Source organism: Bufo bufo, chromosome 7 (genome assembly GCF_905171765.1).
Source record: "Bufo bufo chromosome 7, aBufBuf1.1, whole genome shotgun sequence".
In the NCBI taxonomy this organism is placed as follows: Eukaryota; Metazoa; Chordata; class Amphibia; order Anura; family Bufonidae; genus Bufo; species Bufo bufo.
The window spans coordinates 16042923-16115011 of NC_053395.1; positions in this window are offsets into that span (position 1 = coordinate 16042923).

The window sequence follows — 72089 nt, forward strand, 5'->3', positions numbered from 1 at the left end:
TTGTGAGTTGGGGGCCACTTAGGGACCTAAAAAAGAAGTAAAAAAAAGTTTTGAAAAATATACAAATTCAAGTCACTCCCGTTTCCCCAAAATGAAAATAATAAACATTTTTTTAAAATAACATCATGGGGATTGCCACATGCGAAAAGACCCCAACTATTAAAATATCATATGGAAAAAACGTATCCCATATGGTGAATGGCGCAAGATAAAAAATGTCTGATTCGCCATTTTTTCCTCACTTTACTTCCCTCAAAAAATGTTATAAAAAGTAATCAAAAAGTCATACACTCCCCAAAATGATGTTAGCAAAAACTACAGACCCCACACATCTCTGTAAACATAACTATAACAATTTTATGGGTGGCAGATAATGGTGAGGAAAAGGAAGAACACATTTTCAGAAAAGTTTTTTTTAATTAAATTACAAGAAAAACTATATGTAGTATCGCCGTACTAACCAGGAGAATGAAAAGCGTCAGTTAGTTTTACTGCATAATGAACACTGTAAAACTGGTTTTTACAGTTCCACCCCATTTGGAATTTTATTCCAGCCTTCTTCTACATTGTATGTCATTAAATGGTGGCATTAAAAAGTACAACTTGTCTCGACAAAAAGCAAGTCCTCATATGGCTATGTGAACGGGAAAATGAAAAAGTTATGGCTATGGAAAGGCAGGAAGCGAAAACGCTAAATCGTTGCATCGAGTAGGTGTTAAAAACCCATATACCATTGGGTGAAAGACCCTACGAATTTAGTTGAGGGATAAGTTGGGAGCAAAACCGGCACTACAAAGACAGTATGAATACACCCTTATTTTGACTTTATCAGTCTCTGAATGGCATATTTAACCTCTTTATTGCGAAGTGTGTAAATGAGAGGGTTCAGCATGGGGGTGACCGTAGTATACAGCACTGAGCAGCTTTGTTCTAAGATATCGGAGTATTCTGAGTTTGGAACCAATATGACAGATGAGGCTGTGGTATAGTAGAGGAGGAGGACAGTAAGGTGAGAAGAACAAGTGGAGAAGACCTTTCTTCTTCCCTCTCCTGATTTAATATTCATGATAATGTTGATAATTTTTATGTATGAGACAAAACTGAACAAGAATGGAAAGAAAACAAATACTAAAATTTCAAAATATACAAGATTGAAGAACTTTTGTAAGCCGCCGCAGGAGATCTTAAACAGAGCTTTGAAGTCACAGAATAGATGGTTGATTTTATTGTTATGGCAGAAAGTCAACTTCGAAGCTTGAGTTGTAATCAATAGCGAGTTCATACAGGCAGAAGACCAGATGCCAGCAATGATCCACAAACATGTCCGTTTATTCAGAACTTGGTTATAATATAATGGTTTACAGATTGCCACATAGCGGTCATAAGCCATCACAAATAATAGGGTATCTTCTGTGGTTCCAAACAAGACGTAAAAGAAAAACTGGGTGAAACACTGTGTGAATGACACCCTATTAATACTAGTTATTAGTGTGTAGAGCACTTTAGGAACTATAACTGTTGAGAAACAAACATCGATTATGGATAAATTTGAGAGAAACAGATACATGGGGGAGTGGAGCCGACGATCAGTACATATGACGGTGATGATGACTATATTGATTAATAAGCCCAACAAATATACAATCAACAGAGGGATAAAAACATATGGGGTGTCCTCTGATTTGGAAACAAAGGGAATCATTTGGAAGTTTTCAGCAAAGGTCTGGTTTCTCATGATGTTTTCAGGCCACCTTCAAGACAGCAAAAATATAAAGATAATTAAAAGAGAAAATAAAAAAAATATATATAAGAAATGGCAGCACTCACAAAAAAGTGGGAAAAAAAACACTTTACTCACCCCTGTGGTCGCAACGCTTCAGCTTATTCATAGAGCCTTTATCAAGCAAGTGTAAGGATCACAGTTTACAAATTTATAGACAGAGTCACATAAGAACATGATTACAACCAATAAAACAATAATTACATCCATTCATGATAATAGTACAAAAATAAAGTGCACAATCCACATTAAAAAGATCAAATAGGACTATTTGTGCATCCATAAGTGAATTCATATTGTTTGGCCCAGCAGGGTTAGAAAATTATTCTAGTTCATTCTGCCAGGGTCAGGGTAATTCTAAATAACGATGCTCGCGAATATTCTAATCGCTAATTTTTATCGCGAATATCGGCACGAAGATGTAGAATATAGTGCTATATATTCGCAATCACGAATATTCTAGTTTTTTTTCCCATCAGTAACCTCCCTTCTTGCATGTGGGCCAATGAGAAGGCTGCAATATCTTTGTCAGAGCTTAGCAACATCCCTAGAAACCAATAGGAAGGTTGCCTACCCCTTTACTATATAAGAACCTCCCCAGCTGCCATTTTCTGCTGTTTTTTGCATTTGTGAGAGAGAGCAGTGTCATTGCTGTGCTCTGTGCTTTCATCTGGATCCTATTCCTTATCCAATTACATTAGTTAGTTAGCTCATATACTGTATATAATACAGATAGTTAGTGGGAGATAGTCAGTGTAGGTTAGATAGTGATATACAGGTGAAACTCAGAAAATTAGAATATCGTGCAAAGTTCATTTATTTCAGTAATGCAAATTAAAAGGTGAAACTAACAGATGAGACTCATTACAGGCAAAGCGAGATATTTCATTCCTTTATTTGTTATAATTTGGATGATTATGGCTTACAGCTTATGAAACCCCAAAGTCTCCATTTTGAAGTACCCCTTGCCAAGGGGGTATGGAATAATTAGTTGACTAGAGTGTGACACTTTAAGCCTAGAATATTCAACCTTTTCACAAAATTCAAATTTTATGCTGCTTTAATGCAATTCCTTTTAATTTGCATTACTGAAATAAATGAACTTTTGCACGATATTCTAATTTTTCGAGTTTCACCTGTAGTGTAGCTGATAGGTTCCAGTGCAGGGTGTTAGGTAGTGTGATAGGAATTACTGTCTGCACATACATGCTACAGTCATAGTGCTGTGATGTCACAACACTACTTAGTGCACCAATCAGTAATATCTACTCAGACCTGATACAATGTGAAGTTGCATGTATTGCGCCAAAAATATGAGCATCATTAGTGTCGATTTTCGAAATCGCAAATATATTGGAGCACAGTGCTGTGATGTAAAATTACTTACAGTGATCAGGAGTCACGAAAGTTGCTGCCAACCATTTTCTCCAGTTTCAGGAAACATCTAGCAGCTTGAAAAATGTAGCAAAAGTGAGCCACACCTGTATTGAACGCGCAATATGCGCATATTACATTGCTGATTTTCGCAATCAAAAATATAATGACTGGAGATCACAAATTCGCGAATTTGTGGCGAATATTAGGCCACAAATTAGAAAAATATCGCAAATTCGAATATTGCCTATGCTGCTCGTCACTAATTCTGAAGTGTTTAGTGTGCTTATAGCACTATTTAGCTGTCTTAAATTGTATTACACTTTGTTTGCCTATAACAATACTGCTGCATTGTGGGTGGTGCACTGCATTGTGGGAGTGCAAAGCATCCTGGAAAAGAGAAGTCTCCAGTCTCCATGACACATCAGCAGAGCTGTCCTATGCTTGTCTTCTTCTCAAACTCCACCATCCTTTTAAAAGTATATCTGGTGAGAGATCTACCTTTGTTTAAGGGATATTGTTTGTTGCAGAGCTGTTCAGCTAGTTGTAATTGTTACTCAGAGAGTTGTTATTACTGTTAGCAAGCCATGCAATCTTATGTACAGGCAGCCATTTTACCATGTGCTTCAGTGTTAATGTAACGTTATAATATGTAGTGGCGTACTAAGTGGGGGGAGGCGTGGGGGGCGGTCCGCCCCGGGTGCCGGCTCTCAGGGGGGTGCCAGAAGCAATGAGCGCTTCCATCAATACAGATGGAAGCGCTCATTGCTGGAATGCTGGGAGCTATGGTCCTGTCACTCACCGTTCAGCTCTCCGCGCTTCTCCCCTCCTTCAGGCTGGCGGTGCACAGAATGGTGATACAGGAAGATTTCTCCCCACTCCACCATTCAGCCTGCAGGCACAGATAGCACTGCCGGTATGTGTGGGCGGAGCCTGCAGACCAGAAATTTGCATAATCCCCGCCCCCAAACAGTGCTGCAAAGCGATCTGTGCCCGCAGGGAAGAGAGGTATGCAGCTTCAGGAGCGGGACCCTTTTTTTATAAAGGGTTTCTGTCAGCTGAAAAATGTGTATTAAGCTGTCTGACTGTAACGGGGTTCCGAAGGTGCACTCGGTCCCCCATTTGCCGCAGACCTGCTACTTAGCTTCGGGAGCGACGATCTGTGTTTGACCTCGTTCCCAGGGCGGCTTTACTAGCTGGGTGGCTCCCTGCTCCTAAGTCTGCCTTGAGCGCAGAGCTAGTCACTCGGTGCTCAACTGGTTGGTCTGTCGGTCATGTGATGCTGGCCACGTCACATGACCCTCACTCCCCACTATAAATACAGGCAGCCTGCTGGCCACAGGTTGCCTGTTAATTTAGGTTCCACCTGTGGTTTTGTCTTTCCTGGCGTACTTACCTCCTGCTGAATTCCTGACGATCCTCTGCCTGCTCCTTGTGTACTTTGCTGCTCTCCTGGTATTCTGACCCCGGCCTCCTCCTGACGATCCTCTGCTGACTTCTTTGGTAGTACACGACTCTCCTGGTATTTATGACCCCGGCTTCTCCTGACAATTCTCTGCTTGCTCTATTTGTACTTTGTAGCTTTCCTGGTATTGACTCGGTCTGTTCACGTTCTGTTGTTTGTCTGTCTGTCTTCCCTGCACTTAGTCCAAGCTAGGCATTGCCGTCCAGTTGTCCCCTGTCATTAGGACTCGCGAGGCAAGTAGGCAGGGCCAGGGGTAAGGGTGAAGCGCAGTGGTCACTTCCCTTCCCCCTGTGTGTGTGTGTATGCGACCGTTACACTGACATTAGCGATGTGCTAATGTCAGCTGAACATAACTATATTAGTGCCAGCTCACTGCCTGAAGCCTTTATTGTGAAAAACAAACTTTTATAATATGCTAATTAGCCTCTAGGAGCAGGGGGGCATTGCACCTGCTGCTAGAGGCTCCATTTGCCCACCTCTTTTCACACCCTTCTTCTCTTGATTGACAGCGCCAGGGCAGCGCTGCTCTCCTCCCGCCGGCCGTGTCTACTGCGAAAATCTCGCGCCTGCTCTGTCCAGTTCAGTATTCGGCGCAGGCGCTGTAAGGGAAAGGCGATCTCCGGCAGCCGTCTTCCTTACTGTGACGTATTCAGCGCAGGTGCAGTGAGGAAGCCAGCAGCCGCCGAGCGTCCTTCCCTCACTGCGCCTGCGGCGAATTCTGAACGGCATTGCGCAAGCGCGAGATTTTCTTAGTACACACGGCCGGCTGGAAGAGAGCAGCGCAGCACTGTCAATCAAGAGAAGAAGGGCGTGAAAAGAGGTGGGCAAATGGAGCCTTTAGGAGCAGGTGCAATGCCCCCCCTGCTCCTAGAGGCTAATTAGAATATTATAAAATTTTGTTTTTATCAATAAAGGCTTCAGGCAGTGAGATGGCGCTAATATAGGTATGTTCAGGTGACATTAGCGCATCGCTAATGTCAGCCAGCTTAGTACCCATTTTTCAGGTGACAGAAACCATTTAATACAGAGGGCTTTATTACTGTGGAGGGGGCACAGAGGACTTTATTACTATGGAGGGGGCACAGAGTGCATTACTAATGTGAAGGGGGCACAATGAGCATTTCTACCCTGAAGGGGGCACAGAGCCAGAGGGCCTTACTACAATGAAATGGGCACAGAGGGCATTATTACTGTGAAGGGGGCACAGTGGGCATTATTACTGTGAGGGGGCACAATGGGGATTTCTACTATGGAGGGGGCACAGAGGGCATTACTAGCACAGTGGGTATTACTACTATTAAGGGGGCACAATGGGCATTATTACTGTGAAGGGGGCACAATGATCATTATTACTATGAAGGGGGCACAGTGGGCATTATTACTGTGAGGGGGCACAATGGGGATTTCTACTATGGAGGGGGCACAGAGGGCATTACTAGCACAGTGGGTATTACTACTATTAAGGGGGCACAGTGGGCATTATTACTATAAAGGGGGCACAATGGGGATTATTATTAGGAAGGGAACACAATGGGGATTATTACTATGAAGGGGGCACAATGGGGATTATTACTGTTAAGGGGGCACAAAGAGGGCACTACAACTGTAAAAGGGGCACAGAGAGGGCAATACTACTGTGAGGGGGTACAATTTTTTTTTTACGTATTGGGGGGGGGGGAAGGGGGGGCCAAAGAAAGGACCCGCTCCTGGTGCCAAACACCCAAGGCACGCCACTGAGTACATGCTTAATGTACGCTATGCTTAATACTTATACATGTTATTTGTATTCTTGTAGTTTTACCAAACAATCCTGTTTTACCAATCAATCAATCATTTATAATCAATCAATCACATATGTATGACCTGTTGACCAATAAACAAGTTAGGCTACAGGCACACGACAGTGAAAAAAAAGTCTGTTAAAAACAGACATTTTTAACAGACGTTTATTTCACTAATGCCTTTCTGAGAGACGGATGTTAAAAATGGACCCATTCAATTGTATGGGGGCAGTCTGTCAGTGAAAAACGGACAAGATAGAACATGTTCTATTTTTTGACATCCGTTTTTCACTGACAGTCAAAAAAACGGCCTTGTGAATAACCCCATAGACTACCATTGGTCTTGAAACAGACGTGTGATGGCCGTTAAAAAAATTTACATCACATTTCTGTTTTTTTGGTCGTGTGCATGTAGCCTAATACTACAAAGAACAGCTCTCTGGTTTATGCTGAATATCAGACTGCACACTGTGTGAACGTGTATGAAGACAGAACACATACAGCGTAGGGCATATATTCCATTGCAATATTCCTATTGTCCATCATATAGCGTCCATATTTCTTCATAATAGCAAGTAATTCATAAAGTGGACAACACCAGATATTCCAGGTAGACGCAATATACATACATGTGTTTAGAGTATGAGCCCGACTTAATCAGTGCACAGAACTCACCCTCCCAAACTGCTAATAGAAAAAATGCCTAAGTCGGCGTGTTCCTAAGAACAATGAGCATGTCAGGAAGTCAAGTCAGAGCCTTGCAAGTCATGTGACTAGTTGCACATCACAGACATGTGCACTGCAGAGTGGACGTGATGGCAGCCATCTTATTAGAGGGCAAATCTATTGGAAAGTTGAAAAATCCATAATATTCGAACTGAAAGCGTTATAAGACTTCCAGAAATGAAAAAGAACATAATGATGGCAGATGTATAGATGCGAACCCGACCAGTCAGGTATCTGACATAAGGGCATCAAACAGAGATCTCCTGCAAAGCCATATGATATGAGTGATCACTGTTAGTATGGCTATATTTCCCAAGGGACAGTGACAGGAGACCTGCACACCCATAGGGGGCGCAAGTGTCCCCACCAAGGCCACAGTCCTTATCAGGACTCCCATAACAATATGGGAACAAATATATTGGACCCACCCAAATCCCATATTGGGGGTCAAGCCCCTTTAAAGAGACAGGGTCATAAAAAAACTGCATTATTTGAAAGGGAAAACATTACAAGAAAGTGGCATATCTATGCTCCATCCTGGCTCTCTGACATCCAACAGCAAATGAAAACCATACAATCAGAGTAGTGGTTTGAGGGCGAGTCTGTGTGCAGATTTCCTCTGAGCATACTCTGAAAAAAGAAAATAAAAAAATATTGTGACTACATCCACACCCTATGATTAAATCCCTACCATTTAAACAATTGCTACGGGTTAAAAGGATAGTGCAAGATGAATCCTTGGTGGACAATAGATTATCTGAAATGGGTAAGAGATTCCAGTTTAGGTGGATATAAGTGAGATTAATCAAGGCCCAATTAAAACTAGGGATTTCCTCCAAAGGATTCCGTGTCAGATTACAGTGTGGACAGTCCATAAATGTCATCTATTTTGAGAAAACATTGGAAATTGTGAACTATGGTAGCAATTTTGAGAACATAGAGGAGTTTAAATTTGGGGGGATAGATTAGTTAGGTCAGATGTTGGTTCCTCTAAAATAAGTTGTAGTTCATATTTTGGTTCAACCCGTAAAGGTTGTTACCCGTGTTATAATTGTGCAAACTGTTCTCTGATGATACGGGGGATTCTTTTTTGAACCCCTCATCTGGTATGGTGATGAAAATCCACCAATATTTAACATGTGATTCTTCATTTGTAGTTTATTTACTTTCTTGTCCTTGCAATTTATTATATGTTGGGGAGACCACTTGGATGTAAAAACCTGATTAAACCAACATAGGTACTCTATTAGGAAACAAAAGTTGGATTTACCTGTGTCAAAACATTTTACGGCAAAACACTCTGAAAGGGACCTAAGATTTAGGATTGTGGAACAAATACCCATAATAAGACGGGGTGGAGATAGGACAGCTTTATTCAAGAAAAGAGAACTTTATTGGATTTTCACGTTACAGACCCTAAAACCGAGAGGTCTTAATGTGGAATTTAAAGTACCTTAGTTGATTTATTACATCTTCCCATATTTCTGGGATTCTTTCTGGTCCTCTTTTGTGTAGGTTTAGACATGTGCTATTTTCAAATTTTCTGTTCTATGTCCCCATACAGGAATTTTTACAAGTGATGAAGTTCATGGACAGTCACACTGGATGCTGGCTTACAGAACCATACAGGCTACCTTTTAATAGTTTTTTCTGACAATTTTACATATTATGCCACTGTATAGGATACCACGAACAATGCGATTTTCCATTTTGTATTCTGGGATTGGGATTCCCGACTTGGTCCCTCACTTGCCCCCTTGGGACATATGAGGCTCCGACTCGTGACACGATAACCCAGTGATCATATTTTTCTTAATTTTGCTTAATATTCCCCATACATAGAATTCGTCCAGGATCTTGATTGGTATTCTGGGTCACATCAATGTGACGCCAGGCATCCTTTTCCTAATTGGGTGCTGTGTCCACCTTAGGGTGATCCCTGGGAGGCCACTTTATCCCCTGGATTTATATTGCTCTATTTTGAGGCCAATTATGTTTGTTATGATAATGGCGGAGTCATTGCTGACATGGTATGTGGGTGGCGATTCTGTCCTGAGCTTGGAATATGGGTGATTGTGGTGGCTCACAAGTCTACTCATTTTTCTTCAACCAGGCTTATTTAGTTTAAAGTGTTTATGGTAGTGGGCTCTACTGATTTATTTGTGATATATTTGCGTTCAGGTGATTTTCCAAGGGGCATACTTGCAGGCTTTTGGGCAGCAGCATGCGCACTGGACTCCCCTGAAGCCGCAGCCATCTTTGTTGTGGTCTCCTATGCTTAGAATGGTAATCCCGTCTCTCGCGAGAGGACCGATGTGTGACGCTTGAGCAGAGCGCATTTCCCGACGCCGGCTCCATATGAGACTGTTCAAGTACTTTTTGAACAATTTTTAATCACGTATATCATGTACACCTGAATTTTCCTTTCTATCAATCATGTTTTTTTACACTAATTATGGACAGTATATGGACTTTTATATGGATATCGGCACTATGGACATTTTATGAATTATGCTATGGAAGATTATGAAAGATAAAATGAAATTATGCACTTTTTAACTAAAGGTTCTTTTTTATAATCATGGTCGCCGGTCTCAGGAGGGATTTTGCACCCGTTGTGTTTGTGTGCTGCTCTTTATCTTTCTTATTTTACATATAATAGTAAATATATGAATAATTATTATAGATCTTGGACCACACAGGAGGTTAGATGGATCCCAGCATATCAGGACATGAGCCAAACCAACAACACCTCAGTCCCCCAAATAAAACAAAGGAACCAAAGAAGTATATTCATCTGAAAAAATACACATTCAGACCATTTGGTCTAATGGTATTCAGCTTGTGTATCCATTGCAACTCCTTTTGTAGCAGTATTCTACAGTATTCCCACCCCTCCTGGGCAAGGGGACATGGTCCATGACCCAAAATGTAGGTCATTCTCTGTGTGTTTCATTTCAGGCACTGGCAGGGACCGTGGGAACTCACACAGGCTAGTGCTTTTTCCTATATTCTGCAAGCACGACCACCACTGATGGATTACAGGGTGGCCTGTAGCCATGGAAACGAGCAGTGTATAATGTGATAGAAAAATGAATCCAGCCAGCAAAGGAAGCAATATGGATAATAACAATACATTAGTATGTGGCTTGTATTAACATTCTCTACATGATAAATGCCACTTACTGAAGTGAGACAACCGCTTTAACAACTATGTAACTATATGTATAATGGCCATGTGAAGCAGTTTATTGATGTATACTCCTGGAAGATAGTCAGCCAGAAATTACAACAGCCTGAGAGTGACCAGAAGCTATACCTCATGAAGAGCCTGTTACTAGGATTTCAGCCACAGCTAACTGTGATGTGCTTTGTATGGATTACAATACAACTACCTCATCCATGTCAATGAACCTGTACATCTACCTCAAGGTAACTGATTATCAGTAAATGTTTCAGTTAACAAAATCCTCTTTAGTTCCACACCTCATTTGCACCCAAGGTTGCTGGTGTCACAAACCTCAGGGACCCTGCCATCCCTCCAACTAAAATCTTCAAAACCTGAAACCAACATCTTGCAGGAGATCCCTCAACACCAGAATGTGCCCCAAAGGAATCAGGTGTCTTCCTTCCCGTCACTGCACGTCGGCCCAGTGAACTGCAGAAATGTAAATACCAACTATGACCCCCATCAGGCCACCACACTCACTAATTTCCTCCTGCGGTCCCGGTAGTATCACCACGTACTAGTACTATTGCGTCCAAAATCTGGACCTCCAAAGTCGAGTACACCAGAGTAAATTTGACCTCAGAATCAATCTGATTAATGAAATCATGAAAGCTTTGTAAATCTTCAACTGAACCTGTCTAGATGAGGAAGATGTCATCAATGTATCGCCACCACTTTGCCACTTGGGCAAAGTGGTGGGAAACAAAGGTGACATCCTCCTCAAGGTGTCTCATGTAGATCTTTGCGTACTTAGGGGCCACATTTGACCTCATCGACATGCCTTCTGTTGTACATAAAAATTATCCTGGAACCTAAAATAATTATATTGAAGAGCAATGCCCAATAAATCAAGGATGAAGCTACGGGTCTCCCAGGAAAAAAATCTGCGGTTTGGGAGGGCAGGTTCTTTGCAGTGATTAGGTTTGGCAGATGCTCTAAACACCTGGGATATCTGGTGTTGTCCACTTTATTAATTACCTGCTATCATGAAGAAATATGCACACTATATGATGGACACTGGGAATATTGCAATGAGTTATAAGAATATGAATTCACTTGGATGCACGAGTGGTCCTATTTGATCTTTTTAATATGGATTTTGCACTTTATTTTTGTACTATTATTATGAATTCATGTAATTATTATTTTATTGGTTGTAATCATGTTCATAGACTCTGCCTATATATATATTACTACTACCCTATACTTATATTGAGAGGTGGCATATTTTTTAGGTCTGAAACGATGTATCTCTACATGGATTTTGAAATATTACTAACCACTAGTGTTGAGCAAATCGAAGTATCCAAAATGGACTTTGATCCGAATTTCAGGGAAAATTTGATTGGCCGCAAAGCCGAATTTCCACGAAGATCCCATGCGAAATCTCGTGTGCGGTGACATATGACGTCACCACGCCGGTCAGCGTGAAGATGTCTTCACGCGACGAGTGAGACTTCGCCCTGGATCTTTAAGCAAGATGGTTGCGACGGCCTCTTTGTGATCAAATGTATTAGGTAAGCAGTAATTTTTAAAAAAATTATTAACCCCATGAAAGGCCTCAATATTAATCTCAAATGCCGCAATTCATGATGAACGCAGCATCTAAGGGGTTCCAGGACGGGGAGGCGCATTCACCGTTCCCGATCATTGCACAAACAAAAGCGCTCACAAAGTAATTTGTCGTAGATTTTTTTTTCTAACATAGAAAGTATATTATAGTGCATTTGTATTGTGCAGCAGTTGTGTGCGGCTATTGTGCAGCAGTTGTGTGCGGTTTTGCTGCGATACTGCAGCTATACATAGGGACAAACGATATTGGAACAACTAATTTCAACTGGTGCGATATACCAGTTGCCCCCCAAAAAAACTGAATGAGGCAGGGGTGTGATATACCTATAATATACTTTCTATATAGTGCATTTGTATTGTGCAGCAGTTGTGTGCATTTCTGCTGCGTTACCGCAGCTACACAGAGTGACAAACGCTATTGGAACAAATAATTTCTACTGGTGTGATTAACCAGTTGCTCCCCCCAAAAAAAGTGCTTGAAGCAGGGGTTTTATATACCAATAATATACTTTCTATATAGTGCTTTTAGGTAGCACAACAGGGCACATTTAAGAGAAGTTCCCTTTAAGACGCATAAAAATGTCCCCTGATTAAGATACATATTTTTTTTGTTGGAAGTTTTGTCATCGATCCCCCTCTAGTATGTCACTGTCCATGTTGTGGGACTATTTGTACACTTTTACTAAGTATTTGGTGGCTGCAAATATGAGCTGAAGGTTTTTCAGGTACGCCTGCCATTAAAGTGAATGGGGCCCGCCGAGAACTTGCGGTTCGCAAACATTTGATCGCGTTCGCGAACCGCCCTGGCCGATGTTCGTCCATCACTAGCGCTGGGTAAGTGGGCACAGATGTGTTTTGATCAAAATGTATTGGCTAAGAGTCTCAGATTTTATCATTAGAGTGAGGGTTTAGTCCATATGTTATGATTGCATCTATTATTATAGTGCATTATTTTCTGTGACTGCATAGATGTAGCCATGTGCATCCGCATATTTACTATCATACGGTGCAGGATGTTTTGTATCTTTTTTCAGTGAATTGTTTATTTTTGCTGCAGACTGAAAAAGCAAAATCCAAAAAGAATGGCAAAATATATATATATTTTTTTTATTCCATGCCACAATATTTTTTTTACAGTTTCCAATGCATTATATGGAACATTAACCCCTTCCTGACAAGCACCATAAATGTATGTTGGATGCATCATAGCCGGACATTTAATCCCTCTGATGACATGGTCCATTACGACTACGTCACCTGAAGAATCGTTTACCAGGAGCAGGATGTTTTAGGTAACTGAATGGCTACCTGTTGTTGTGGTAGCCAGGATCCTTCTGAAGGACCCTATTCCTGCCATAGTTAACCCTTTCATGACCGGGCCCAAAAAAGGCCTGAATGTCCAGGCAACTTTTTGTGATTTTGTGCACATGGTGGTTTAAGTGACCGTAGCTTTTTTATTTGTTTGACTACTGAAATTATTTTTGCGATTTTTTTTTTTTTTACTTGACACTTAGGAATGTTTTTTTAGAGGTTTTATAATTTTTTTTTTGTTTCATTTGGAGGAAAAACCGCTAATTATTAAAAGATATATATATTTTTAAATTATAGCTTTTTATTTCTTAAATATTAAAACTGACGCAAAAATTAATTATTGCAATGGGTTCACAATTTTCTGACTATCGTTTTCATATATAAATGTATGGGTCATGTATAGGTTTGAGAGAACGGGGCGACTATGATGACGGTTTCTGTTAGCAACTGCATTATATTTTTTTTATATATATTTTTTACCTATATTTTAATTTCTTTTTGGCACATGAATGATATGTCCCCCAGGAGGTCATTAAAAGACTCCTGGAGGACACTGACTTTTTGTCCACAGGAGCCCCAGTGACACACACGCAGAGCTGATCAGGGTCTCCTTAGATCCTGTAGCTCTGTTCCTGCCCTGCTCCAGACACCCTCGGCGGTCACGTGACCGCCAGGACTAACAGAGGAAGCGGCTCTGCGGCTTCCTGCTCCCTCCGCCATGTGCTCTTACAGCGCTCTGCTGCGGGCACAGGACAGGGCAGGAGCGGTAATAAACCGCTCCTGTCATTTTCCTCAGGGTCCCTGCTGTGTCTGTCAGCCGGAACACAATCTGCTCCTGCTAGATCGCTAGATCAGCGCTGGGATTAAAGCGCTGCCTGCACGTGTATATATGTGCTCTCTGCACGGGGCATGTGCAGAGGATGTATATACACAGTGGGCAGTCGGGAAGGGGTTAAGTTTTTATTGAGTACAGCAATTTATGGTAAAAGGCATCTCCTCCTGGAATACATTTTAAAAGTTTTTAAAAGTATACCAAAACAAAAAGGATTTAGTTTATAATTAGTGATGAGCGGCATAGGCAATATTAGTTTTTGCAATATTAGTTTTCGCAATATTTAGCAAATTTTTTTGCTTAGTATTCACAATAAATTTGCTAATTCTAGAATTCGTGATCTCTAGTCATTATTTTCGCGATTGCACAAATCGGCACTAAGGATGCGCATATTTTTTGCGCAGTACATGCAACTTAACATTTTATCAGGTGTGAGTAGATATTACTGATTGGTGCACTAAGTATTGTTGTGACATCACAGCGCTATATCTGTAGCCTGTATGTATGGACAGCAGAGAAACAGTAATCCCTATCACACTACCTAACACCTTGCACTGGAACCTATCAGCTACACTATATCACTATCTAACCTGCACAAACTATCTGTATTATATGTATGAGCTAACTAACTAACTAACTAACTATCTAATGTAATTGGATAAGGAATAGGATCCAAATCTCTCTCAGAACTGCAAAAAAACAGCGGACAATGGCTGCTGGGGAGGTTCTTATATAGAAAAGGGGTAGGCAACTTTACTATTGGTTGCTAGGGATGTTGCTAAGCCTTGACAAAGGTATTGCAGCCTTCTCATTGGCCCACAGGCAAGAAGGGAGGTTACTGATGAAAACAAAATCTAGAATATTCGCGATTACAAATATATAGCACTATATTCTACATCTTCGCAAATTCTCGAAGTGCCGATATTCGCGATAAAAATTTCGCCCCCTTTCCCTGTTTATATATAAAATAAATTAAAAAAAAAAAATTGGTATACCCACATCCGAAAATGCCTGAACTAGCGTGAGAATATGAAAATATAAAAGATCAATAATTAAATGCCCTCGAATGGGCACGGCAACCGAAAAGTAAAAAGCGGGGATGAAAAAAAGGAATATGTCACCACCCACCAAAACTGGTTAGGTCCTTAGGGGGTTAATAACGACCCTTAGACTACTAACAGTGTATTTACACACCCGATCATATACTGCTTGCATTTGTACATCTGTGTCCCAGCGGACATATAACAGTGACGTGATGCCTGCTCCATCACTTCTAGTCCATATTCAGATGCTGTGGATCTGTATATTTATATATACCCACATCTATACATGGAGGCAAAGCTCATGGGCTCTGGTGCAAAAGTTCATTTTCAAAGCATCTCTTCCTAATGATCCATGAAACACGGATGCAACACGGACGGCATCTGTAGTTTTCATGGACCCATAGACTATAATGGGCGTGATTGATTCCTGAACATGGACAAAATAGAGCGTGTATCCGTGCTAAAAAACACAGACCCATGGACCATGCTAAAAAAAATGACGCATGAATACACATATTAAAATGAATGGGGACGTGTGCTGTCCGTGGAGAACACATTCAGCACACGTCCGTGGAACACTGACGTGTGAATGAGGCTTTAAAGATCTTGTCCTCTTTTTACCGTGGATGAGCTGTCCTCAGGATAGGTCATCGATATCATATTGGCGGGTGTCCAACTCCCGACAGCTCTGCCGATCAGCTGTTTGAAGAGAAAGCAGTGCTCATATGAGAGCTGCCTTCTCTGCTCCGTTTACCTGCTCGACCGCAGCAATTGTAGTGGTGGTCAGTGGTCACTTCTGACTGTTCAAGTGAATACAGAGCCGTCCCATAGAGAGGAATGGGGAGGCCATATTTGTCATTACACCTAATCACCACTGCTGCGGCGAGCAGGTAAATGGAGCAGTGAAGGAAGCTCTCATATGAGCGCTGCTTTCTCTTCAAACAGCTGATCGAAGGGGCTGTCGGGTGTTGGACTCCCGCCGATCTGATATTGATGATCTATCCTTAGGACAGGTCATCAATAGTAAAAAGTGGATAACTCCTTTAAAAACATACATGAAAAATGGAAGCTCTTTGCCATCTACCAACATCAAGGTGGCTTAGCAGAGTATAAATATAGCTAGTCCCTACACCGCCTTAAACATTGTAGGTTTAGATTAGGCCCAGGAGAGGCAGTTCTGTTAGTGTTAGGTACCAATCTGCAGAAGCCACCTTAACGTTGGTAGATGGGCCCGACACACATTTGATCAATTTTCATGTTAGTAGGTATAGTGCCGCCGTAATCCAGAATACTCCCTAATCCCTAGTTCTATTGTTTGCATGTGTAACAGTTGCTGCCATATTTTGTTTGCTGCATGTATGTTAGCTTTATGGATGTGCACCTGTGACTTTGGATGTGCTACTGTAGTCTAAATTTTGCAGAAACAGTCCACCTGAAAATACTGGTACCACACAGATAGTACCCCCTTCAACAATTCTTACCACACAGTGCCCTAAAAAATAACTGCGCCCAGCAAATAGTGTCCAATGCTAATAGTGTAATCATAATGTCCCCCCAAAATAATTATGGTAAACTGTGCCAGGTGCCCTCCCCCCCCCACAGTAATAGTGCTCCCCAAAGTGCCACTAATAGAAATAATTATTTGCCAGAGTGCATAGTGTTAACAGTGACCCCAATAGAAATAATGCCCCCATTGTGCCCACACTAGTAATGTACTCCATAGACTCCCAGTAGTAATAATTCTCCTTATAATGTGAGCCAGTACAAAAAATACCTTACCTTCCAAATCAGACCCCCATATCTTCTGTCTGTCTATCTAGCGGCTGTCGGGGAGACAACGATAAGAAGCTGGATTAACCCTAAGGGAAACATAGCAGTTCTTTTAATTTAAATGCTGAGAAAGGGGTGGAACATGATATGGGCAGATCATCTGATAAGGGGGGGGGGGGGCAATTTTTATCTTGCCTAGGGCGGCAAAAATCCTTGCACCGGCCCTGAGTAGGGGGCCCGTTGCCCTTACAGATGGGTCTCAGCCCTCCAGCACGGCACAAGCCTCAGATCCCAGCGCACACACACTTTGCTGCGGAGCCCAGCTGTCTTTTAAGGAGAGCTAGGTGCTGTCAAAACCCGGACGGGCACTTCAAATCTAGTCCGGTGTTTGACCCCACCTGGCTGCAAATCAGCCCTGTAGCACATGCTAGGATGAAAATACCTGTTATCCCAGAGCATTCCCCTCACTGTGTCACATTATCTATCTATCTATCTATCTATCTATCTATCTATCTATCTATCTCATATCTATTATCTATCTATCTATCTCATATCTATTATCTATCTATCTATCTATCTATCTATCTATCTATCTATCTATCTATCATTCACAGTACACACACAGTCACACACACAGACAGTTAGGCTACACATACTCATTACTCACGAGGGTCATAAGCTTCTCCCTTGCTGACATGCTTGCACTTGTGTTATCTTTGTGCACAATGTAATTTTAGTTCTTCGCCTCCCTGCCCCCTCCATGCTCCTATTGTTAACCCCACACTGGCCGGCGCACTGTTACGGTAGCACCTGGCAGAGCTGCTCTGTCGCTGGACGCAGAACAGGTGTGACAAGTTCTGATTGCCATTTATGCTACCTGCAAAAAGGGTCCCTGCGTCCGCTCCCTTGTTGCTGACTCCTCCAGCAGCTCGGTCTGCACCCCCCTTTACCCACCAGACAAGCAGGTGCCCAGCCCAATCACCCGGCTGTGTATGCAGGGACACCGCACACTGCAGGCAGGATTTATACCATGTGGGTGTCTATGACTGGCTGGGGTTAAATAACGATGTGCCCATGGGGAATATTCACTTGCTTTCCCCATGGGTTTGGCTTATAACTTTTTACAGTAGTTTTTCTAAGTTTATTTTAACCCCTTATGAATAAGGTGATCACTACTTTCTTAGAGCCATAACTTAATTAACTTTACTTTACTTTTCCATCGTATAATTTTTTCACTTTTAATTTATTTTACTACGTACAGTATACACAATATTTATCAAACTGGCGTAAAGCAGCAGATTCCACCTTTCATTTTCCAAAGTGAAAAATGAAAGGTGGAATCTGATTGGTTGCTATGGGTAACTAAGCCAGTTCTACTTTACACCAGTTTGATAAATCTCCCCTATTGTTTTTAATTATGGCTCATGCACACAGCCATTGGTCAGCCCTTCCGTGCATTAGGGACCGCAATTTGAGGGCACGGGCACAATCCAGACCCATTCAACTTGAACAAGTTCTATTTTTTTAAAGTGCAGAGGCACGGAGAGAAACCTCATGGAAGCACTCCGTAGTGCTTCCATGGGGTTCCGTGCCTCCGTTCCTCACTGCACCTTCCAGAGAAGGGGTCTGCATCCGTGTGCATGGGGCCTTAGCCTTAGGCCTCATGCACACGACCGTTGTGTGCACCCGTGGCCGTTGTTCCGTTTTCCGTGATTTTCTGTGTACCCATTGACTTTCAATGGGTCCGTTGAAAACTCGCAAAATGCACTGTTTGTCATCCGCCTCCGTGATCTGTGTATCCTGTCCGTCTAAAAAATATGACCTGTCCTATTTTTTTGACGGACAACGGTTCACGGACCCATTCAAGTCAATGGGTCCGTGAAAAAACACGGATGCACACAAGATTGGCATCAGTGTCCGTGATCCGTGTCCGTAGGCTACTTTCATACGGACGGATCCGAAGATCCCTCTGCATAAAAGCTTTTTCAGAGCTGAGTTTTCACTTCGTGAAAACTCAAATCCGACAGTATATTCTAACACAGAGGCGTTCCCATAGTGATGGGGACGCTTCTAGTTAGAATATACTACGAACTGTGTACATGACTGCCCCCTGCTGCCTGGCAGCACCTGATCTCTTACAGGGGGCTGTGATCAGCACAATTAACCCCTCAGGTGCTGCACCTGAAGGGGTTAATTGTGTGTATCATAGCCCCCTGTAAGATATCAGGGGCTGCCAGGCAGCAGGGGGCAGTCATGTACACAGTTCGTTCCCCCTCCCTCCCCAGTTTTAATTTCACTGGTGGCCAGTGCGGCCTCCCCCCCTCCCCCCCTCCCTCCCTTTATTGTATTATCATTGGTAGCCAGTGTGCGGCCCCCCCGGCCCCCCCTCCCTCCCTTTATTGTATTATCATTGGTGGCCAGTGTGCGGCCTCCCCTTTCCCCCCCGATCATTGGTGGCAGCGGAGAGTTCCGATCGGAGTCCCAGTTTAATCGCTGGGGCTCCGATCGGTAACCATGGCAACCAGGATGCTACTGAAGTCCTGGTTGCCATGGTTACTTAGCAATATTAGAAGCATCATACTTACCTGCTGCGCTGTCTGTGACCGGCCGGGAGCTCCTCCTACTGGTAAGTGACAGATCATTAAGCAATGCGCCGCACAGACCTGTCACTTACCAGTAGGAGGAGCTCCCGGCCGGTCACAGACAGCGCGGCAGGCAAGTATGATGCCTGAGAGACATAAACCTGAGGTAATTTTACATTTTCACATATCAGTAGGCGGTGCACACAACTAAGCCTCTACCGTAGAGGGGAAAATGTGAAACAGGACTTAGAAATAAAGCATCATGGATAGGGATGAGCGAACACGGACCACACTGTTTGGGTTCGTACCGAACATTACGGTGTCCGGGTACCCGAACATTGGCTCGAAAATCCGTGTTTGTGTTCGGATTTTAAATAAAGCTTGTTAAAAGGCTTCAATGCAACCAATCAACAAGCGTTTAAGCTGTGGGCACTTGGAAGCCTTCACAGCCATGCCTAGTATTGGCATGGCTGTAATTGGCTGGCGCCCCATGTGACCTTTGCGAGGCAATGACAGGCCTCATATATGAAGGACGGTATGTATCTCCGAGAATTGTGCAAGAAACCTATTAAGGAGAGGCATATCGGGGTTCGCTGTGGTGCACCTGAGACAAGCCACCAAGGTACCCGGCCTTGGGGGAGTAAAAGCCTTTAGCTTGTGTGTCCACTAGAATAGATGGTGGATGCTCTTGATAACTAGCATACAGTAGCTGGTTTCAGCTAATCCGGGCCTAGCTTTTACTGGGAGTAAGCAAAGAGCTGGGTGGGTGCTTACTCCCCACGATCTACTCCGGGGTTTACACGTGGCCCATGTCCACAATTGCGTTTGAGGCTAGGACTACGCGACAGTAAGTCGCGTGACACATAGGGCACGACCACACTGCAACATGTGTCACGCAACATTGATGTCGCACCAACGTGACAAGACATTTTGTATAATGATAGTCTATGGTGTCGCACTGCGACATGCTGCGACTGCGACAGTCGCAGAAAAATCCATCTTGGATGGATTTTTTGCTACTGTCGTGTCACAGTCGCAGCATGTCGCATTTCGCAGTGTGCGAAACCATGGACTATCATTATAAAAATTGTCGCACGGCACATGTCGTCGTGTAGCCCTAGCCTAAAAGTAATCAGCATGAGGCAGGGTGTGTGTGTTGTGTGAGAGGCTTCAGATCACACCCTGCAAGGCACGTGTGGAGAAACACTGGTCTGTGGACGCTTCTAAAGGAGCCCCGAGCCGGCATGACTTTATTGTGGATGACATGAACTGATTACTTGTCCTTGTTGCGATCCAGCTGAACTGAACTGTAGATTGGCTGGAACAAGCAAGAAACTGTATTGAAGTGACTTTGTTGCATCCCTGCCTGTCTTTAAGGCCTCTTTCACACTACAGTATGTCGATTTCAGTGTTTTGCGTTCCGTTTTTCACGGATCCGTTGTTCCATTTTTTTGTTTCCGTTGTGTTTCCGTTTCGGTTCCGTTTTTCCGTTCCGTTTTTCCGTATGGCATATAGAGTATACAGTAATTACATAGAGAAAATTGGGCATAACATTTTCAATAGATGGTTCCGCAAAAAACGGAACGGAAACGGAAGACATACGGATGCATTTCCGTATGTGTTCCGTTTTTTTTTGCAGACTCATCGACTTGAATAGAGCCACGGAACGTGATTTGCGACCAAATATAGGACATGTTCTATCTTTCAATGGAACGGAAATACGGAAACGGAATGCATACGGAACACATTCCGTTTTTTTTTGCGGAACCATTGAAATGAATGGTTCCGTATACGGAACGCAAAAAATGGCCCGTTACTGATCGGAAGATGTGCGACTACAAGCGCACGCTGCTGATGGCATTCCCTCCTGACAGCGGGGGCACAGTGGAAGCACAAGGCGAAGGCAGAGGAGGAGGAAGAGTTCGCCAACGCAACTGGGGCACCACCAGCACCTGAGAAGGCAGGGTTAGCATGGACCAAATGTGGAAAAGCTCTGTCAGCCTTGGAGGTGCTGACCTGCCCTGCAGCCCGTGTATAGTGTGAACGTGTGTTTAGCACGGCAGAGAGCATTATCACAGGCCGCAGCCAATGTGGAAGCTTACGTTTATTAAAATGAACCAGGCATGGATCCCACAGGACTTGTCCGTACCTTGTGCAGAATAGACACTTATACCAGCCTCAACCATCCATTCTTGTACTCAAGTGCACTTATTCTTTGTTTTATTTTGTTATATGTCCCAATATTTTGGGGGATACCCCAATTTAAAAATAAAAAATAACACAAATCAGTGTTGGCTACCTATTCCTCCTTCACCGCCGCTTCCACCTACACCGCCACATCAACCTACACCGCCACATCCACCCATCCACCGCCTTCTCAACCTCCTACTCCAAGATCCAGATTGTTATTTTAAATGTTTCTGTATTTTATATTATTTTAAGTCATTTCCCTATCCACATTTGTTTGCAGAACAGTTGCTATGCTCTTAAGCACATTCTGATGCATTTTCTAGCCCTCTAGCCCTTTCCAGGACTATTTTAGAGCCATTTTAGTGCCCAAAAGTTCGGGTCCCCATTGACTTCAATGGGGTTCGGGTTCGGGGTCAAGTTCGGGCCCCCATAATTGTACCCCTCAGATGCATCGTTCATACATGATCGCGGCATCTGAGTGTAAAATTAACAATAAAATGTATTTTTTTATCAAACTTACCGCCTTCATTTGCTCGCAACGGGCCGGCGCGATCCTGCTTGAAGATCTCTTCCAAAATCCTGTGCGGTGCGATGTAATCTCGCGCTGCACAGGATTTCGGCCGAGATTTTCAAGCAAGATGGAGGCCGGCGGCCCATCGCGAGCAAATGGAGAAGGTAAGTTGAAATTTTTTTGGTTTTTATGCTATTTCAGATTAAATCGATTCGCTGACACGAAATTGGATCAAATTCCACTTTGTGGGATTCGATTCGCTCATCTCTAATTACAGTAATCAGACTTTGACAAATATGATATTATTTAATGATACATCCCTTTACTACGGTACAGCTTGCGGCTTGGTATGTGTGTCACAAACTAGCCGATCATGTGATCGGGTCCTGAGAAGTCACATGTGCATTCCAAACATGCGTTCCACGATAGGAACGGAAGTGGAAATACAGGCCGCGCATGCGCAGTTTGAGGATCACGCTAGAATCACCTGTTGAACGGGGATCCATGCTGGTCAAGTGTTTACATGTTTCTTTTAATAACTTGTTTTTGTCCACAATGGATTATGTTCATGTGATGACTAATTATGCACCTATATGAATTAGGGCTCATTCACACGACCGTGGTTTGGTTCCGCATCCGAGCCTTATTTCTTGCGGCTCCGGTGCGGACCCATTCACTTCAATGGGGCCGCAAAAAAACGCATCCGTTGCTCCGTTCCGTGGCCCAGCAAAATTATAGATCATTTCCTAATCTTGTCCGTTTTGCGGACAAGAATAGGCATTTCTATAATGGGCCAACCGTTCCGTTCCGCAAATTGCGGAAGGCACACGGGCGGCATCCGTGTTTTGCAGATCTGAAATTTGCGGCCGTGTGAATGAGCCCTTAATGGGACATTACAAATATTTCACCTGTATAATTATGATCACGATTACGCCTATGGCTATACAATTATGTACACTGTGGAATTAGTTTTTTTCTTTTTAATAATCATGGTTATTTTAATATATTTAAGATATTAATTATTAATATATAATATAATATTATTAATATGTTAATTAATGAATTATATAGTTAACTCTATTTATATGCACTGAGCACCTTTGTTATATATCACTTCTACAATGGGCCTCCTGTTCCGTTCCGCAATGGGATTGATAGTGATGTTGGGTCATGGTGTAGTCCCTTAGGCTGTTGTTCTCTGGGGATCGATATGGCGTAAAGGTGGTTTGTAGAATCAGGTCAGAAGTAAACATAAAAAATCTCTCTTTATTTAGTGCAAAATGTAACTTGTGGCACATCCAGCAGTATTTAGTACAAAGTGCAGTTTCTGGCACCAGATGAGGAGCTTTGGTGGCTGGTTGGATGGCAACTTAATGGCACTTGTTAGCACTTGTGGATATAGGATATAGGTGGATAAAGGCTTGAGGTTTGTCTGGCCTGGTGGTTGTTCTAGGTGATGGTTGTCTGAGCTATAGTCCCTCACCTTGCAGCAGTGTCTGTAAAGCTGTAATTTCGCTGATCACTCTGCTGTCTTGTCACACTGATGCTTTCTGAAAGTAGTGTTCTTGATTTTTTAAAATCTCTCTGGGGTGTTGGTCTCACAGGAGAATTAGACACAGCAGGAGCTCTGACATGTGCTGCCTCTCCCTTCGCTTTCTGAACTGAAACGTCTACTCCTGGCAGGAAGTAGGACCAGCCAAGTCCTACCAAGAGGTGAGAAACAGGGTGGTTAGGCCTGTTCCTGACAACCATTACCTCCTCTGGTGGAATGAACGGACAGTACATATGAATAACATAACAAAATACAATACATATTAAGCACCCCCATCAGCATTTACTGATGCTTATTTTGGAAATAAGACTGTGTGTTTCATAGATTATTGCTAGAGATGAGCGAATCGAAGCTGACGAAGTGGAATTCCATCCGAATTTCAGGAAAAATTTGATTCGCGCCGAATCCGAATTTCCTCGCGATTCATGGTAAATTTTTTCCTAAAATGGCTGCTGCATGTGTGAGGACATGGAGAAAGGAACTTTGGTTTGGTGGGATCACACATAATGCCATGCATTCAGCCAATCAGCAGCCAGCCATCCCTGTGATGTCACAGCCCTATAAATAGCCTCAGCCATCTTGGATTCTGTCATTTACCAGTGTACTTAGTGCAGGGAGAGACGTCAGCAGGCGCTAGGTACAGTGATAGGAAAGAGTTTATTGTGCTAAAAAAATAATTTACAAGTGCAGGGAAAGATTATTCCATGTGTAGGGAGAGGATAGGGAGGAATCATTAAACAGCATTTATGTAGAACAGGGTTCAGTAGGGGAGGTTACAGCCTGGGTAATTGTCACGTTTGGTGTACAGGGAAACAAGACAATACAATATAATCTATGACTCACTGGATCCACAACTAAGGAACAAAAGGGAGACCCCTGCATGAGACCTGCCACTCTCCCTTACTGCTCAGCCTATGCGAACACCCCAAAGGTGGATGGGCGCATATCCACGTACCTCGACTATCTTACACCTGATGACCCTACAATACTGAGGGGACACGACCACCGGCTCTCTACACAGACACGGAGGGAGTCAGGGTCACCTGGATCCAGAAAACAGAAAATCACAAATACATAAACAGCACTTATCTTGCAGACGACTGGGAACTGGGAACTGGGAACTAGGAACAGCAAGCACACACATTCCAGGAAGTTGTATAAGCCGCAACCTAATGCATTATGGGGAGGAACTTAAAGGGAAGCAATCAGTCCAACTGCATGACAGCTGAGATAGGCTAACGAGATGAGGAACTGAAAACCAAAACAAAGAAACTCAAGGAGGAGGTTCTGGACGGCTCCTGTCAGAGCTTCTCAGCTGTCTGGTTGTGACAGTACCCCTCCCTCTACGAGTGGACTCCGGACACTCAGAGCCCACCTTCTCAGGATGGGACCTATGGAAAGCCCTGATGAGACGAGTGGCCTTAATGTCCGTCACTGGGACCCACATCCTCTCCTCAGGACCATAACCCTCCCAATGAACGAGGTACTGGAGGGAACCGCGGACAAGACGAGAATCCACAATCCTAGAGACCTGAAATTCAAGATTTCCATCAACCATAATCGGAGGAGGAGGCAAAGGCGAGGGTACAATAGGTTGAACATAAGGTTTCAATAAGGACTTATGAAAAACATTATGGATCTTCCAAGTCTGAGGAAGATCAAGACGGTAGGCAACAGGATTGATGACAGACAGGATCTTGTAAGGCCCAATAAACCTAGGACCCAACTTCCAGGAGGGAACCTTCAATTTGATATTCTTGGTAGACAACCACACCAGATCACCAACATTCAGGTCCGGACCAGGCACACGTCTCTTATCCGCCACACGCTTATATCTCTCACTCATGCTCTTTAGATTATCCTGAATCTTTTGCCAAATAGATGACAAAGACGAGGAGAATCTGTCCTCATCAGGTAAACCAGAAGACCCCTCTCCCGAGAAAGTCCCAAACAGCGGATGAAACCCATATGCACCAAAAAATGGTGACTTATCAGAGGACTCCTGACGACGGTTATTTAAAGCAAACTCAGCAAGGGACAAAAACGAACACCAATCCTCCCGATTCTCCGCCACAAAACAGCGCAGATATGTCTCCAGATTCTGATTGACGCGCTCCGTCTGGCCATTCGACTGCGGGTGGAAAGCAGAAGAGAATGACAACCGAACCCCCAAGCGAGAACAGAAAGCCTTCCAGAATCTGGAAACAAACTGCGTGCCCCTATCAGAGACTATGTCTGAAGGGATACCATGCAATTTGACAATGTGGTCAATAAATGCCTGCGCCAGCGTCTTAGCATTGGGCAAACCAGGAAAAGGGATGAAATGCACCATTTTGCTAAAACGGTCCACCACCACCAGAATCACAGTCTTCCCCGAGGAACGAGGCAGGTCCGTTATGAAGTCCATGGACAGATGTGTCCAAGGACGGGAAGGAATGGGTAAGGGAAGGAGAGGACCTGATGGCCGTGAATGAGGGACTTTGGCACGAGCGCAAGTCTCGCAGGCTGCCACAAAACCCTCAACCGACTTACGAAGCGCAGGCCACCAGAATCTCCGAGCGATGAGATCCAGTGTGGCTCTTGCCCCTGGGTGCCCAGCAAGGACCGTATCGTGGTGTTCCTTAAAAATCTTGTGTCTTAAAGTGAGAGGCACAAACAACCTCCCAGGAGGACAAAGATCAGGAGCCTCCGACTGGGCTGCCTGCACCTCTGCCTCCAATTCAGGAAAAAGAGCAGAGACCACCACACCTTCAACCAAAATGGGACCCGTGTCTTCAAAATTCCCACCTCCCGGAAAACAACGTGACAGGGCATCTGCCTTCACATTCTTAACCCCAGGGCGGAACGTGACAACAAAATTAAACCTTGAAAAGAACAAAGACCATCTGGCCTGTCTCGGGTTTAGACGCTTGGCTGACTCCAAGTAGGCCAGATTCTTATGGTCAGTAAACACGGTAATAGGGTGTCTGGCTCCCACTAGCCAATGGCGCCATTCCTCAAAAGCTAACTTGATGGCCAACAACTCCCTATCTCCCACATCGTAATTTCTCTCTGCGGAGGAGAGTTTCTTCGAGAAAAAGGCACACGGTCGCCATTTGGCAGGAGAGGAACCCTGAGACAAGACCGCACCCACACCCACCTCAGAAGCATCAACCTCAACTATGAAGGGTAAAGAAATATCAGGTTGTACCAGGATAGGAGCGGAAGCAAAACTCTCCTTGATATTAGAAAAGGCCTTACGCGCCTCTACCGACCAGGAAGAAAAATCTACCCCCTTTCTGGTCATATCAGTGAGTGGCTTAACAACAGAGGAATAATTAAAAATAAATTTCCTGTAATAATTGGCAAAGCCCAAAAAACGCATCAGCGCCTTCTGATTCTCAGGAAGCTCCCACTCAAGCACAGCGCGGACCTTCTCGGGGTCCATGCGAAAACCAGAAGCGGAGAGAAGAAACCCCAGAAATTGAATTTCTGGAACCGCAAACACACATTTTTCCAGTTTCGCGTATAATTTATTCTCCCGCAGGATGAGCAAGACCTGACGTAAGTGTTCCTTATGAGTCTTGAAATCAGGAGAAAAAATCAAAATGTCATCCAAATACACTAATACAAATTTTCCCATTAAATGATAAAAAAATGCTGTTCACGAAATGCTGAAAAACGGCTGGGGCATTCATCAAACCAAAAGGCATAACCAAATTCTCAAAATGGCCCTCAGGGGTATTGAAAGCCGTCTTCCATTCGTCTCCTTCTCTGACCCTGACCAGATTGTATGCCCCTCTTAGGTCTAATTTGGAAAAGACTTTAGCCCCAACAACCTGGTTAAACAGGTCCGGAATCAGAGGAAGCAGATAAGGGTCACGAATAGTGAAACTGTTCAGCTCCCTGAAATCGAGACAAGGTCTTAAAGAACCATCTTTTTTCTTAACAAAGAAAAAACCAGCGGCAACAGGTGACTTCGAGGGTCGTATGTGTCCTTTTCTCAGACTCTCAGAGATATAAGCACGCATAGCGACCCTCTCAGGTTGGGAAAGATTGTATAAACGAGATTTAGGCAGCTTGGCGCCTGGGATGAGATTAATAGGGCAATCGTACTTCCTGTGCGGAGGCAAATCCTGAACTCCACTCTCAGAGAAGACATCCGAAAATTCAGAGAGGAAAGGTGGTACAGTCTTAGTAGAAACCTCAGAAACAGATGTCATGAGGCAATTCTCTCTGCAAAAGTCACTCCAACCATTTATTTGCCTCGCTTGCCAATCAATGGTGGGGTTATGTTTAGTGAGCCAGGGTAGCCCCAACACTAGAGGAGTAGGCAAACCGCTAAGGAAAAAACATGACACATCCTCAACATGAGCATCACTCACAACCAAACGGATATTGTGAACTATGCCCTTTAATGATTTCTGAGAAAGTGGAGCGGAATCAATAGCAAAAACAGGAATATCCTTTCCCAAAGTGCATACCTGGAAACCATGAGTTATTGCAAATTGATTATCAATGAGATTGACAGCTGCTCCACTATCCACAAAAATCTCACAAAAAAATGCTCTTGCTCTCTAGCGCCACCCTAGCAGGCAGGACAAAACGGGAACTACAAGCAAACGGAAAACCTTCAATTTCCGCCTCAACCCTGCCAATAGTAACAGACTGAACATTTTTAAAAGATTTTTTCCTTTTTGTTTCTTTATTACTCTCAGAAAACTGCTTGAATCTCCTAGAGGGACAAACATTTGCCAAATGATTTATACCTCCACAACAAAAACAAACCCTCCCATGTGGGCTGAATCTTCTATTGTCTGAGGCAATCAACCCCAGCTGCATGGGCTCTTGCTCAGAAGGGGCTGACAGCGACTGAGACCCCTGCGCACAGAATGAGACCGCTGCACTGTCCCGGGACTGAGTATGACAGGAAGGAGAGATCTCTCCTCTCTCTCTAAGACGCCTGTCAATACGAACGGCCTGAGACATAGCAGAATCCAAGGAGATAGGCCTCTCATGAAAGGCAAATGCATCTTTTAATCCCTCTGAAAGACCATGGCAAAATTGACTTCGGAGTGCAGCATCATTCCAACCAGTATCAGCTGCCCATCTCCGAAATTCTGAGCAGTATATCTCTGTGGATTGTTTACCCTGGCATAACAGATGTAGTCTAGACTCAGCCAGAGCAATACGATCCGGATCATCATATATCTGACCCAGGGCTAAAAAGAATTCATCCACTGAGCGGAGGGGCCGTGCCCCCTCCGGTAGCGAAAAGGCCCAGGACTGAACGTTACCCCTGAGCAGCGATACAATGATCCCCACCCTCCGTTCCTCATCACCAGAGGAATGGGGAAGAAGGCGAAAATGGAGTTTGCAAGCCTCTCTAAAACGCACAAAATTCTCACTACCCCCAGAGAACGTATCCGGGAGCGAGATCTTAGGCTCAGAACAAACTCCATGAACGCAAGCTGAACCGGTCACTTGAAACTGAGAAAAAATCCTACCTAGATCAGCCACCTCCAATGAAAGAACCTGGCGTTCAGCCAAAAGTGAAACCGGATCCATGCTTGAGACGGTTTTGGCGGCTTATAATGTCACGGAGGGTGTACAGGGAAACAAGACAATACAATATAATCTATGACTCACTGGATCCACAACTAAGGAACAAAAGGGAGACCCCTGCATGAGACCTGCCACTCTCCCTTACTGCTCAGCCTATGCGAACACCCCAAAGGTGGATGGGCGCATATCCACGTACCTCGACTATCTTACACCTGATGACCCTACAATAGTGAGGGGACACGACCACCGGCTCCCTACACAGACACGGAGGGAGTCAGGGTCACCTGGATCCAGAAAACAGAAAATCACAAATACATAAACAGCACTTATCTTGCAGACGACTGGGAACTGGGAACTGGAACTAGGAACAGCAAGCACACACATTCCAGGAAGTTGTATAAGCCGCAACCTAATGCATTATGGGGAGGAACTTAAAGGGAAGCAATCAGTCCAACTGCATGACAGCTGAGCTAGGCTAACGAGATGAGGAACTGAAAACCAAAACAAAGAAACTCAAGGAGGAGGTTCTGGACGGCTCCTGTCAGAGCTTCTCAGCTGTCTGGTTGTGACAGTAATAGGAACAATCCTATTACACCTTACTGCACTGACTGCGGATCCAACAGCGGTGCAATTGTATGTTCTAAAGCCTTTTGTGGCGTGTATTAGTGGCAAAAGAAAAATAAATTTGCCGTTCAGCAGGGCAGTTATGTGTTCTAAAGCCCTTTTTGGCGTGTATTAGTGGTTAAAAAAAGGGCTTTTGTGTGCTGAAGTGAGAAAATTACAGAGGTTTTTGGGGTGTTTTAATTTCCTTTTTATTTATTTATTTGATCTAACAGTATGTCAGACGGAGAAGTGCCAGGCCCTGCACAGAGGAGTGGCAGAGGCTTTAATGTTTCCTGCACAGGCACAGGTCACAGCAGAGTAAGGGGGCGTGGCAGCAAGGGTCGCAGCGAGAGGCCTGAGCTCCCGATGTCATCTAGCGGTTGTGTCTTGACCAGCAACCCAGCGGTTCTTGAATGGTTGACTCGGTCATCCAATTTGTCCCAAGTGACAAATATATTTTATCTTTTTCCACTAATACACACCACAAAAGGCTTTAAAACATATAACTGCACCGCTGACCGGCAAATATATATTTTCTTTTTCTGCTAATACACGGCAAAAATGGCTTAGAATATATAACTACATCGCTGAACGACAAATACATTTTTGTTTTGCCACTAATACATGGCAAAAATGGCTTTAAAACATACAGTTGTGTTCCAAATAATAGCAGTCAGACATCACTAACCTGATCAATGACTGTTTTTGGTAGAAATTATATTTCTACATGGCAAATAATTTACTAGCAGGTGTAGTAGAGTAATAGAAATCCAACAGACCCATCAGTCATGACATGCATGCTGATGATTCTGTGTAATTAAATCACTAATTTAAAGGGGCATGTTCAAAATAATAGCAGTGTGGAGTTCAATGAGTGAGGTTATTCATTCTTTGAAAAACAGGTGGCCATTATTGCCCTTATTTAAGGAAGGAAGTCAGCAAATGTTGTACATGCTGGTTTCAGTGCATTTCTCTCTGAAATTCTGAGGAAAATGGGTTGTTCCAGACATTGTTCAGAAGAACAGTGTACCTTGATTAAAAAGTTGATTGGAGAGGGGAAAAACATATAAAGAAGTGCAGAAAATAATAGGCTGCTCAGCTAAAATTATTGCAAATGCTTTAAAATGGCAGCCAAAACCTGAAAGACGTGGAAGAAAGTAAAAAACTACCATTCAAATGAATAGAAGAAAAGCCAAAATGGCAAGGACTCTACTGGAAGATCAAAGAAGGTCTAAGGTTACCTGTGAGTACTGTTACAATTAGAAGACGCCTATGTGAAGCCAAGCGATCTGCAAGAAGCCCCCGCAAAGTCCCACTGTTGAAAAAAAGACATGTGCTGAAGAGGTTACAATTTGCCAAAGAGCACATTGACGGCCTAAAGAGACATTCTGTGGACTGATGAAAGTAAGATTGTTCTTTTTGGGTCTAGTGGCCGGAGACAGTTTGTCAGACGACCCCCAGACACTGAATTCAAGCCACAGTGCACTGTGAAGACAGTGAAGCATAGTGGCACAAGCATCATGGTATGGGGATGTTTCTCATACTACGGTGTTGGGCCTATTTATCGCAGACCAGGGATCATGGATCAGTTTGAATCCATCAGAATACTTGCAGAGGTCATGCTGCCTTATGCTGAAGAGGAAATGCCCTTGAAATGGGTGTTCCAACAAGACAACGACCCCAAACACACCAGTAAACGTGCAACATCTTGGTTCCAGACAAACAAGATTGACATTATGGTGTGGCCAGCCCAATCCCTGGATCTTAATCCAATAGAAAGCTTGTGGGTGACATAAAAAATGCAGTTTCTGAGGCAAAACCAAGAAATAGAGAAGAACTGTGGCATGTATTGCAATCATCCTGGGCTGGAATACCTGTTCACAGGGTCCAGAAGTTGGTTGACTCCATGCAACACAGATGTACAACAGTTCTCAGAAACAACGGTTATACAACTAAATATTAGTGAAGTGATTCAAAGGAAAGCAAAATCTTCAAACATTTTTCAGTTTATATAGTGAATGTTTGAGTTTGTAAAGAAGAATACAAACACTGCTATTTTTTTGAACAGTCTAATATTAACTTTTCTTAAAAATTTCATATATTTTTCTTCATGTTTTGATTTGGAATAAAATGTGTCGTGTTCCCAATGCATTTGTGTGTGTGGAATCAAAAGCTATTAGAAGGATTTTGAGCTTTATTCACTTTTTTAAACACACTGCTATTATTTTAAACACAACTGTATAACTGCACCACTGACCGGCAACTATATTTACATGCCACAAAAGGATTTAGAACAGATAACTGCACCGCTGAAGGGCAAATATATTTTTACTTTTGCCACTAATACACGACAAAAAGGGCTGTAATTTTAACACTTCACCACACAACGACTAATAAGCCCTCTTTTCCCCACTAATACAAGCCAAAAAATGCTTTAGAACATATAACTGCACCGCACAAGGGCAAATAAGATGTAGAAATATTTCCTTGTAATAAACCCTGTTAATGCCTGTATCAAACATCACTTGCTCCTCAATAACAAGAACGATTTGCTGGAATTACAGAGCTGTATAATGGCAATTTGGATCCTCAGTCAGTGCAGCAAGGTGTAATAGGATTGTTCCTATTACCCAGGCTGTAACCTCCCCTACTAAACCCTGTTCAACATAAATGCTATGGAATGATTTCTCCCTATCCTTTCCCTACACATGGAATAATCTTTCCCTGCACTTGTAAATTGCTTTTTCAGCACTATGAAGTTTTTTCTAACACTGTCCCTAGCGCCTGCTGACGTCTCTCCCTGCACTAAGTGCACTGGTAAATGGCAGAATCTAAGTTGGCTGGTTGCTATTTTTAGGGCTGTGACATCACAGGGCTGGCTGCTGATTGGCTGCATGCATGGCATTATGGGTGATCCTGCCTTACCAGAGTTTCTTTTTTCCATGTTCTTACACATGTAGTAGCCATTTAGGAAAAATCAAATTTTTCCTGAAATTCGGCTCGAATTCCACTTCGTCAACTTCGATTCGCTCATCTCTAATAATGAACAATATTCAGTTTATCATCTATCCATGGCCATGTTGGCTTAAACATTGTGACTATTCCCGATATGCTGTCCCAGTAAGTAAAGACATGTTCTGCAGATTTCTATTCTACTTTACATTCAGTTTATTTCTGTTTTATAATACACTTTTCCCGCACTAACTCCAGCAATGCAGACTGTACATTGGAATTCTGTAGGCTGTATATGACAGGATTTATAATAGGGATGATAGTTGTATATACTGCATTGAAGACTACATCCAGAACATCAAAATAAGTTGGTATCATATATGCAATAAACCCTGTACCATAGTAAATAGAGACAACGGTGATGTGAGATGAGCAGGTGGAGAAGGCTTTTTTTCGGCTTTCTTTTGACTTCATCTTGAAGATGACGGAGAAAATGTTAACATAAGAAATAAAAGTGCACATCAATGGAATAAATGCAAATATAAATATTTCTATGTATGCCATTATGAAAAACATTTGTGAGCCGGTGCAAGTAGTCTTTGTTAGTGACTTCAGATCACAGAAGAACTGGTGGATGAGGTTGGAGTGACAGGAGGACATGTATAATGCTGATAATTCAAGCAGTAAGGAGTTTAAAAAAGCAACTGTCCAAAGAACAATAGTTATCAGGATGCAGTTTCTACGACTCAGGATCCGGTGATAATGTAAGGGGAGGCAGATAGCGACATATCGGTCATAAGCCATAATGAAGAGAAGAATTCCTTCTGCAGTCGCCACAGCTAAATAAAAGTAGAACTGAGTATAACATTGTGAGAAGGAAATAAAGTGATTTCCGGACAATAACATGTGCAGTAATTTAGGAACCGTGACCGATGTATAAAATATGTCTACAATGGACAAGTTACAGATAAAGAGATACATTGGTTCATGTAACTGAACCTCCAGACATATGACTGTGATAATGGAGGAATTGATAAGGACTCCGACCAGATTTATCAAGAAGAAGAAAGTGACAATGAGCGGTTTATTTCTTGTCTCACCAGAAAATGGCAAAATGTAAAAATATTCGATGGATGTGTTATTCTTTATTATTGATTTCATTAGTATTCTATAAGAAACAAAAACATATTGTATTATAAATGTCATCCCTAGTGGTGGGTGAGCATGCTCGGATAAACACCTTTTTCACTCGAGCATCTCGGTGCTCGACACATAGCGGTGTTCGGCCGAACACGGCGTGTACTCGAGCGCGATGCTCAGGTCTCCTCCCCGCACGTTTGTTGGCTGCTATGCAGCCAATAAACGTGCGTGGAAGTACTGCCACTCACTGTAATGCCGTAGCCATGTTGGTTACTGGCATTACAGTGATTGGCTGGCCGGATCGCTTCATAGGGTGCTATATAGCACCCGATGAAACATGGTTCGGCTCAGACTTAGGGCTCTTTCACACTTGCGTTCTTTTCTTCCGGCATAGAGTTCCGTCGTCGGGGCTCTATGCCGGAAGAATCCTGATCAGTTTTATCCTAATGCATTCTGAATGGAGAGAAATCCGTTTAGGATGCATCAGGATGTCTTCAGTTCCGGAACGGAACGTTTTTTGGCCGGAGAAAATACCGCTCCGGCCAAAAATCCTGAAGACTTGCCGCAAGGTCGTATCCGGAATTAATGCCCATTGAAAGGCATTGATCCGGATCCGGCCTTAAGCTAAACGTCGTTTCGGCGCATTGCCGGACCCGACATTTAGCTTTTTCAGAGTGGTTACCATGGCTGCCGGGACGCTAAAGTCCTGGCAGCCATGGTAAAGTGTAGCGGGGAGCGGGGGAGCAGTATACTTACCGTCCGTGAGGCTCCCGGGGCGCTCCAGAATGACATCAGGGCACCCCAATGGCATCTGAGAATGTAGATTTAGTGGCTGTTATGGAGACATGGTTTAATGAAAGAAATGACTGGGACATAACCATACCAGGGTACTCTTTATACAGAAGAGACAGAGAAGGCAAGAAAGGAGGAGGAGTGGCCCTGTATGTGAAAGATAGCATTAAATCTAACCTAATACAAGTTGGTGAGGCCAACATAGAGTCAGTTTGGGTTACGTTGCAGTTTGCTAACCATGCAGTAACTCGTGTAGGTGTGATATATAGACCACCTGGTCAAGTTAAAGAACTAGATGATCTACTAGTTGAAGAAATAGCTAAAATGACAATGAAAGGAGAAGTTATCATTATGGGAGATTTCAATCTTCCAGATATAAACTGGAAAACCAAAATAGCAAGTTCTACCAGGAGTACAGATATTCTAAATTCCCTACTGGGGTTATCTCTACAACAAGTGGTTGAGGAGCCAACCCGGAGGGAGGCCATTTTGGATTTGGTATTCACAAATGGGGATTCGGTATATGATGTCATTGTAGGCGAAACCTTGGGATCTAGTGATCACCAGTCAGTGTGGTTTAATATAAGAACTGTGAAAGAGTCCCACCACACAAAAACAAAAGTTTTAGATTTTAAAAAAACAAACTTTTCAAAAATGAAATTAGTCATAAATGAGTCCTTATCAGACTGGAACGGATTACATGGAGTCCAGGAGAAATGGGACTACTTAAAAGGTGCATTATTGAAGGCAACAGAAAATTGCATTAGACTTGTCAGTAAAAGCAAAAAAAGGAAGAGACCACTGTGGTACTCAGCAGAAGTGGCCCAAATCATTAAAAATAAAAAGCTAGCATTTTGTAATTATAAAAAAACCTAGAGCAATGAAGATAAGGAAATCTACAAGATTAGGCAGAAAGAGGCCAAGCAAGTTATAAGAACTTCTAAAGCGCAGGCAGAAGAAAAACTAGCTCAGTCTATGAAAAAAGGGGATAAGACATTCTTCAGATATATTGGGCAGACTAGATGGGCCAAATGGTTCTTATCTGCCGACACATTCTATGTTTCTATGTTTCTATAAAAAAGGAAATTAAAACAAGGAATAACTAAATTAAAAACAAAGGACGGAAAGTATGTAGAAGAGAATAAAGGGCTAGCCGACTGCCTTAATGAATACTTCTGTTCAGTTTTTACAAAAGAAAAAGGAGAAGGACCTCCACTAGAAAGGATGACTAATAAATCGTTTGATGCATGTATCTTTACAGAGGAAGATGTTCTAAGTTTGCTGTCTAAAGTGAAGACAAATAAGTCACAGGGGCCTGATGAGATACACCCAAAATTATTAAAAGAGCTTAGTGGTGAGCTGGCAAAACCATTAACAGATTTATTTAACCAATCATTAGCAACAGGAGTCGTCCCGGAAGATTGGAAATTGGCAAATGTCGTGCCCATTCACAAGAAAGGTAGTAGGGAGGAATCGAGCAACTATAGACCAGTGAGTCTGACATCAATAGTAGGCAAATTAATGGAAACCCTATTAAAGGATAGGATTGTGGAACATCTAAAATCCCATGGATTGCAAGATGAAAAACAACATGGGTTTACTTCAGGGAGATCATGTCAAACAAATCTTATAGATTTTTTTGACTGGGTGACTAAAATAATAGACGGTGGAGGTGCAGTAGACATCGCATATCTAGATTTTAGTAAGGCTTTTGACACTGTCCCACATAGAAGACTTATCAATAAACTGCAGTCATTGAGCATGGACTCCCATATTGTTGAGTGGATTAGGCAGTGGCTGAGTGACAGACAACAGAGGGTTGTAGTCAATGGAGAACATTCAAAACAAGGTCATGTTACCAGTGGGGTTCCACAGGGATGTGTACTGGGACCAATTTTGTTTAATATCTTCATAAGTGATATTGCAAAAGGCCTCAATGGTAAGATTTGTCTTTTTGCTGATGACACAAAGATATGTAACAGAGTTGATGTTCCTGGAGGGAAACGCCAAATGGAAAAGGATTTAGGAAAACTAGAAGAATGGTCAGAACTCTGGCAACTGAAATTTAATGTGGATAAGTGCAAGATAATGCACCTGGGGCGTAAAAACCCAAGGGCAGAATATAGAATATTTGACACAGTCCTGACCTCAGTATCTGAGGAAAGGGATTTAGGAGTAATTATTTCAGAAGACTTAAAGGTGGGAAGACAATGTAATAGGGCAGCACGAAATGCCAGCAGAATGCTTGGATGTATAGGGAGAGGTATAAGCAGTAGAAAGAGTGAAGTGCTTATGCCGCTGTACAGAACACTGGTGAGACCTCACTTGGAGTATTGTGCGCAGTACTGGAGGCCATATCTCCAGAAGGATATAGATACTCTAGAGAGAGTTCAGAGAAGAGCTACTAAACTAGTACATGGATTGCAGGATAAAACTTACCAGGAAAGGTTAAAGGACCTTAATATGTATAGCTTGGAAGAAAGAAGAGACAGAGGGGATATGATAGAAACTTTTAAATACATAAAGGGAATCAACTCGGTAAAGGAGGAGAGCATATTTAAAAGAAGAAAAACTACCACAAGAGGACACAGTTTTACAGGGAGTGCAGAATTATTAGGCAAATGAGTATTTTGACCACATCATCCTCTTTATGCATGTTGTCTTACTCCAAGCTGTATAGGCTCGAAAGCCTACTACCAATTAAGCATATTAGGTGATGTGCATCTCTGTAATGAGAAGGGGTGTGATCTAATGACATCAACACCCTATATCAGGTGTGCATAATTATTAGGCAACTTCCTTTCCTTTGGCAAAATGGGTCAAAAGAAGGACTTGACAGGCTCAGAAAAGTCAAAAATAGTGAGATATCTTGCAGAGGGTTGCAGCACTCTTAAAATTGCAAAGCTTCTGAAGCGTGATCATCGAACAATCAAGCGTTTCATTCAAAATAGTCAACAGGGTCGCAAGAAGCGTGTGGAAAAACCAAGGTGCAAAATAACTGCCCATGAACTGAGAAAAGTCAAGCGTGCAGCTGCCAAGATGCCACTTGCCACCAGTTTGGCCATATTTCAGAGCTGCAACATCACTGGAGTGCCCAAAGGCACAAGGTGTGCAATACTCAGAGACATGGCCAAGGTAAGAAAGGCTGAAAGACGACCACCACTGAACAAGACACACAAGCTGAAACGTCAAGACTGGGCCAAGAAATATCTCAAGACTGATTTTTCTAAGGTTTTATGGACTGATGAAATGAGAGTGAGTCTTGATGGGCCAGATGGATGGGCCCGTGGCTGGATTGGTAAAGGGCAGAGAGCTCCAGTCCGACTCAGACGCCAGCAAGGTGGAGGTGGAGTACTGGTTTGGGCTGGTATCATCAAAGATGAGCTTGTGGGGCCTTTTCGGGTTGAGGATGGAGTCAAGCTCAACTCCCAGTCCTACTGCCAGTTTCTGGAAGACACCTTCTTCAAGCAGTGGTACAGGAAGAAGTCTGCATCCTTCAAGAAAAACATGATTTTCATGCAGGACAATGCTCCATCACACGCGTCCAAGACCTCCACAGCGTGGCTGGCAAGAAAGGGTATAAAAGGAGAAAATCTAATGACATGGCCTCCTTGTTCACCTGATCTGAACCCCATTGAGAACCTGTGGTCCATCATCAAATGTGAGATTTACAAGGAGGGAAAACAGTACACCTCTCTGAACAGTGTCTGGGAGGCTGTGGTTGCTGCTGCATGCAATGTTGATGGTGAACAGATCAAAACACTGACAGAATCCATGGATGGCAGGCTTTTGAGTGTCCTTTCAAAGAAAGGTGGCTATATTGGTCACTGATTTGTTTTTGTTTTGTTTTTGAATGTCAGAAATGTATATTTGTGAATGTTGAGATGTTATATTGGTTTCACTGGTAAAAATAAATAATTGAAATGGGTATATATTTGTTTTTTGTTAAGTTGCCTAATAATTATGCACAGTAATAGTCACCTGCACACACAGATATCCCCCTAAAATAGCTAAAACTAAAAACAAACTAAAAACTACTTCCAAAAATATTCAGCTTTTATATTAATGAGTTTTTTGGGTTCATTGAGAACATGGTTGTTGTTCAATAATAAAATTAATCCTCAAAAATACAACTTGCCTAATAATTCTGCACTCCCTGTAAATTAGAGGGGCAAAGGTTTAAAAGTAATACAAGGAAGTATTACTTTACTGAGAGAGTAGTGGATGCATGGAATAGCCTTCCTGCAGAAGTGGTAGCTGCAAATACAGTGAAGGGGTTTAAGCATGCATGGGATAGGCATAAGGCCATCCTTCATATAAGATAGGGCCAGGGACTATTCATAGGATTCAGATATATTGGGCAGACTAGATGGGCCAAATGGTTCTTATCTGCCGACACATTCTATGGATCACATGATCACATGGATCACGTCATCCATGCGCATGGGGCGATCTGACGTCATTCTGGAGCGCCCCGGGAGCCTCACGGACTGTAAGTATACCGCTCCCCCGCACCCCGCTCCTACTATGGCAGCCAGGACTTTAATAGCGTCCTGGGTGCCATAGTAACACTGAAAGCATTTTGAAGACGGCTCCGTCTTCAAATGCTTTCAGTACACTTGCATTTTTCCGGATCCGGCGGGCACCTCTGGCAACGGAAGTGCACGCCGGATCCCAACAACGCAAGTGTGAAAGAGCCCTTAGTCAGGGCGAGCCGCATCAGAAGGGACAGATAGTGTAGGGAGAGGAATTGTGCTTTTTTGTTAGGGAGTTTTGAGTGTTGAAAGGTGTTAGAGACCAAACAGTCCTTTTAAGGACTATTGTTTTATCTGGCTGCGAAATATATTAGCGCAACATGCGCTAAATTATGTGAAATTGTTTGGCTGCTGGTGACAGCAGCAACATTACCTGCGCTACATCTCCTGTATAACGTTTGCGCATCCCAAAGAGCTATGACATTTCCTGTAATTTTTTTATTAGCCGTTGGTGACAGCAGCAACATTACCTGTGCTACATCTTCTGTATAACGTTAGCCACTGGTGACAGCAGCGACATTACCTGCGCTACATCTCCTGTATGATGTTTGCGCATCATAAATATCAGTGACATTCTCTTTAATTTTTTATTAGATGCTGGTGACAGCAACATTACCTGCGCTTCATCTCCTGTATAACGTTTTCACATCCTAAATATCTGTGACATTCTGTGCAATGTATTTGCGCATACACTTACAAAACCAGCGCTACTGTACGTGTGACATACTTGCAAGCATATATACCATTTAATATGCAGAAGGCGAGCAGTAAGGGACGGGGAAGAGGCCATGCTGCTGATGGTGCATGCAGAGGCAGTGGCCCTGGGCGCAGTTAAACTGTGCCTGCTGCCAGAGCACAAGAAACACACTCATCCACGATACCTAGCTTCATGTCCCAGTTTGTAGGGCGGCGCAAGGACACTACTCTCGAAGTCAGACCAGTGCGACCAGGTGGTCGGTTGGATTGCAGCAGATAATGCTTTCAGTCCGTTAAGCACCACCCTGTCTTCCACAAAGTCCAGTCTCAGTAGCCAAGAGTGTGGTCAACAGGATCCTCACCCTGATCCTCCTTCCTCCCACCATAGAGAGTCTTGCCAAACAAGTGATCCCACACTCGGATATTCTGAGGAGCTCTTTTCATCGCCATTCCTTGATTTGAGCCTCTCGCCAATCCCGCTAGAAGAGGGACATGAGGAGATCGAGTGCACTGATGCCCAAACTCTTGAGCATCCACAGTCAGAAAAAGATGACGGTGGGGAACGGCAATTAGTGTTTCACGAGGTAGATGATGATAATGAGACACAGTTGCCAATAAGTCAATGGCAATTAGTGTCTCAAGAAGTTGATTATGAGGATGAAAAACAGTTGTCAATAAGTGAGGTTGTTGTTAGGTCAACAAGTCAGAAGAATGACCAGAGTGAGGAAGTGGAAGAGGAGGTGGTGGACAATGAAATCACTGACCCAACCTGGGAAGGTGGCAAGCCGAGCGAGGACAGCAGTATAGAGGGGGAGGGATCCGCAGCACCGCAACAGGCTGGAAAAGGCAGTGGGGTGGCAAAAGGGAGAAGGTGGGCCACACCAAACAGGCCCGCAACTGTTCCACGCGGAGCACCCCCTTGCGGCATTCTCTCTTGCCAAGGGGTGGGAGGTCGGCAATCTCGCTTTTTTGAGGAAAGTGCGGACGATAAAAGAATTGTCATTTTCAACCTGTGCCGTACCAAAATGAGCAGGGGCATGAACACTATCAACCTCACCACCACCAGCATGATCGGCCACATGTCATCAAAGCACCCTAATAGGTGGGCCAAATTTCTGGGTACACAATCAGTGTCTGCAGGTCACACCACTGCCTCAACTTCCCCTGTGTATCGTGCTGGTCAATCCCCTGTCCAAGACGCAGGCCCAGATTCCTCCTGCCCTGCACCTGGACCTTCGCAAGCACCATCAGCTAGCACATCCACTTCTGTGTCCCAGCACAGCGTATTTGGAAAGGTGCTCATTTAGTGCTATGGCCTGTGGGTGGGTGGCAGGGTATTTGCGCTTTCATTCAAAGGCCTGGGGTATGGACAGAGGTCTATACCCCAGGCCTTCGAACAAAAGCGCAAATACCCTGCCACCCACCCACAGGCCATAGCACTAAATGAGCACCTTTCCAAATTTCTGGCCCTGGAAATGTTGCCATTTAAGCTTGTGGACACTGAGGCTTTCCGCAGCCTGATGGCGGCAGCCGTCCCTCGTTACTCAGTCCCCAGCCGCAACTATTTTTCCCAGTGTGCCCTGCCCGCCTTACTCCAGCATGTGTTTCGTAACATCACTCGTGCCCTGACCAACACAGTCCACTTAACGACTGACACATGGACAAGTGCTTTTGTGCAGGGACGCTACATTTCCTTGACGTCACACTGGGTGAACGTTGTGGAGGCCGGGAGCGAGTTGTACCCTGAGATGGCACAGGTGCTACTGACGCCAAGGATTGCGGGCCCTATTTTCATCAGGGTTTCGGCCACCACCTACGTTAGTGGCTGCAACCCCCCCTTCTCCTCCTCCGCCTCCTCCTCCACTTCCACCTCTGAATTATCATCTTGCAGCACCAGTCAGACATCAGTCAGTAGCTGGAAGCAGTGCAGTGGGGAAGCGGCAACAGACCGTGCTTAAACTGATCTGCTTAGGTGACAAACAGTACACCGCCGCAGAGCTGTGGCAGGGGTTAAGGGGCCAGACTGAGCTGTGGCTCTCGCCACTCAACCTAGAACCAGGCATGATTGTCTGATAATGGCCGTAACTTGGTGGCGGCTTTGGAGCTCGGCAAGCTCACACACATACCATGCCTAGCCTACGTGTTCAACCTAGTGGTTCAACGGTTTCTAAAAACCTACCCCAATTTGCCTGAGCTACTGGTGATGGTGCGCCACGTGTGCGCCCATTTCCGCAAGTCATTGGCAGCTTCCGGCAGTTTGGCAACGCTGCAGCAGCGCTTGCAATTGCCAGCTCACCGACTGTTGTGCGACGTGAGTACGCGCTGGAACTCCAAGTTCCACATGTTGGCCAGGCTTTGTGAGCAGCAGAGGGCAGTAATGGAATACCAGCTGCAACATGGTCGTCACTTTTCCATTCAGCTTCCGCTCTTCACAAGCAACGAGTGGGCATAGATGTCTGACCTCTGTAAAGTTTTACGCAACTTTGAGGAATAAACACAGATGGTGAGCGGCGATGCCGCTATTATCATCCCACTTCTGTGTCTACTGAAATGCTCGCTGCTCACAATGAAGGAGGACACTTTGCATGTGGAAGAGGTGGAAATGAGGGAAGACAGTACACAGGGTGATAGCCAGACCATCCTCTGTTCGTCTTCTCAGCGCGAATTGGAAGATGATGAGGAGGAGCAGGAGAAGGTTGCCTCCACTACAGAGGGTAGTACCCACAGCAGGTTTATTCCATCTGTTCATCATGGATGGGCCGAAAAGGAAGAAGAGGATGAGGAGATTGAGAGTCATCCTCCTGATGAGGACAGCGAAGTCTTGTCTGTTGGGACTCTGGCACACATGGCTGACTTTATGTTATGCTGCCTTTCCCGTGACCCTCGCGTTACACGCATTTTGGACAACACCAATTACTGGTTGTTCACCCTTCTCGACCCCCGCTACAAAGAGAACTTCTCATCTCTCATTCCTGTGGTGGACAGGACTAGCAAAATGGTGCAATACCAAAAGGTCCTTGTGGAAAAATTTCTCCAAAAACTTCTAGCTGACAATCCTGGCAGCAGAGTAGTTAGTTCCTTGGGCAACTGAGGAGGGGAGATGAGGGGAACACACAGCAGTTCCAACAGAGGCAAGGCAACACTCTCCAAGGCCTGGGACAGTTTCATGACACCCCGCTAGCACTCTCACCCTGATGCGCAGCCTAGTGTCACAAGGAGAGAAAAGTTTTGGAAGATGGTGAAGGAGTACATAGCAGACCGTTTCAGCGTTCTCAATGATCCCTCTGTGCCTTACAACTATTGGGTGTCCAAGCTGGACACTTAGCACGAACTGGCGCTCTACGCCTTGGAGGTGCTGGCCTGCCCTGCCGCCAGTGTTTTTTCAGAGCAGGTATTTAGTGCTGTTGGGGGCATAATAACTGATAAGCGTATCCGCCTGTCAACTTAAAATGCTGACAGGTTGACTCTTATAAAAATGAACAATGCCTGGATTGCCCCTGACTTCTCTACTCCACCAGAGGAAAGTGGCTGAACATAAAGACACTTTAAATGTGTTTTTTATGGTGTATTGAATACACTGTATTCCCATGCACCCCTTCCACCACAAAAAAAAGAGTATGGTCTAATCTCCCTTTTCTCGTCGTCCTCCTCCTCCTCCATCATATCAACATGATTATTAGGCTGCCCTCGCTACTAATGTTTTAGAGGATCACCAGCAGTCCTTCGCCCATAATCTTTTAGATGGTCAGATCAGCAGCAGGCCCTCGCCCCTAATGTTTTAGAGGGTCAGCTCAGCAGCAGACCCTCACCCCTAATGTTTTAAATGGTCAGATCAGCAGAAGACCCTCACCCCTAATTTTTTTAGATGGTCAGATCAGCAGCAGACCCTCACCCCTAATGTTTTAGATTGTCAGGAGTTTTGGACCCCGGACCCGAACCAAACTCTTCAGTGAAAGTTCGGGTTCGGTGTTCAGCGAGTTAATGGCGCTTTTTGAAAGGCTGCAGAGCAGCCAATCAACAAGCGTTTAACTCTGTGCCCTTAGAAGCCATCACAGCTATGCCTACTAATGGCATGGCTGTAATTGGCCAGTGCAGCATGTGACCCAGCCTTTATATAGGCTGGAGTCACATAGCGCTGCACATCACTCTGCTCTGATTGGTGCAGGGATAGGATGCTGCTGCTGTGTACCTCCAGTCACATCATCACAAGTTCTTTTCTATCAGGTTAATGCCTAATTTTTGTGGCCTCTACTGGCCTTACAGTTACATTTTTATCCAGTGACCGCCAGGCAAATAATCACAATGTTAAGTGCCGGAGGTCCTGGGGGTACCTCCAGGACACCTTGTAAGCAAGGCGTGGACAAGGCATCGCAAAGAAAGGGTATTCCCCCTCCGGGAAACACATGGAACCCTCTTCCGAAGGTGAACCTGGAGCCGACTAGGAGCACAGCCATCATTACATGAAAATAGCATAGAAACATGAACAGGCAAAGCGAGGTACAAGACATGGAATGGAACAGAAGGAAACAATGCAGAACCAGGCGGCCCATACGGAGACGTAGATGGCAGGACAAAGGCAAAGGCAAATCCTGGCAAAGCAAAACATAGACAGACATGACAGAGACAAAAGGGCATGATACTTACCAGGCATGGACACGAACAAAGACATAGCAGGGTACAGACACTCTCAAGGGATGGCATGGCGTGGCATGAACAAAAGAGCAGAAACAAAGCAGAGTACTGGACACCCTGAATTAACAGTACTGACCCCAGAATGCACACAAGAACAGGAACAGACTGAATTAACAGAACTGACCACAATCTATGCAGACTGAACCTCTACGCCCAAAGACAGAAGTAGCAGCCTAACGAGCGCACCTGAAAGCACACACCCAGGAACCAAAGAGGGAGATTAACTCCATCAGAACCAAGCAGGGAGGTAACTAATCAGGTCAGGGGTAAACAAGAAAACGCAGCAAACAAGCTGTGATACAGGACGTTGCCCCTAGCAACCAGCAAGCACGGAACGCCGCAGCCAGAACGCAAGGGCACAACAGACCTGAATACCCACAGGGAGACAATACCGATTGAGAGGGGGCACAAACCACGTCACGGCGAACCGCATCGTGACACACAAGTTCTTTTCTGTCAGGTTAATGCCAAATTTTTGGGGCCTGTATTGGCCTACAGTAAAATTTGTAGCCAGTGACCACCTAATGTACCTCGAGCCACATAATCACAAGTTCTTTTCTTCCAGGTGAATGCCTTAGTTTTGGGGCCTGTACTCCCGTGGCTTAAAATACAATCTTTCTAGGCTCCAGCAGGGCACATTTTTGAGAGTTTCCCTTTAAGACGCAAAAAAATGGCCCCTGATTAAAATACATTTTTTGTGGGAATTTTTGCCAATGATCCCCCTCTGGTATGTCACTGTCCATGTTGTGGGACTATTTGTGCACTTCTAGTAAGTATTTGGTGGCTGCAATGACCTGAAGGTGTTTAAAGGGAACTTGTCACCAGTATTTTGTGTATAGAGCCGAGGACATGGGCTGCTAGATGGCCGCTAGCACATCCGCAATACCCAGTCCCCATAGCTCTGTGTGCTTTTATTGTGTAAAAAAACCCTGTTTTGATACATATGCAAATTAACCTGAGATGAGTCCTGTACGTGAGATGAGTCGGGGACAGGACTCATCTCAGGTTAATTTGCACATGTATCAAATCTTTATTTTTACACAATAAAAGCACACAGAGCTATGGGGACTGGGTATTGCGGATGTGTTAGCGGCCATCTAGCAACCCATGTCCTCAGCTCTACTGTATACACAAAATCCCGGTGACAGGTTCCCTTTAAGGTTCACCTGCCATTAAAGTCAATGGGGCCGGCCGCGAACACACGGTTTGTCCATTACTACTCATCACTATTCATTAACCCTTTCCACAGTGCTGGGCAAATACAGTGCAAATGAACAGGATATATATCACAACATACAAAATGCAGTTACACAGTAAACCGTGCAAGTTAACCCTTTCAAGTGAAATAAAGTAAGAAGTTTAAACTTTGCATAGGGGAAATAGGCAAATGTCCACAAATTTCTACTGTTATTCGGGTGTCCACCTTTTTTTAATAGATAAACAATTCTATCACGCCTTAAATTCTCAAATTGGCGTGAATATCCTGTCTTGTTCTACTGTTAGTGGCGTGTCCACATTGACATTGAATAATTTATCTTAGATATAAAGGTTAGGGTTCATTCACACGTCCGCAATTCTGTTCAATTGCGGACCCATTCATTTCTATTGGGCCGCACAATGTGCTTCTGGGTCCGCAATTCCGATCCCGAAAAAATAGAACATGTCCTATTCTTGTCCGCAATTGCGTATTCTATTAGTGCCTGCGATGTGCTGTCTGCAAAATGCGGAACGCACATTGCCGATGTCTGTGTTTTGCGGATCCACGGATGCTTTTCTGCTACAGGTAGAAAAGAGAATAAAGACTAAGTAGACAAACAATAAAACAGAAATTATCTCCATCAGTGTTTTTTTTTTTCAGTAAAATGGTTTTCCTAACATTATTGCCATTAAGTGTTAATTTCAGGCATAAATGTAATTTTTCACTGATATCGCTGTCTTTGCCTTGTCTTATGCAGTAGTAAATTGTATTATTTTGACATTTTTGGGGATGCATATACTGTAAATGTCAGAGTAATTTGTATAATATTTTGCTGCAGATTTCTAGAAACAAAGAGTGATGTTTGTTGTGATTTTCTGTGTTTATTTTTTCTACGCCATTCATGTTTCCCTCTAACTAACCTGAGAGATAAATTCTTCACGTTACTACTGTTGAACCTAATATTTAATATTTTTTGTACCTATAGTAATATTTTTCTAATTGTTTTAATATGTTCACAATGAATATATATCTTACACTAAATAATGACATTTTTATTTTTATATTTTTTATATTTTTATTTTTTTAAATCTCATTATGGGATTACTATTTTATGATTTTCAGACTTATAGTGTATTAGCATACTCCTGTCCTGTTTGATACTACAATATGCTCTGTGTCAGTGTGACATACGGTAGTTTGCTGTTAGGACAACACAAGTGTACCATAACAACATATCAAATAGGTCCAAAAAAGTCCTTTTAAGGACTGGTATAGGTGCACTATTGATAGGTGTGACTTACTGAGGGGTGTAATATACTTATAATATACTTTCTAACATAGAAAGCATATTATAGTGGATTTGTATTGTGCAGCAGTTGTGTGCGGTTCTGCTGCGATACTGCAGCTATACAGAGGGACAAACGCAATTAGAAAAAATAAGTATAACTGGTGTGATATACCAGTCGCCCCCCCAAAAAACTGATAGAAGCAGGGTGTTATATACCAATAATATATCAAGCATTTGTTTGTGGTTTTGCTGCGTTTCCTCTGCTACACACAGTGACAAACGGTATTGGAAAAAATAATTATAACTGGTGTGCGCATGCTCGTATGCAAAAATTATATTGCCGATATTTCGCATTGAAAAAAATAATAAATGGAGATCGCAAATTCGAATAATACATCTGGTAGGTCACTGTCCATGTTGTGGGACTGTTTGTGCACTTCTAGTAATTATTTCTTGGCTGCAAATATCAGCTGAAGGTTTTTCAGGTTCACCTGTCATTAAAATGAATGGGACCCGCCGCGAACTTGCGGTTCGCAAACATTTTATCACGTTCGGGCGATCGTGAACCGTCCCGGCAGATGTTCGTCCATGACTATTCTGCACTACAGTTTGCTAAACGCTCAGTTTTATATAAATCAGAATACCAGAGTAATTTTTCCGGTAAGAAATAAGTTATCTGGCCATTGTAGAATAATAAGTCATGAAAATATGATTTACAATACAACTGTCAATACCTGGCGGACTTACCAGTATAGTAACAGCAGTCTTGTCCTAATGTAAAATTCTTTACTGGAAGCGAGTGGGAGCTGTGTAGGAGATTTATAATGTGCTGAGACAATCCGGGACGATGATCAGAGATTTATAATTACCCAGGGGGAGAAATAGATGCTCATCATTTTATCACTGAATCAAGTCACTTGGGTGCTGATGAGATGATTTACTATGATTTGTCTTCTGAGAATATTTTTTAATTCTATAAAAACATTTTTAAAATCATCTTCCAGCTGTTGGTCTTATACAAGTAGAGCCCCCCCCCCCCCCCCGACAGAGTGGAGAGGGTGTCAGCCGTAAGTTTGTGTTAATGTCACTGATTATTTTGCCCTTCCTCTGATCCGTCAGAACAATAACCCCCCAAAAAAACGGATCCTGTCTGTGGAGCATCCGCCTTCACTCGGTCAGCATTTGGTCAGTAATTCATTAGTATTGCTAATGCCCAAAAAAAACAAGAGTGGATCCAAAACAGAGATGACACGTGAATGGAATATTTGCATTTCTTCTGTGTTTTGTACCCACTCTTGCTTTTGGTTGTCAAATCACAAGCCAATTCTGATGGGACCATACAGGCCTTACAGCTGCTACACAGACAGGATCCGTTGTGCTTCTCATTTTTCATTCCTTCTGACAGATCAGAATAAGGGTAAATAAATGAAAATGTCAGCCAGGCCGAAAGGCAAAATAGTGGCCCAGTGGGGAGGGTGGGGACAGCACGAGAAGTCCACAAAGTGGCCCTATGACATAATGGTAAGGTGGAAGCAGCATGAGGAGGCCACAGAGTGGCCCAATGACAGAGTCTGGAGGTGGTGGCAGCATCAGGAGGAGGCCACAGAGTGGCACAATGACAGTGTGGAGGAGGCGGTAGTAGCAGAATCAGGAGGAGGCCACAGAGTGGCACAATGACAATGTGGAGGTGGCGGCAGCATCAGGAGACCACAGAGTGGCAAGGTGACATAGTGTGGAGGTGGGTGGCAATACCAGTACCCGATGAAGATGGTGGGTGAAAGACACCCGCTCTGATGCCACACTACTGGCTGGGCAGGACAGCTTTTCCAAGGCAAACTCTGCCAGTTGTGGCCACAAATTTAGTTTGGCTGCCCAGTAGTACAGCGGATCTTCAATGTGGGGTGGCAGGGTGCTGTCCAAGTATGCCATCACCTGCTGGTTCAGGTCCTGCTCCAGGTCAACCTGCTGCTGGTGAGTAGTTTCCTTACTATGCGGGTGAAGAAAGCTGCTCATCCTCAACTCTAGACTCAGGCTGCTGCTGATGGAGATGGTACTGCTCCTGCCAACCCACCCCTCCCCAGCAGTCATGGCAGTGGAACGTGAGCGCAGAGGGCTCCCCCGGTCAGACTTGCGAGAGGATGGACGATGGCACAGATAGACAGCGGCCAGTTCACTACATAGGATGTCTCTATAGTAGTTCAGTTTGTCCTCCCTTTCAGCGGGTGTAAAAAAGGCCCCCATTTTGAACCGGTAGTGAGGGTCCAACAAGGTGGAGAGCCAGAAGTCATCCCTCTGCCGAATGGTGACAATTCGGCTGTCAATACGCAAGCAAGTGAGCATGCATCAGGCCTTTTGTTCAACTAACTCAGAGGAACTCCCTGCCTTCATCTCCACTGCATACTGCCACGGTTTGTCTGGGTCCTCTGCCTCGTCTTCCTCATCGCCCTGTAGCCCCTCTGGCTACCCCTGCTCCTCCTCTCCTGTCACTGTGTGTAAAAACCACCCATTTCGCTACACATTGCTTGTGCTCCAATGACTACCTCCTCCAGTTTAGCCCCCACAGGGCTCATGTGGCCATGAAAGCTAGGCGCCACGTCTCCAGTCCCCTGACCAGCCAGATTTACCAGCATCTGTTCCAGGACATGAAGCAGTGGAATGAAGTTGTTCATCCCGTAGTCCTGGCGACTGGCAAATAACGTGGCCTCCTCAAAGGGCCTGAGGAATCGGCAGGCGTCACGCATGAACTTCCACTGACTGATATCAAAGTTACACAGGGGAGTACTCCTGTCCGCTTCCATCATCAAGAAATTGTTTACAGCCTTTCTCTGTTCGTACAGTCGGTCCAACATATGTAGGGTGAAATTCCAATGGGTGGTAAACATCGCATATCAGCCTATGTTTGGGGATGCCATTCTGCCGCTGCAGCTTAAGGAGGGTGTGCTTTGCATGCAAAGTTTCCTGGCCATTTTTAGGATGTCTTGCAGATGGTTGGAAGACTTAAGGAACCGCTTGACAACCAGATTGAACACATGTGCCATGCAGGGCGCATGGCTGAGCCCTCCTTACCGTTGTCAGTCACCATGGTTCAGATTTTCAGTTGTCACGGAGAAAGCCAGGATTTGATTTCTTGGTTAAGGACACAGAGCAGTTCCACCCCCGTGTGACTCTGTTCGCCCAGGTAAACGAGGTGCAGAACAGCATGACACCGCCGTGCCCTGCACATGTGTTATGCTGGAGGGGCCCTGTGAATTGTCCCTGCAGTGGAGTCTGAGGACATGTTGAAGGATGAGGAGGCAGAGGTGGACATTGTTGCTGGATCAACGGCGTGACAACGTGGAGGCGTCACCTGACCAAGTTGGCGGTATGGCTGTGCAGGAACCACATTCACCCAATGGGCCGTAAAGGACATAGAATGTGTCGGCAGATAAGAACCATTTGGCCCATCTAGTCTGCCCAATATACTGAATACTAACATGTATTGTCCCTGAACGCAGCTACAGCGCCACGATTCGGCGCTGCCGTGCACTTTGCCACACACAGACATGCTCCAGGACTGGCCCACCTACTGTTCTACATGGGTGTGCAGGACTGGTACTGCCTTTTTCACAAAGAAATGATGGCTTGGGACTCTTCACCTCGGCTCGGCACAAACCATCAGTTCTCTGAAAGGTGCAGAGTCCACCACTTGGAAAGGGAGGGACTGCAGCACCAGCAACTTGGACAGGAGCACATTCAGCTTCTGTGCCGTTGGATGACTGCACGCATACTGTTGTCTCTTGGCAATCGCTTCAGTGATCGATTGCTGACGGAATGACTGATGAGGAGTAGGAAGAGCAGGAGCATCAGGACCAGCAGATGATGGGAAGGACAGACAGCTCCCTTCGACTGAAGTGGTGGAGCCTTGACTGCCTGAAATCGGTGCGTGTCACTGGGTGATGCAGCGGTTGCTGCGGCAGGCTGGACCACCACATCAGAGCCACGGTTCTCACACGCCACTTTATGGTGATGCTGCATATGTTGACACTGGGCCATAGTGCCAACATTGGTACCCTTGCCATGCTTCACCTTCTGCTCACAGATTTTACATATGGCCATGTTTATATCCTCCGGCGGCTTAACAAAAAACTGCCACACCGCCAAGTAGGTGATTTTACCCCCAACACTACTCACTAATTGACTGATACCGCCACTGGTTCCGTGAACCCGTGCATCGCTACTTTCCAGGCAGGTAGGCCCCTGCGAAGCGGGTGGTCTACCCCGGTCAATATTGGCTCCCGATCTCCCACTGCTGCCACCCTGCTGACTCCCGGCCACACTAGCGAATTACTGGCTCCGCCTCTGCCATACGGGCAAGCTGCTACCCTCTTCTCCCGACAATGAAGCCCCCTCGTCACCCAGCTCCCAAGTGCGATCAGCTACATCATCATCACCATTGTCTGCACGTCACCGATGTCGTCCTCAACGGTCTCTGGGTTAGGAGCCTGACTGCTCGAAACACCAGCTCCCACGGCACTCTCCTCATTACTACTTGCCCGCCTAGTGGAGGAAGCGGTGAATGTCTCCTCCACATCTTGGCTGGCCAGTAGCTGCTGACTTTCCTTTAGTAGCTCACCCTCGCTATATAGTGGGGCTGAGCCCACAGCATATAATACTTCTCTATTTGAGGGAACAGAAAAGGACAGAGGCAAATTAAGGACAGATGAGGGCATAGGGCCTGTTCCCGTGCCAAGCCAACTAAGGGTTGTGTCTGATAAACCCACCGACTCTTGGCTGGGGGTGTTTGATGTCACTTGGGATGAAGTGGATAACCGAGTCAACCATTCAAGAACCGCTGGGTTGCTGGGCAAGACACGACCACTAGATGACACCAGGAGCTCAGGCCTCTCGTTGTGACTCCTGCTCCCACTTCCCCTTACTCTGCTGCGACCTGTGCCTGCACCAGAAACAGTTACGCCTCTGCCACTCCCCTGTGCTGGTCCTGGTACTCTGTCTGACATACTGTTAGGTCAAAAAAAAAAAAAAGGAAATTAAAACACCCCAAAAAAGTCTGTAATTTTCTCACTTTGCAAAAAAACTAACAGAATAGGGAGGCTCAACACTCTGATGGGCGGATAGCGGTGGGTTCGCTGCTTACTGGGTCACTCACCCAGTTGAGAGTAGAAATATATATCAAGAAGAAACAGCAGGCACACCACCTTCTGGAATAATAGTGGAACACTAGAAATACTATATTGAAGTTTATTCAATTCATACAAGATATCACATGATAAAAAAGGCCCAATATACATAAAAACACTCAATGAAATAAAATAAAAATCATAAAATATTCATAAAAGAAAGGTCAGACCGCACTCTATGATAAAATTTCCTGAGATAGGTAGTCCTATACTGGAATATGGCACAAAGTCCACCTGTCAATGGTTGCCAAATACAGTTGTCTCTATGAGACTCTTACCACTCGATGATATGTGGTATACTTGCACGGAGCGGTGAAAGGATGTAGTCACCAAGGTGCTGGACACTGGACGCTGGGTAGATGAAAGCGCACTGCTTGGAAGACGTGCTCTTGGTAGATAATCACACAGCGGTGAGAGGTATAGTCACCAGGACACTGGACGCTGGACGCTAGACGCTGAAATGATAAAAGCGCTCAGCCTAGGAGGCGTGTTTTCAGTCAGGTGATCCTGTATAGACGAGTCAGATAATCAGGTCAGCTGATGCAAACGTCCGATCACGTGATGCACAGGTCCTTAGACTATAGTACACTTTGGCACAGCAGAAATCCAGGTCCTATACTGCAACAAAGACTATGTTGACAGTTATCTTTTTCAAAGAATAATTATCTTTGTCCACGGAATCTTCTGTACTTAGGGTCCGGACCAGTACTGGATGTAGGAGTTGCGTAGTCTGCTAGACGCGTTTCGAGGCTACCTGCCTCTTCCTCAGTAGCTATCAGACTGCGCTCTTCCAAACCTTTTATAGGATACACACTTAAAATCATTGATAAAACATGGGATCAAATTAAAGATACTAATAAACCATGAAATGGATTTCTTTAAAAACCTGAAATGGATTTTAAAAATGGAGACATACATATAAGCCATAAACAACTATCAGGATATCGAATGTTATTGTTTGTCACACAAAACATATATAAATCTTCCGTGTGTCTTTCTCTCAGTATGTTTATAAAAATAATGAAAAAATAGAAATAGCACAATAGATGTTCACATATTTCATTCGTAATAGCAACACAATAGGTCTCAGTACACATATGCGTTTCCTATGCGTTTTATCGCTCTTATGTCTCATAGCGGAAAAAAGGCCACATGCCTATTCAGTTATTATCTATATACATATTTATAAGGATCTTTATTACTAAAAGTGTGGTTCCCCAACTTGAAATACACGATTAGCATAGGTAAATAGCAGACAGTACTCATATACTGCTTAAACAGGAACCCATCAAATATTCTCTTTTATATAGTTTCATATATTTATTATATATCTTTCTTTATATGTTGATTTGGTTGAATGTATTGAATATAAATACATATTAGATACAGAACAAAGAATCCCTGTTTTCTATTGCCTGCCAAAAGTGCATAAAAACAGTAAAAATCCCCCAGGACGTCCCATCATTTCGGGGATAGGGTCTATTACATGCAATCTATCGCATTATATAGACCAAATCTTACAGCCTTTTGTTAAAAAAACGCCCTCGTATATTAAGGACACAACAGAGATCATTAAAACTGTTGAAACCTTAATTTATGACCCTGAATGGTTTTTAGTGACACTAGATGTCAGCTCTCTGTATACCTCCATTGAGCATAAACAAGGTTTGGAGGCAATACAAACAGTGCTAAGGAGAGAAAGTAATTTGGAAGAAGGTCAAATTAATTTTACAGTTGAGGGGATCCAACATATATTATCAAAAAATTATTTTTGGTATGGTTCCGATTTTTATTTACAATCCAGGGGTACCGCCATGGGGACCAGGTTCGCCCCCAGCTACGCCAATCTCTTTGTAGCACAATTTGAGCACAGGGTGATTGGATCGCGGCTGGGGACGAGCTTGGTCCTCTGGCGGCGATATATTGATGACATTCTCTTCATTTGGAATGGGAAAGAGGATGACCTGAGTGAGTTTATTTTGGAATTGAATCGGAATGACCAAAATTTAATTTTTACTGCTAATATCAGCCAAAAACAAGTCGAATTTTTAGATTTATGTATTTCTGTAGAAGCACAAAGACTGGTTTGCACTACATACTACAAACCAGTGACTCGTAATAGCTATATCTTGCACACGAGTTGCCACCTCCCTCGTTGGTTGGCAAACATACCAATAAACCAATTTAGGCGTTTAAAACGCAATTGTACATCTGAGAAAAACTTTGAAGAAGAGGCTGAAATAATGAAGAAAAATTTTGACGTCAAACAGTATCCACCATCTCTTTTGCAAAGTTCTTTGAACAGGGTAAAAGCGATGGATAGAACCACCTTTTTCAAAGAAAAATCTAATATAGAACAAAAGTTAGAGGCGGAAGAAAATAAGATAAGACTTATTCTTCCCTTCAACTCTCAGTATAGAAAGATTGAGAAAATAATTAAAACACATTGGCACCTTCTTCGTGAAGATAAAGTCATTGGACATCTCTTACCAGTTGTGCCTGATATTACATATACAAAAGTCCCCTCGTTGGCATTAAGAATTGCCCCAACCATTAAAAATAAGAATTTTACTCAAACTGATACTATTGCCAAATGGGTAGGCTTGCATGGGTTTTTCCGGTGCGGAAGTTGCTCTAATTGTAAGGCCACTAAAAATCAGAATAAAAAAACAGAACTAGTGATATCAACAAGTAATAATTATAGATGGACAATTAGAGAATTTTTAACATGTAGCACTACAGACGTTATTTATTTGCTCCAATGCACATGTGATAAGCAATACATTGGGAGAACAAAAAGGACTCTAAAAAAGAGAGTTTCAGAACACATTGCCAATATACGCAAGGGATATGAGAAACATACGGTCTCCAGGCATTTTAAAACTCATCATAATCAAGATCCAAGTACATTACGATATGTTGCCCTAGAGAGAATACAACCTAACTGGAGGGGAGGGAACCACATTATGCATATGTCCCGTGTAGAATCAAGAAGGATTTTTGAATTTGGCTCGTTGGTCCCGAAAGGTCTCAACGCAGAATTAGAAGTATTCGGTTTTCTATAGGTTGCCTGGGACCGATGTGACATCAGGGTTAGCTGTCTTTTGTCCAGCACCCTGATCTCCCCTTGCTCCCAGGCAATACTATATCTACATTCAACCAAATCAACATATAAAGAAAGATATATAATAAATATATGAAACTATATAAAAGAGAATATTTGATGGGTTCCTGTTTAAGCAGTATATGAGTACTGTCTGCTATTTAACTATGCTAATCGTGTATTTCAAGTTGGGGAACCACACTTTTAGTAATAAAGATCCTTATAAATATGTATATAGATAATAACTGAATAGGCATGTGGCCTTTTTTCCGCTATGAGACATAAGAGCGATAAAACGCATAGGAAACGCATATGTGTACTGAGACCTATTGTGTTGCTATTACGAATGAAATATGTGAACATCTATTGTGCTATTTCTATTTTTTCATTATTTTTATAAACATACTGAGAGAAAGACACACGGAAGATTTATATATGTTTTGTGTGACAAACAATAACATTCGATATCCTGATAGTTGTTTATGGCTTATATGTATGTCTCCATTTTTAAAATCCATTTCAGGTTTTTAAAGAAATCCATTTCATGGTTTATTAGTATCTTTAATTTGATCCCATGTTTTATCAATGATTTTAAGTGTGTATCCTATAAAAGGTTTGGAAGAGCGCAGTCTGATAACTACTGAGGAAGAGGCAGGTAGCCTCGAAACGCGTCTAGCAGACTACGCAACTCCTACATCCAGTACTGGTCCGGACCCTAAGTACAGAAGATTCCGTGGACAAAGATAATTATTCTTTGAAAAAGATAACTGTCAACATAGTCTTTGTTGCAGTATAGGACCTGGATTTCTGCTGTGCCAAAGTGTACTATAGTCTAAGGACCTGTGCATCACGTGATCGGACGTTTGCATCAGCTGACCTGATTATCTGACTCGTCTATACAGGATCACCTGACTGAAAACACGCCTCCTAGGCTGAGCGCTTTTATCATTTCAGCGTCTAGCGTCCAGCGTCCAGTGTCCTGGTGACTATACCTCTCACCGCTGTGTGATTATCTACCAAGAGCACGTCTTCCAAGCAGTGCGCTTTCATCTACCCAGCGTCCAGTGTCCAGCACCTTGGTGACTACATCCTTTCACCGCTCCGTGCAAGTATACCACATATCATCGAGTGGTAAGAGTCTCATAGAGACAACTGTATTTGGCAACCATTGACAGGTGGACTTTGTGCCATATTCCAGTATAGGACTACCTATCTCAGGAAATTTTATCATAGAGTGCGGTCTGACCTTTCTTTTATGAATATTTTATGATTTTTATTTTATTTCATTGAGTGTTTTTATGTATATTGGGCCTTTTTTATCATGTGATATCTTGTATGAATTGAATAAACTTCAATATAGTATTTCTAGTGTTCCACTATTATTCCAGAAGGTGGTGTGCCTGCTGTTTCTTCTTGATATAATTTTCTCACTTTACCACAAAACGGCAAATACTTTTTTTGTGCCACTATTACACGCAAAAAAGTTTTCACACTAGGGTGTTGCGGAACATTTTAATGCGTTTTGCACGCGCGTGAGAAAAATCGGCATGTTTGGTACACAAACCCGAACTTCTTCACAGAAGTTCGAGTTTGGGTTAGGTGTTGTGTAGACTGTATTATTTTCCCTTATAACATGGTTATAAGGGAAAATAATAGCATTCTTAAAACAGAATGCATAGTACAATAGGGCTGGAGGGGTTAAAAAAATAAATAAAAATTTAACTCACCTTAATCCACTTGTTCGCACAGCCCGGCTTCTCTTCTGCCTTCATCTGTAAGGAAAAGGACCTGTGGTGAAGTCACTGTGCTCATCGCATGGTCCATCACATGATCCATCACCATGGTGATTGATCATGTGACAGACCATGTGATGAGCGCAGTGACGTCACCACAGGTCCTTTTCCTCACAGATGAAGGCAGAAGAGAAGCCGGGCTGCGCGAACAAGTAGATTAGGGTGAGTTAATTTTTTTTTTAACCCTTCCAGCCCTATTGTACTATGCATTCTGTTTTAAGAATGCTATTATTTTCCCTTATAACCATGTTATAAGGGAAAATAATAATGATAGGGTCCCCATCCCGATCGTCTCCTAGCAACCGTGCGTGAAAATCGCACCGCATCCGCACTTGCTTGCGGATGCTTGCGATTTTCACGCAGCCCCATTCACTTCTATGGGGCCTGCGTTGCGTGAAAAACGCAAAAAATAGAGCATGCTGCGAATTTCACGCAACGCACAAGTGATGCGTGAATATCACCGCTCATGTGCACAGCCCCATTGAAGTGAATGGGTCCGGATTCAGTGCGGGTGCAATGCGTTCACCTCACGCATTGCACCCGCGCGGAAATCTCGCCCGTGTGAAAGAGGCCTTAGAACACATAACTGCACCGCTGAACGGCAAATATATTTTTGTTCTGCCACTAATACACCGCAAATATGGCTTTAAAACATACAACTGCACCGCTGACGGGCATATATATATTTTCTCTTTCTACTTATACACGCCACAAAAGGCTTTAAAACATATAACTGCACCGCTGAACGGCAATATATTTTGTTTTGACACTAATACACGGCAAGAATGGCTTTAAAACATATAACTGCATAGCTGAACGGCAAATATATTTTATCTTTTTCCACTAATACATGCCACAAAAGGCTTTAAAACATATAACTGCATCGCTGACCGGCAAATATATTTTTGTTTTTCCACTAATATACGCCACAAAAGGCTTTAGAACATATAACTGCACCGCTGACCGGCAAATGTATTTTTTCTTTTTTCACTAATACATGCCACGAAATGCTTTAAAACATATAACTGCACCGCTGAACGGCCAATATATTTTCGTTTTGCCAATACACGGCAAAAATGGCTTTAGAACATATAACTACATTGCTGAAAGGCAAATAAATTTTTGTTTTGCCACTAATACACGGCAAAAATGGCTTTAAAACATATAAATGCACCACTGACGGGCAAATATATTTTTTCTTTTTCCGCTAATACATGCCACAAAAGGCTTTAGAACATATAACTGCACCACTGCCTGGCAAATATATTTTTTCTTTTTCCTCTAATACACGCCACAAAAGGCTTTAGAACAGATAACTGAATGGCAAATATATATATATTTTTTTGCCACTAATACACAGCAAAAATCGCTTTAAAACATATAACTGCACCGCTGACCGGCAAATATATTTTATCTTTTTCCATTAATACATGCCACAAAAGGCTTTAAAACATATAACTGCACCGCTGACCAGAAAATTTCTTTTTCTTTTTCCACTAATACACACCACAAAAGGCTTAAGAACATATAACTGCACCGCTGACCGGCAAATATATATTTTCTTTTTCTGCTAATACACGGCAAAAATGGCTTAGAACATATAACTACATCGCTGAACGACAAATACTTTTTTGTTTTGCCACTAATACATGGCAAAAATGGCTTTAAAACATACAGTTGTGTTCCAAATAATAGCAGTCAGACATCACTAACCTGATCAATCACTGTTTTTGGTAGAAATGATATTTCTACATGGCAAATAATTTACTAGCAGGTGTAGTAGAGTAATAGAAATCCAACAGACTCATCAGTCATGACATGCATGCTGATGATTCTGTGTAATTAAATCACTAATTTAAAGGGGCATGTTCAAAATAATAGCAGTGTGGAGTTCAATGAGTGAGGTCATTCATTCCCTTTCGTCCTAACCAGCAGCACAAGTGGGGTATTCGCCCCTGTGAAGCTGGTCAGGACAGGCGGAATTTTTGCTGAATAAAATTCTGCATCCCTAGTAATTAATTAATTAATTAACTCCCCCCTCCTTATATAGGCCGCCCTACACAGGGCTAGTTGCTTTTATTTTGCCCTGGGTGTTGGTCTGAGAGGCATGACTCTATTCAGAGTCTCTCCCTCTGTAGTTGGGGGAGAAATTTGCTAAATTTCTGCATGTTTATGTTGCCTTATGTTATAAACTTTCTTTTACAGGTTCAGGCAGAGGACGGCTGTCTCCTGCCTATCTGGGAGCGTAAGTATGTGGACATCCTGGCTGTAGTAGCCGGTAAGTTAGACAGGGAAGTGCGCACAAAGCGGAGCTGTGGAGCTCCCTTCCCCCTGTCCCCTCTCCGCTCCGCTCCTTCCGCCCTCCTCCTACCTCCTCTGTACTCTGCGGCCGGCCCTGAGATCGCGTCTCAGCTCCGGTGTGTCGGACGCGAAACCGGAAGTGCGTCACTGTCACTTCCGGTCCGCAACTTAGATCGGCGCCGCTATAGATTACAGCTTAAATTTGCTGCATTATGCTTGCGGAAGAAGGGGGAGGAGGGAATAGGGTTAAGTTCTAGTGGAAACTTCTATTTTTATAAGTTAGTCCCGCAGTGGGGAGCCTGGACATTGTTGGAGGAGGAGCTGTTGCTTCCTCCTCCCCCCGCCCTCCCCTTCCTGCTATATAAGGCCAGGTTGCTGGTTGGGTCAGTGTTGCACTCAGTTTCTGTGTGCAGATGACCTTGACTGTCGGCTGATCCAGTGTCCTACTCTGATCAGAGGGCTCAAGGTTGCTCAGAATTCTTAAAGTGATGACGTCACCTTCTCAGGGTAAGATTGACGTCTGGGCTTGACCCTTTTTGGGGGCGTTGGAACCATTTTAATAGTGCTTACTTCTTTTCTTAGGAAAAGCCGCCCACAAGCAGAAGCACCTGGCTTGTTCCAGTTGTGGCACCCCGTTACCTGATGCCTACGAATTTCATCGCTGTCCAGGCTGCCGCCCTAGGCCAGCCAATCCTGAGCCGACGGTCGTAGAGATGTTTTCTTGGATGAAGGAGTTCCTGGACACCTCCGTCGCGGAGATCAAGGGGGCGGTCTCCAACAAGAGACCCAGGCAGGCCTCGCCTGGGCCTGTTCCAATGTCTGAAGACGTGATCTCGCTTGACGAGAATTCTTCCTCTGAGGAAGAGGAGTCGGTCTTTTCCTTTCCGGCGGAGAAGACACAGAGATTACTGCGCTCCATCAGGTCAAGGGACCAGGATGTTGAGCATGGGGAAGCTCCACACTCCACCGCTAGGGGGCCAAGGGCCTTCAAAGTGGACGAGTCGCTTAAAAAATTAATGGCGACCGAATGGAAACATCCAGAGAAAGGACCGGTCTTAACCAAGAGGTTCAAACTGATGTTCCCCCTACAGGAGGGGGACTCCCTGGATTGGGTCCCACCACCTAAGGTGGATATGGCAATAGCCAAACTTTCCAGAAGAACCTTGGTGCCTTCCGATGACGGGAGTAACCTGAAGGATCCCCTGGATAGACGCGCAGAATGTTCGCTTAGGCGTAACTATGCTGCGGCGTCCGCCTCTGTGGCCATAGCCGGTACCGAGGTGTCTGATTTCATTTGCGCCCGTACCCTGAAGATCCAGGCAGACATAGATTCGGGAGTCGCCAGAGATGACATCCTGGATCAATTTAAAACCCTCCTTTTAGGCATAGATTTCATGGCGGATGCGTCTCAGCAGCAGCTAAGGCTTGCTGCCAAGTCAATGGCTTTGTCTGCTGCCAGCAGACGGCCTTTATGGCTGAAGCCCTGGGTAGTGGATAATATTACAACATTTAATTTGTGCTCCCTCCCTTACGAGCCTGGCAGGTTGTTCGGCTCCGAGCTAGACCGCCTCATGGAGAATCTTGCAGACAAGAAGGGAAAATCACTCCCTCAGCAATCCTTTCGAGGACGTGGGAGAGGCAGAGGTGGAAGATTCCAGGGAAGAGGGAGGAACCAGAGACGTTCCGAAAGTAACAGGAGAGGTAGAGGTCGCGGTCGCGGGAACCGCAGGGCTGATCAATGACTCTCGGCAGCCCACCACCTCCCCATCCCCACCCCCCACACTTCCACACGAATCTCCCTGCCTGAATCCTCCAGTAGGAGGTCGTTTATTTTTGTTCAGAGATTTTTGGGAGCAAATAATCCCAGATCCTTGGGTGCTGCAGGTCATCAGCACCGGTTACAGGATCGATTTCAGTTCCCAGCCTCAAGAGAGGTTCGTCCTTACAGGACGTCTAACACCCAGCAGACAACTGATCCTGGAAGACTCTGTACTCCAGTACATTGTCAAAGGGGCCTTAGAGGAAGTTCCTCCTCGAGAGCTCGGTCAGGGAGTGTATTCTCCCATCTTTCTTGTTCCAAAGCCGTCAGGAGACTGGCGCATGATTATCGATCTGCGTTACCTAAATCGGTTCATCAGAAAGAAGCATTTCCGGATGGAAACCATTCGCTCAGTCCTAAACATCCTGAACCCGGCAGACGTGATGGTGACGATAGATCTGAAGGACGCTTACCTTCATGTTCCTATCTGTCCGGCCCACAGGAAATATCTCAGAGTTGCTGTCTGCATAAAGGAGGTAGTGAAGCACTACCAGTTTGCTGTGTTGCCTTTTGGCATCTCCTCTGCTCCACACACCTTCACAAAGGTTGTGGCTCCTGTGGTCGCCCACTTAAGGCTCCTCGGCTTAGAAGTCGTCCCTTATTTAGACGACTGGCTTTTAAAAGCCGCGTCCGCAGACATCTTACAAGCCCAGCTTCAACAAGCTCTCCACACTCTGCAGAACCTGGGGTGGCTCGTGAATTGGGACAAATCAGAGTTGGTCCCCTCTACCACAAGGCGGTTTCTGGGGTTTGTAATAGATTCACAACTAATGACCCTATATCTATCTCCACAGAGGAGAGACAAAGTAATAAAAGCTGCAGAGTTTCTCCTATCCCCCAGACGGGTGTCTATTCGGGTTCTCATGAGGATGTTAGGCCACATGTCAGCGTCTGCAGAGGCAGTACCTTGGGCCTTGTGGCATCTTCGGCCACTACAAGAGGAAGTTTTAGTGGTTTGGAATCGCAAACCCAGAGACCTAGATCGGAATCACTCCCTGTCTGTAGAAGTCCGTTCCTCCCTCAGGTGGTGGAAGAATCTAGTGGATGGAATGCCTCTAGCCCAACCTACTTGGGTGATCCTGACCACGGACGCCTCCCTCTTAGGCTGGGGAGCCCATCTGGGACACAATACAGTTCAGAATACCTGGAATCCTCAGGAGAGACTTCTGTCGTCCAATCTGAGGGAGCTAAGGGCGGTGAGGTTAGCCCTCAATCACTTCTCACCTCTCATCCAAGGTCAAGCCGTGAGAGTACGGACCGACAACACGACTGTGGTTGCTTATTTAAACAGACAGGGAGGTACGAGATCCCGGACCCTCCTGAGGGAGGTGGGATTAATTTTATCTTGGGCGGAGAGCAATCTATCTCATCTAGTGGCAGTCCACATCAGAGGGGATCTCAATATAGTAGCAGATCGTCTAAGTCGGGGCCTTCCGATACCAGGAGAATGGTCCCTGAACGACAACATCTTCTCCAGGATAGTCCAACGCTGGGGGACTCCCGAGATCGATTTGATGGCAACTCGTCTGAACGCCAAAGTAAGCAAATTCTGCTCCTTGTACAAGGAGGACAATCCGGTAGCGATAGATGCTCTGTCCATAACATGGAGGTTCAGGCTGGCCTATGTATTCCCTCCAATTTCCATGATACCAAGGGTATTGATGAAGATCAAGCAAGACCAAACCTCAGTGATAGCCATCATTCCATTCTGGCCGAAGAGGTCTTGGTTCACCCAGCTCATGCAGATGAGTCAGGGCAATTATTGGAGACTTCCCCTAATACAGAACCTAGTGTACCAGAACACAGGTCCCTGTCTAGATCTGAGGAGGCTCAGTCTGACAGCCTGGAGACTGACCGGTCCCTTCTAGAAGCTAGAGGGCTTTCGGTGGAGGTCCTGAGAACAATCTCTCACTCCAGAGTGGATTCTATGAATCAGAAATATTCCCGCATATTCAAAATATTTATGCGATGGTGCACGGATAGAGAGGTAGTTTCCTCAGATCCTCCTCTCTCTGAGATTCTTCAATTCCTGCAAGATGGTCTAGACAAGGGTCTAAGCCCATCTACATTGAGAGCTCACGTTGCTGCCTTGTCAGCATGCCTTGGTAAGCCAATTTCTCAGGACCCCCTAATTAAGAGGTTCCTTAAAGGTGCTCAGAGGCTTAGGCCCAGCATCCAGAGACCAATCCCTGAGTGGGGGCTACAAGTGGTCCTAAGGGGGTTGTGCTCCCCCCCTTCGAGCCTTTGGAACAGGTAGACTTAAAATACCTTTCCCTCAAAGTTACCTTTCTCTTGGCCATAACCTCAGCCAAGAGGGTTGGGGAGCTCCAGGCTCTGGGGGCAGCGGAACCATACTTAAGTTTTCTGCAGGACAGGGTCCTGTTAAGATTTCTGCCTACCTTTCTACCAAAGGTTCCTTCGTTTGTAAACACCAACCAGACAATAACACTGCCGGTGTTTTCTCCTACTTCTAATACTCCTGAGGAGGAGAGATTACTTTCCTTGGACATCCCAAGAGTCCTTAGAATATATTTGAATAGAACGGAAGAGTTCAGGAGATCAGAAAATCTGCTGATCTCTTATTCGGGGAACAACAGAGGGCTCAAGGTTTCCAAGCCCACCTTGAGCAGATGGAATAAAGAGGCTATTAAGCTGGCGTTTACGTCCCAAGACTTACCACCGCCATTCTTCTTATCTGCCCATTCTACAAGGGCAGTTTCTACGTCATATGCGGAAAGGAAACTAATCCCTTTAGAGCAAATTTGTGCGGCTGCCTCGTGGAGCACGCAAAACACCTTTATTTCCCATTACCGCCTGGAGAATAGGCGTTCAGAGGGAACAGCCTTTGGACGGTCCGTGTTAAATGCTGCTCGTCCATAGGTCAGCTCTCTAACTCCTGTGGGATAATTCAGCTACTTAGTAGTAGTCCTTTAGCCCTCCCAAAATTTGTGCGAGGTTCCTTGCTACTTCCCCACTTGTGCTGCTGGTTAGGACGAAAGGGAAGCGTCAATTTTGACGTAAATTTGTTTTCCCTTAGTCCTAACAGCAGCACACAAATATCCCTCCCTCTATGCTGTTATGATTACTTGTTAAAAAAGCAACTAGCCCTGTGTAGGGCGGCCTATATAAGGAGGGGGAAGTTAATTAATTAATTAATTACTAGGGATGCAGAATTTTATTCAGCAAAAATTCCGCCTGTCCTGACCAGCTTCACAGGGGCGAATACCCCACTTGTGCTGCTGTTAGGACTAAGGGAAAACAAATTTACGTCAAAATTGACGCTTCTTTGAAACACAGGTGGCCATTATTGCCCTTATTTAAGGAAGGAAGTCAGCAAATGTTGTACATGCTGGTTTCATTGCATTTCTCTCTGAAATTCTGAGGAAATTGGGTTGTTCCAGACATTGTTCAGAAGAACAGCGTACCTTGATTAAAAAGTTGATTGGAGAGGGGAAAAACATATAAAGAAGTGCAGAAAATGATAGGCTGCTCAGCTAAAATTATTGCAAATGCTTTAAAATGGCAGCCAAAACCTGAAAGATGTGGAAGAAAGTAAAAAACTACCATTCAAATTGATAGAAGAAAAGCCAAAATGGCAAGGACTCAGCCAACAATCCTCTACTGGAAGATCAAAGAAGGTCTAAAGTTACCTGTGAGTACTGTTACAATTAGAAGACGCCTATGTGAAGCCAAGCTATCTGCAAGAAGCCCCCGCAAAGTCCCACTGTTGAAAAAAATACATGTGCTGAAGAGGTTACAATTTGCCAAAGAGCACATTGACTGGCGTAAAGAGACATTTTGTGGACTGATGAAAGTAAGATTGTTCTTTTTGGGTCTTATGGCCGCAGACAGTTTGTCAGACGACCCCCAAACACTGAATTCAAGCCACAGTACATTGTGAAGACAGTGAAGCATAGTGGCACAAGCATCATGGTATGGGGATGTTTCTCATACTACGGTGTTGGGCCTATTTATCGCATACCAGGGATCATGGATCAGTTTGAATCCATCAGAATACTTGCAGAGGTCATGCCGCCTTATGCTGAAGAGGAAATGCCCTTGAAATGGGTGTTCCAACAAGACAACGACTACAAACACACCAGTAAACGGGCAACATCTTGGTTCCAGACAAACAAGATTGACATTATGGTGTGGCCAGCCCAATCCCTGGATCTTAATCCAATAGAAAGCTTGTGGGTGACATAAAAAATGCAGTTTCTGAGGCAAAACCAAGAAATAGAGAAGATCTGTGGACTGTAGTCCAATCATCCTGGGCTGGAATACCTGTTCACAGGGGCCAGAAGTTGGTTGACTCAATGCAACACAGACGTCCAGCAGTTCTCAGAAACAACGGTTATACAACTAAATATTAGTGAAGTGATTCAAAGGAAAGCAAAATCTTCAAACATTTTTCAGTTTATATAGTGAATGTTTGAGTTTGTAAAGAAGAATGCAAACACTGCTATTTTTTTGAACAGTCTAATATTAACTTTTCTTAAAAAATTTTAGAGGAACAACACAAATTTCATATATTTTTCTTCATGTTTTGATTTGGAATAAAATGTGTAGTGTTCCCAATGCATTTGTGTGTGTGGAATCAAAAGCTATTAGAAGGATTTTGAGCTTTATTCACTTTTTTAAACACACTGCTATTATTTTAAACACAACTGTATAACTGCACCACTGACCGGCAACTATATTTTTTCTTTTTCTTCTAATACATGCCACAAAAGGATTTAGAACAGATAACTGCACCGCTGAAGGGCAAATATATTTTTACTTTTGCCACTAATACACGACAAAAAGGGCTGCAATTTTAACACTTCACCACACAACGGCTAATAAGCCCTTTTTCCGACTAATACAAGCCAAAAAATGCTTTAGAACATATAACTGCACCGCACAAGGGCAAATAAGTTGTAGAACTATTTCCTTGTAATAAACCCTGTTAATGGCTGAATCAAACATCACTTGCACCCCATTAACAAGAACGGTTTGCTGGAATTACAGAGCTGTATAATGGCAGTTTGGATCCCCAGTCAGTGCAGCAAGGTGTAATAGGATTGTTCCTATTACCCAGGCTGTAACCTCCCCTACTAAGCCCTGTTCAACATAAATGCTATGGAATGATTTCTCCCTATCCTTTCCCTACACCTTGAATAATCTTTCCCTGCACTTGTAAACTTGAAGTTTGAAGTTGAAGTTTTTTCTAACACTGTCCCTAGCGCCTGCAGGCGTCTCTCCCTGCACTAAGTGCACTGGTAAATGGCAGAATCTAAGTTGGCTGATGCTATTTTTAGGGCTGTGACATCACAGGGCTGGCTACTGATTGGCTGCATGCATGGCATTATGGGTGATCCCGCCTTACCAGAGTTTCTTTTTTCCATGTCCTTACACATGTAGTAGCCATTTAGGAAAAAATGTGATTCGATACCACGAAGCGCGAGGAAATTCGGCTTCGGTGCAAATCAAATTTTTCCCGAAATTCGGCTCGAATTCCACTTCGTCAACTTCGATTTGCTCATCTCTAATAATGAACAATATTCAGTTTATCATCTATCCATGGCCATGTTGGCTTAAAAATGGTGACTATTCCCGATATGCTGGCCCAGTAAGTAAAGACATGTTCTGCAGATTTCTATTCTACTTTACATTCAGTTTATTTCTGTTTTATAATACACTTTTCCCGCACTAACTCCAGCAATGCAGACTGTACATTGGAGTTCTGTAGGCTGTATATGATAGGATTTATAATGGGGATGATAGTTGTTTATACTGTATTGAAGACTACATCCAGAACATCAAAATAAGTTGGTATCATATATTCGATAAACCCAGTACCATAGTAAATAGAGACAACGGTGATGTGGGAGGAGCAGGTGGAGAAGGCTTTTTTTCGGCTTTCTTTTGACTTCATCTTGAAGATGACGGAGAAAATGTTAACATAAGAAATAAAAGTGCACATCAATGGAATAAATGCAAATATAAATATTTCTATGTATGCCATTATGAAAAACATTTGTGAGCCTGTGCAAGTAGTCTTTGTTAGTGACTTCAGATCACAGAAGAACTGGTGGATGAGGTTGGAGTGACAGGAGGACATGTATAACACTGATAATTCAAGCAGTAAGGAGTTTAAAAAAGCATCTGTCCAAAGAACAATAGTTATCAGGATGCAGTTTCTCCCACTCAGGATCCGATGATAATGTAAGGGGAGGCAGATAGCGACATATCGGTCATAAGCCATAATGAAGAGAAGAATTCCTTCTGCAGTCGTCACAGCTAAATAAAAGTAGAACTGAGTATAACATTGTGAGAAGGAGACAAAGTGATTTCCGGACAATAACATGTGCAGTAGTTTAGGAACCGTGAGCGATGTATAAAACATGTCTACAATGGACAAATTACAGATAAAGAGATACATTGGTTCATGTAACTGAACTTCCAGATATATGACTGTGATAATGGAGGAATTGATTAGGACTCCGACCAGATTTATCAAGAAGAAGAAAGTGACAATGAGCGGTTTATTCCTTGTCTCACCAGAAAATGGCAAAATGTAAAAATATTCGATGGATGTGTTATTCTTTATTATTGATTTCATTAGTATTCTATAAGAAACAAAAACATATTGTATTATAAATGTCATCACTAGTGGTGGGTGAGCATGCTCGGATAAACACCTTTTTCACTCAAGCATCTCGGTGCTCGACACATAGCGGTGTCGATGCTCAAGTCTCCTCCCCGCACGTTTGTTGGCTGCTATGCAGCCAATAAACGTGCGTGGAAGTAAACGTGCGTGGTTACTGGCATTACAGTGATTGGCTGGCCGGATCGCTTCATAGGGTGCTATATAGCACCCGATGAAACGTGGTTCGGCTCAGACTTAGTCAGGGCGAGCCGCATCAGAAGGGACAGATATTGTAGGGAGAGGAACTGTGCTTTTTTGTTAGGGAGTTTTGAGTGTTGAAAGGTGTTAGAGACCAAACAGTCCTTTTAAGGACTATTGTTTTATCTGGCTACGAAATATATTAGCGCAACATGCGCTAAATTACGCAAAATTGTTTGGCTGCTGGTGACAGCAGCAACATTACCTGCGCTACATCTCCTGTATAACGTTTGTGCATCCCAAAGAGCTATGACATTCCCTGTAATTTTTTTATTAGCTGTTAGTGACAGCAGCGACATTACCTGTGCTACATCTTCTGTATAACGTTATCCGCTGGTGACAGCAGCGACATTACCTGCGCTACATCTCCTGTGTAACGTTTGCGCATCATAAATATCAGTGACATTCAGTTTAATTTTTTCGCTGCTGGTGACAGCGACATTACCTGCGCTACATCTCCTGTATAAAGTTTGCGCATCATAAAAATCTGTGACTTTGCCTGTAATTTTTTATTAGCCGCTGGTGGCAGCGACATTACCTGCGCTACATCTCCTGTATGACGTTTGCGCATCATAAATATCAGTGACATTCTCTTTAATTTTTATTAGCTGCTGGTGACAGCAACATTACCTGCGCTTCATCTCCTGTATAACGTTTTCACATACTAAATATCTGTGACATTCTGTGCAATGTATTTGCGCATACACTTACAAAACCTGCGCTACTATACGTGTGACATACTTGCAAGCATATATACCATTTAATATGCAGAAGGCGAGCAGTAAGAGACGGGGCAGTGGCCGTGCTGCTGATGGTGCACGCAGACGCAGTGGCCCTGGGCGCAGTTAAACTGTGCCTGCTGCCAGAGCACAAGAAACACACTCATCCACGATACCTAGCTTCATGTCCCAGTTTGCAGGGCGGCGCAGGACACCACTCTTGAAGTCAGACCAGTGCGACCAGGTGGTCGGTTGGATTGGAGCAGATAATGCTTTCAGTCGGTTAAGCACCACCCTGTCTTCCACAAAGTCCAGTCTCAGTAGCTAAGAGTCTGGTCAACAGGATCCTCACCCTGATCCTCCTTCCTCCCACCATAGAGAGTCTTGCCAAACAAGTGATCCCACACTCGGATATTCTGAGGAGCTCTTTTCATCGCCATTCCTTGATTTGAGCCTCTCGCCAATCCCGCTAGAAGAGGGACATGAGGAGATCGAGTGCACTGATGCCCAAAATCTTGAGCATCCACAGTCAGAAAAAGATGACGGTGGGGAACAGCAATTAGTGTTTCACGAGGTAGATTATGATAATGAGACACAGTTGCCAATAAGTCAACGGCAATTAGTGTCTCAAGAAGTTGATGATTAGGATGAGACACAGTTGTCAATAAGTGAGGTTGTTGTTAGGTCAACAAGTCAGAAGAATGACCAGAGTGAGGAAGTGGAAGAGGAGGTGGTGGACAATGAAATCACTGACCCAACCTGGGAAGGTGGCAAGCCGAGCGAGGACAGCAGTACAGAGGGGGAGGGATCCGCAGCACCGCAACAGGCTGGAAAAGGCAGTGAGGTGGCAAAAGGGAGAAGGTGGGCCACACCAAACAGGCCCGCAACTGTTCCACGCGGAGCACCCTCTTGTGGCATTCTCCCTTGCCAAGGGGTAGGAGGTCGGCAATCTCGCTTTTTTGAGAAAAATGCGGACGATAAAAGAATTGTCATTTTCAACCTGTGCCGTACCAAAATGAGCAGGGGCATGAACACTATCAACCTCACCACCACCAGCATGATCGGCCACATGTCATCAAAGCACCCTAATAGGTGGGCCAAATTTCTGGGTACACAATCAGTGTCTGCAGGTCACACCACTGCCTCCACTTCCCCTGTGTATCGTGCTGGTCAATCCCCTGTCCAAGACACAGGCCCAGATGCCTCCTGCTCTGCACCTGGACCTTCGCAAGCACCATCAGCTAGAACATCCACTTCTGTGTCCCAGCACAGCGTATTTGGAAAGGTGCTCATTTAGTGCTATGGCCTGTGGGTGGGTGGCAGGCTATTTGCGCTTTCGTTCAAAGGCCTGGGGTATGGACAGAGGTCTATACCCCAGGCCTTCGAACAAAAGCGCAAATACCCTGCCACCCACCCACAGGCCATAGCACTAAATGAGCACCTTTCCAAATGCTGGCCCTGGAAATGTTGCCATTTAAGCTTGTGGACACTGAGGCTTTCCGCAGCCTGATGACGGCAGCCGTCCCTCATTACTCAGTCCCCAGCCGCAACTATTTTTCCCAGTGTGCCCTGCCCGCCTTACACCAGCATGTGTCTCATAACATCACTCGTGCCCTGACCAACACAGTCCACTTAACGACTGACACATGGACAAGTGGTTTTGTGCAGGGACGCTACATTTCCTTGACGTCACACTGGGTGAACGTTGTGGAGGCCGGGAGAGAGCTGTACCCTGAGATGGCACAGGTGCTACTGACGCCAAGGATTGCGGGCCCTATTTTCATCAGGGTTTCGGCCACCACCTACGTTAGTGGCTGCAACCCCCCCCTTCTCCTCCTTCGCCTCCTCCTCTACTTCCACCTCTGAATTATCATCTTGCAGCACCAGTCAGACATCAGTCAGTAGCTGGAAGCAGTGCAGTGGGGAAGCGGCAACAGGCCGTGCTTAAACTGATCTGCTTAGGTGACAAACAGTACACCGCCGCAGAGCTGTGGCAGGGGATAAGGGGCCAGACTGAGCTGTGGCTCTCGCCACTCAACCTAGAACCAGGCATGGTTGTGTCTGATAATGGCCGTAACTTGGTGGCGGCTTTGGAGCTCGGCAAGCTCACACACATACCATGCCTAGCCCACGTGTTCAACCTAGTGGTTCAACGGTTTCTCAAAACCTACCCCAATTTGCCTGAGCTACTGGTGAAGGTGCGCCGCGTGTGTGCCCATTTCCGCAAGTCTTTGGCAGCTTCCGGCAGTTTGGCAACGCTGCAGCAGCGCTTGCAATTGCCAGCTCACCGACTGTTGTGCGACGTGAGTACGGGCTGGAACTCCAAGTTCCACATGTTGGCCAGGTTTTGTGAGCAGCAGAGGGCAGTAATGGAATACCAGCTGCAACATGGTCGTCACCTTTCCATTCAGCTTCCGCTCTTCACAAGCGACGAGTGGGCATAGATGTCTGACCTCTGTGATGTTTTAAGCAACTTTGAGGAATAAACACAGATGGTGAGCGGCGATGCCGCTATTATCAGCGTCACCATCCCACTTCTGTGTCTAATGAAATGCTCGCTGCTCACAATGAAGGAGGACACTTTACATGTGGAAGAGGTGGAAATGAGGGAAGACAGTACACAGGGTGATAGCCAGACCATCCTCTGTTCGTCTTCTCAGCGCGAATTGGATGATGAGGAGGAGCAGGAGAAGGTTGCCTCCACTACAGAGGGTAGTACCCACAGCAGGTTTATTCCATCTGTTCATCATGGATGGGCCAAAAGGAAAGAAGAGGATGAGGAGATTGAGAGTCATCCTCCTGATGAGGACAGCGAAGTCTTGTCTGTTGGGACTTTGGCACACATGGCTGACTTTATGTTATGCTGCCTTTCCCGTGACCCTCGCGTTACACGCATTTTGGACAACACCAATTACTGGTTGTTCACCCTTCTCGACCCCCGTTACAAAGAGAACTTCTTATCTCTCATTCCTGTGGTGGACAGGACTAGCAAAATGGTGCAATACCAAAAGGTCCTTGTGGAAAATTTTCTCCAAAAATTTCTAGCTGACAATGCTGGCAGCAGAGTAGTTAGTTCCTTGGGCAACTGAGGAGGGGAGATGAGGGGAACACACAGCAGTTCCAACAGAGG